We start from the raw sequence: 72,089 nt of genomic DNA, 5'->3' as shown, positions 1-72,089 counted from the left end.
CTACACTGTCCTTACGACTCGATCGACTGCACTGGATATGACTGTACTGTCGTATTCGCGTACTGCATAAAGCTAAAGGAGCGGATCTAGCTAAGATGGCGTCGAAGCGATAATTCTAGCCTGGCCGGCCTGCATGAAAGCGGTAAGTCTGCTAAGTCTGCTAAGTCGGTGAATAACAAGATTTATTGCAAAATTGCCCTCGTTTGATGTAAAACTGTAGTAGGCGTAGAAATAGGCTACGCCCTGAAAGATTTTGCTCGTTTGTTTCAGTTTTCTATTTCTAAATCTAACGTTAGAACGGGGAACGCTCCAGTCTATTACGTGTTAGTGTTGTTAACGTTACAATATTCCTACACTCTACAGATTACCGGTGCCGTAGTTATGGGTAAACTCGGCCTAGCGGGTAAACTCACTGTATCTTTAATTTTACGAAGTTATGAAGTATCTTTCATGAGAATGACGATGGGTTAGTGACTATATATTTTGAGTTAAATTCAGTTTTATTCCCTGTAAATTCTTCATAACTCAACAGGTGGTGAAAATTGAATGTAAAGCCCATTAGGATGTCTTGGAAAGGGATGCCGATGGCACCAAAGTGGGTGACGATGATGTCCTGACGACTGTATAAATTCTGCAAGACATTACCTCTGCTGGCAGAGAACGAGGCATGGTGCAGTCAGCAGAGTAAATCAACTGGGGATAGTACATCACTGTATACTACCCATGTGGAAAGTTGAAATCAAGTAAGTACTCAAAATTGCAGAGCCAAATCAATTGATATTATGTACTTAAAGGGCATGTAAATGAGTTTCTATAAAATGCAGATTTTAGATTTAAGTTCTTTTGTTTGTTTGTTTGTTTTTGGGGGATTACCTACTCCCGACTCCCGAATCCAATCCATTAGCTAAAATAAATATGAAAAATTGATTTATTGCAAATATTGTTAAAAGTGTAAATTACTGATGTGAAAATCTTCACACAAGAGACAAAGGATACAGTAATGGTCGTAACTCTGCTTGATAATGATGATGAATAAGAAAGAAGCAACAACAACAAAAAAGACTTGAATTATTTCCAGAAAATTCATCAAAGTAAGTAAAAGCTGACGCAAGACACTAAGTGCTAATGTGATGAAGGGATTCTGTCATTCCTTTTAAAGGGATAGTACAGTATTGGTGGGGATAAGAAATGGGCTTTTAACTTTTTGCGAGATACCAAGAAAACACTTATGAAATAGTGCAGAGCATACAATTTTCACAGGAATTCAAAGTTTATTTGATGAAAATCGGGTTTGGAATGACTGAAACATCCAAAAACAAAGTAAAACAAAGCGATCGTAATAAAGTGTGGGTCCCACACTTATTAGAATCACTCTGTTTTGGATATCTCAGCCATTTCAAAACCAATTTTCATCAAATAAACGTTGAATTCCTCATAGAATTACATGCTCTTTCATATGTCATATGATGTTTCTCATTATCATAGCAAAAAATGTTAGAAACCTGAAGATAGGTCTCAACCAAAACTATACAATCCCTTTAATTTGAACTTGCTTATGGATTCAGTCAACTTCTTTGCTATCCATTCATTTTCAGAATCTATGGGAGCAGTTAAGTCCATTGTATTGCAAAGCCAACTGATTTGTTTTCCTTGTGTAATCATTTCTTTTTACCAGCACCAGTACGTCATGGAAGAATTGATCAGTGATCACGCCAAACCTGTCTGGATTAGAATGAAAGATGAATGCGCTTACTTCTATACAACCCGTCTAAAAGTGCAAACATCTGAGGATTACAAGGACATCGCAAGATAAACTGATATACAGTATAATCTATAGGCCTACATGCCATATGAAGGAAATGAACCATGGATAATAATTTTGAATGTTACTCATCTTTTTCCCGCCAGCCATGTGATGTCTCACATCGTCATGATGCACTACAGACCTATTAGGAGGCATCCCACCTGTTATAGCAACCTTTCTATTGTTTTTTTTTTCTTCACTGACAGTGTGGATCTAAACCTGTATACTAGAATAAAGTAAATCATATGGGGGATAATAGGGTTTTGTATGCGATGGGGCTTCAGTTCTCCGTGTGTGTGTATGCGTGTGTGTATTACATAATGACCAACCTCTAAAGAAATATGAAGGTAGGGGGCCTAGATATAATTCGAAGAGGAATTCAATGCTTATTTGATGAAAATTGGTTTTGAAATGGCAGGGATATCCAAAACAAAGCGATTCTATTGTCCTCTGTGCTTACGATAATGGTCACCTGCATTCTTATTGCTCATAGATATGTGTACTTGTCTTTTTTTAACGGCTGGTACGTAAAATTGTAATTTTATCTAATATGTAAAGACACTTGCTCGAAATCGTTTTGCACTATTAAGAAAAACAGTTTTATTCACTTCATTTTATTCATCAACTAATGTCCTTGTAATTCACTGTTAAGATATTACTCAAGAACTTTGTTCGATTGGCTTTCTGTTATATTCTTGTGCAAAAAGGAATATAGAAATCAAAACAAATCAAATCAAAATATCAGCCATTTCATTTTTTTTTTCCCTCAGGTGCTTCCAATACAATCAGCAGATATTGGACGCAAATAAGAGGCCAGTAGTTGCATTTGTTTGGAATTCTTTGCAATTTACTTGTAGACCTGATAGGAAATGCAGTATTCGGTAGTTAATATTTTCTTTCTGAGATATTCTTGAAATCGGTCACATGGAGAGAGGTATTAGAAATGCAGTACAACATGTATGGAGAATATGGAGGAGTCTTGCAATTGACTGACAAATTGACAAGGGAGGAATCTTGCTGATCACATCGCGTGCTCATGACAGCCTTGCATACCCTCCCGCCTCCAGTTGCAATGCATTATTTTTTCTTTGTTCATATCCTCTTCTCTTTACCAAAAATTCTGCTGTGTCGAGATTGAAAGTAGCCCTCCATACCATGATTATGTGGAGTATGATGAGACTGAGTAGACTCTAATAGACTATTCATGTATACCCATTGAGTTTGACATCTTTCTCCAAGGTTCTAGCAAGGTAGAAGTTTTTTCTCACTCACCCCTTGAAATCCACTAACATTCTAATATTTCTCTCAAAATAGCAAAAGTGAAAAATCCATACAGTACTGTTAACCTACACGTACTTTCAGTGATCGTCGCAGTGAAAAGAACAATATTATGTATGTATTTAAGTTCCATTATTGGTACTGATCAGGGAGTGCAGATGTTCACCACATGCTAAATACAGTAAACACATTTTTTTTTTGGTCTCCTTATACGATGGAGTGCATCATCTACACCCCCTAATCAGTACCAATACGACCATAGTGTTGTGCATGGTATAATTTGCCGTAAGCCTAATCTGGTTCGGGTACACCCCCAAAGCACTTTGCCAATAATTGATGCAATCTTCAAGGTCGGCATGGATTTGTTCACAGACTGCAGTTATGTTCCTGGAGGTGTTACATACATGTCAAGCTTCCGAAGCGTTGAGTTGCAATTCACAATCAACAAGTTTATTAGTTTGTTTTACAATACTAAGAATTAGTTCTGAATATAGTAGAAAGACGGCAATTCTTGAAAGTAGGTCAAGAATTACATGTGACTGAAAAGTAATTCTTAAATGCAATATTTTTTCCTCCAAAGTGAGTTGTGTGCCATTTCCTGCATATACAAACTTTACTGTGTGTATAGGAGAGAATTTCATTTACGTCTTCGTGACTCCCATGTATCTTGCATTTAACTCAGTATTGTGTCGTATAGCAAAACATGGCAATATTTAAAGGGGAAATCCAGTCCAAATACAAGTTAGTCTGATAAGAAAGAGTAAAATATTAAGAGTTCATTGGTAAAATTTTGATCGAAATCAGGTGTAAAATAAGGAAGTTATGACATTTTGAAGTTTCGCTAATTTTTGAGGAAACAATTCTTGAATGGTTGATATGCAAATGGCAACGTGGGCATGCCATTCCCTCACAACTTACTTAATTTCAAGTTTTTCATTCAAATGCAATTATTCCCGAGGCTCAAGACCTGATATATCTAACTGATCACTTTTCTGAAGTTGTTCAACCAGCAATACCATAATGTTTCACATTTCATTAACATAAACATTGAATTTCATCATTTTTTTTTTTGTACACGATCAATGGAAAATTGTGAGTTTATGGCATGGTCAACTCACTCATTTGCATATTCATATCCACTTTTAACTGCTTTGCAGAAATTAGCAAAGCTTCACAATTTTATAACTTCCTTATTTTTCATCCGATTTTATTCAAAATTTTTACTGTTAAACTTGTAAGATTTTACTCTTTTTTATCAGACTATCTTATTTATTGGACTCGATTTCCCCTTTAAAGGATTTTAACTTATTATTCATCAGATATTGCCCAAGCTTTGACTGATGTTTTAATAAAATGCATTCAGAGAATTGCCTTTGACTCTTGTAGCCAAAATGTTTGTGAAAGCTAACCCAGGTCTTCCCTGGTATTATGCGATGTAAGTGTGCTGATGATTTGGTACATACTGGGTAAATTCTATATAATGCTATGCGTTTATCTCATTCCATGCAAAAAAAAAAAGTGGAAACAATCCACTTTACATTAATAAATACATGGGAATTAACATGCATGATGATATGTCTCATTTAAACACGTAGAAATTAGCATGTATGAATGTATGACGTGTAAACATGTCTCATATAAACACGTGGAAATTACCATGTATGATGTGTAAACATGTCTCATATAAACACTCAGCATGTATAATGTGTAAACATGTATCATATAAACACTGAGAAATTGCGATGTTTAATATGTAAACATGTCACATGTTTAGTGTATGCAATTTTGTGATCGATCTATAAATCAGACATGTGTTCTGAGAATAAACACTAATATGGCAAATAAACATGTCGCAGTGTTTTTAATCTGTCACAGCGAATAAACATGTCGCAGTGTTTACATCGTAAACAGTGCGTCATGTTTATTTTTTGGTTCAGTGTTTAGATCTTAAACATTGTGGGTGATTATGTGACTGTGCGGTGTTTAGTATTTAAACACTGTGAGTGATTATGGTGTAAACGTTTGGTGTTTAGGCTATAAACAGAGCAGGTGTTTAGTTTTTAAACATCAGAACCGTTTAAAACATAAACATGTGTGTGTGATAAACACCTAGGGTGTGCTGAAAATAAACACAGCATGTGTTCAGTTCCTAAACATGTTTAATAAATAAACGCGTCGCAGTGTTTTTAAACTGTCACAGAAAAGTGTTTAGTTAGGTGTTTAGAAACTAAACAAATTTTTTACAGTGTGTGTGCAGACTGAGCACGACCTGATAATTCAGAACCTCTGCCTGAGAAAGGAGTGTAGAATATCCCGCGATTCAAAAAGAACCTTTCTTATCAGCTCGTGCATCCTGTACTCTATGTGCAATGCACTCATCATAGAGACAAAAGCTTGCCTTCACCCAAACTGTTTAGATATTGCCATTGGAAGACTCTGATGATCGCATACAGTGGCTGTGGACCTATAAGAACGCTGGTCTGACTACAGGATGTCTATCCAGTTTAGTCGTGGAGGAGATCTGTGTGCCGATCGCGTGCTTCACTGAAGACGCAGATGCTGCCCTGAGATCGAGGGTATAGATCTAGACCAATTTCAGCAGGTTACACTGAATCACCACTTGCTGGCAGAGAGTCTTAACCGGATCATGCAGGTGATATTACCCGCTGCCAGCGTACCCTGATTCACACATATGATGCAAACCGGATGGCGGCATATTGGAAACAACCAATATTTGGGCATGGGGGCACAACTCTTGGCCAGGCCCAAGTGTTAAGGAGTATCGAGCATAAAGAAGACAATTAGAGTAAATAGTAGTTCCACTCCTATTTGGAATTGAGGTTCCTAAACAGGTCATTGAAAAAATGCCCAAAATTGCCTGACGTAATGACCCAAACTTAATTGGATGACAATAGCAAGTTGCAAGACACAGGGTTGCTTCATGTGGAATGCATGTTATGCCTCACAGTATGTCGCCTTCCAAATGGTCCATGACGTCACTGTATGCTCCTGGACCATGAGTCATTCACCGGAACCATACAGCCCACGAGCTTGACACTGACCAACACAGGCCCGCCAGCTGGAAACTAGGTAGCATTGCCCATGAGCTTGACACTTAGGCAAACCAGGCCCATACGAATCCGACACATGGAGGGGGGGGGGGGGGGGGGGATCGAGGGGGAGGTCCACAAGACCTACACTGAATAGATTAAGCTTTCTGATGTAATACATATATTAATCTCGTGGGCTTTGTTTTCCTCGAGTGTCGAGCTCGCGGACCGCACAGCTTGTGGGCCTATTATATTTGATGCCGAGCTCATTGACCTTGTTTATCTAGTGTTTAGGTCACGGGATGTATGACTCGTGGGCTGCGTAACTCATGGGCTGTACGAGTTGGGTTGTTTGACTCGTGACGTACATCGCTGATGAGGTGGGCCTGTTGTTTTCTGGTTAGCATCTGTCACCCTTTCATCCAGTTCAAGGGACTTTGCCATATGCCTGTTCACAAACTATTAAGCATCAACCCAAAATATGGTACTCCTCTCCCCACCTTCCATGTTTAAGCGTACAAATTTTGTCCAGTGCAAATTGGATAATGTTGCATATAATTTCATGCAAGCTATAGTCTGCATAACTTACCCAAACAAATATTATATTTGAGGTCACTGCCATCACTGAAGACATGTAAGCTTCATTTCTGAAATAATTGACCGCTCACATTCCTCAGACCTGTTACTATGAACCAATGCTTTAAAGTGGAATGTGCATACATACTTTGATTATAACGTCAAGGCGTGATTTGTACATGATTAAACATTTAGGATTAAACCAATGAAGCCAAACATCAATATTTGCAATCCTACACAAATTTTTAGTGATATTCTAAAAGTCTGACCTCACATTGTCCGTAGAGGTCAAAGTTGGATATACTCAGGGTAATGACCAATGTTCTGTGGAATGAGAAGACACTTCTTATACAATGGAGTATATGCTAATAGCATAATGCATGATTGCACACCAGGTAAACAGTTAACCATTGAATATACATCAAATATCAATATTTTGATATTTTGAGGTCATTGACCTGTCACAGTCCTCACAAAAGGCAGAGACGCGTAAATAATTTCCCTTGATCTGAGGAATAGGAAAAAGATTCAGTTGTAACACAAATTAATTTTTAGGACAGCGTTATGTTTATCATCAACCAATTGCACCAAATATCAACATTCTGATAATTTGAGGTCAATAATTGACCTCTGGAGGTCATTAGAGGTCAAAGGTAGAAACCTGTCAAGGATCTATGGAACATGAAGACAATTCCAATGTAACAAAAATGAGTTTTTAGTACATCATTACCATATTCAACATTAATCAATGACGCAAAATGTCATTTTCTATCAAATTTTGAGGTCATTGACCTCTGGAGGTCATCAGAGGTCAAAGGTAGAAACCTGTCAGGGTTCTATGGAACATGAAGACAATTTCACTGTAACGAAAATGAGTTTTAGTACATCATTACCATATTTAACATTAATCAATGACGTAAAATATCAATTTTTATCAAATTTTGAGGTCATTGACCTTTGGAGGTCATCAGAGGTCAATTCAGACTTACCTCCCGATCTTAAAATGAATCTCGTAACATGTACTAACACTGGTGAAAGTTTCATGCTTTAGTCAAATTTTGCACAATTTTTCGGCTTATCTGCTCTACTACTAGAGTTAACGTCGTGAAATGTCACACACACACACACACACACACACACACATATATATATATATATATAATAATAAATAATAATAAATATCATTTATAAAGCGCTTATTACAATGTTATTACAAATATATATATATATATGTTATTTCATATTTGTATTTCTTGTGGGGGGGGGGATTAAAGACGAAAATAAGTAATGACGAGAATGCTAAAGTAAAGAAGAAAATCTTTGATAAGAATGAGTACAAATCGCATCGCGAGGGTCATGGTCTTTGCATTGTCCTTGCAAGGAAAATGTTTATTGATTATTTATAGATATAAGCAGAAAATTCTTTCCTTCACCGTCGTCTCCCTATATTTTCTCTTTTATATGAAACGTTGACAATTTGCTCTACATGAAGACTGAAAGGTTAAAGTTTGTTCTGCTTGCATGTGTCACGCTCTTTAAGAGGCCTGAAAAGTCACCATGGATAACGAATGCCTTTCTCTATAATAAATCTGTTCAGTATAGCACGTTTACATTCAGTTTATACTTCCGATTAGGATCAAATAACTCTTACTCTCAAACGAATGTCATAACGGGGAAACGCCGATCCAATAGACGTGTTTCTGTAGGCCTAGTCGAAGTTACTACAAGAGCGCTCAGTGCAACTCTTCACCGTTATCAGTCAGGGAGACTACCTATTTTGAGGGAAGATTGAAATCCCCCAAAAGAGGGAACATTGAACCGCGAGTAGATGTTACGTAACGGAGCGACGCGATATGGTCAGAGCGAACCGTTACAGATGTTCTTTTTCCAGTCGCTATGAGAATAATTCACCGAGAGGGAAAGAGAGAAACACGTACACACACGCGAGCGTACACACACGGAGGGTCATCCGCATCGAGTTGGAGGACGGATCGTTGTGTGTAGCTATTTTTAGCGCTCCTCTCTCTCCCCCTCTCTCCCCCTCTCTCCTCCATCGTTCTGTTGCTGCGTACCCGTGATCAGTGATGATGCTGATAAGCAAAATCCCCAATCACTTACCTTTCGCGACCCCCATGGCAGAAAAAACAAAACAGCAAGTGAATTGACCATGCACATCGACATTGTGTTGTTGGAAGGCGGAGCATGGTCGTGCAGACCTATGTTTTGATCGAAGTTAGAGCACGAGGAAGAGACATGCAAGTTTGAAGAACAACAAAAACCTTCACAAGACAAGACTAATAGTGAGAGGTAATTATCATCTATTAACTCTATTTCAATTTCAACTATTTTAGTTAAAAGCATTTAAAAGCATATGTGATTGTGACGTGTTGATCAAACATTTCTAGAGACAAAGTGAGGGTGGATGTCGCAATATAGTTCCCTGGTTCATTACCGTGATAGTGTACGTGTGATGTTGCGATGATCTAGATGAGGTAACCTTGTGGTTGCATGAGGCTTGTAACTTTTAACCCAGTGAGCATGATCGCAAGAGAGCAAGAAAGTATGAGGTCACTGATGGTCATGTAGCAAAAGAAAGAACCCCGGAGCTCCGGCGGTCCGCAGTTGACGTTCGACGGCTGTGCGAGAGCTCCAGCGTCATGCAACCTATTAGAACACCTACGGTGGCGGTCCTCTCTTGCTCTTTTCATTCGGACATTCCACAGAAATACGGGCAAACCAGGAGTTTAGGGGACCGGACTATCTAAGTTCAATACCAGTTCTCACCAATTCTTGATCATTTGACGAAAAAATAACTGAATTGTTGATAGAAATATCGGCAAAAGCATGACAGGCTACCACAATTCCCACAGACGTTGAAGCTCAGCGGTAACAGCGCTCACGTTGCACTGTGTTAACGCGATTCATGCATAGCGCATTGCAGACACACACACAGTCCGTCCCTGTGTTTCGTTGAATAAGAACGCCTTGAAAGAAACTATGACACGGAGATTCAAAAAATACACTTTGGATTCGCGTTTTCATCCTTCAATTACAAATTTTCCTCACTATATGTGAATATTGATTTTTGGAGGAGATAAACTTTATTTATTCATCTTTCATTGGGTGAAATTTCAATATCAACATTAAATGAGGATTTTTTAAGGTGAATTTTTAAAGACATGCATGTCAAAACGATGCAGTGATAGTGTAATGTAACGGGTGGTGTTACATTTGGAATGTTATTATGAAGCAGAAATGAAGGAGCTCAGGTACAGTTTTGGTACATTTCATCGATGCGAAGTGTTTATTCACAATCGTTCAGAAATATCATGATGAAGTTCAATGACAAGTTAAATGACGAGTATGTACATCAGAGTAAAATATAGAAGTACCAAGATGCAGGAGAGAGAGCAATATCAAGTAGAGGTTGACTCTCTGATGTCGAAATCATGATCTCCCTTGGGGCCTTGGAAAGAACACCAAACTTGGAAAATGCTCAATGGGTGATGGGTGAGAATTTTGGTAAGACAACCAATCAAAAAGGGATAACTAAAAAGAGTGACCAAAGGGGTTGTCCTAAGGGGTGATGTTTGACCAATTAAAAGAGGGGGATTCTTTTGTGGAGGAGGAAGTATTATAAGATAAGGGGCAGACAAAGAGTCTGGTGGTTCACAAGGTGTGTGTATATAATCTTTGGGTAATTAAACCGGGGACAAAGAAGGGTTGTTACAAGGGTGATTGAATGACTCCTTGATGTAAACATCAAGCAAGGGTAATTAACGACAGGAAATTAATAGTAAATAATCTTGGTGTTATATTCTGAGGTGAGTTTACAAAAACAAGGGAATTTAAGTTGAGTTGTTAATGAACAGGAAGTTATCCCCAAAATATCCTAAATATACATTACATCCCCTTTTGTTAGGAAACAAGGCTCGGGGGGGGGGGGGGGTCAAAATATTACGAACAAATCAGAACATAGAGAGGTTTCTGGAATTTCCAGAATCTGAATGTTGGAAAACAAAATGATAGATATTATAAATGAAACAAATGAATGGTAGGTAGTGGAACTCAAATCATTACTGTCCCACTATCACTTTCACACATTCACTCTCACACATTTAAATAACATAATGGTGATCTATTTACAATGAGATACAGTGAATAAAGTAACCAAAACTAATGCAATATTCTTCAACATAATTATCCTAAAATGGTCAATTTCTTCAACCATAAAAATAACAACTGAGCAATGACTATAATTTATAACTTCAATATGCTCAATTATCAAACAAGGAAAATTAAACCAGCACAAAATATGCATGAATAGGAATTCATGATTAAAAGAGCAAATCAGGAAATATCAGCGAAAATTAATACTACAAGTATATCAAATCATAATCAAGAATTTGAGTCATTCTCGCAGACGCTAATTTCCAAGCATCTAATTGAGTATCAGCGGAGAGGTAACGAGTGCGCTCGAGGTATGAGAGCTATCTGTGCGGCCTATTAGGAATTATCACTTCAGTGAAGGATGTACACAGAAGAATATGACTCTCAAACCTCACTCGATAAGAAAGTAAATTTCTCCAAATTGATAACAATAGAAGTAAGCGAAAGAACAGACACTTTCAAGTCTGTTTATTAAAAACGAGTTTAAACTCAAATTTCTCCAATCAGTGTCAAGACAATTAATTTGATACAATAATATAACATGCAATTACACAGCCTAGAAAAGGGATTCCAAAGCTTATATTCTCATTATTTTGGCAATGAGATTAATAATGTGAAAGTTACGTATATTACTTCAGCAACAAATACAACAAATCATAAAATGACAAAGAAATATATCATATACAGCTTTAGACTGATAAAGCTTATCAAGAAAATTATGTGTATAATCGTTTCATATATTTCTTTGGTGTTCCCGTGACAGGAATGATTCTTTCAATCAGAATTTGTCTTATCAAGTTACTTGTGTCTGTATACAGTCCTATGTTCCACCAAAATCTAACCTCTTTGGGGTTATTACCGTCAGTCGGAGTCCTAATGAATGAAGTCAGTACTTGCAATTGCCCGTTCTTAAATCGTCCTCGGTGTAGGGTTATGTCATTGTCAGAAGGGGCAGTTGTTAGAAGGTCAAATTGTCGTTCAAGGTCAGTTTGTCGTAGGGGGGTTGGGGCGGCTATTCCGTTGTTAGGGGTGATGGATGTCACATAGTCAGATGTTTGGATTGGGTCTGTCGTCTGAAAGCACATGATGTGATCAGCAGTGCATTCAGGAGGGGTGTGGTCATGCTCATCAATAAAATTTACTGATGGTTTGTCAGAGGTCTCACCGTCTCCAGGGGTCACTGTCTTTCCAAGTGCCTCTTTCAGTCGCTGGAGGTGGGTGATGGGTTTCCTCTCATCCGATGCTTTCATGAAACAGGGTTTCAACCTGTTGTAGTTGAAGATATCTCGCAGAATTTCACCTTTGAGAGTGGAGAGAATGAAGTGGGTTCTATCGAGCACTTCATGCACAACTAAAGGTCCGACCCAAGCAGCTGCAATCTTTCTCGAGTTTGCAGTGAGGGAGGAAGAAGTTGGCTTGTACAAATAGACTAGCTGGCCTACTGAATAAATAGGAGTTTGTCGTAGTTTATTTGTAATGGCGACATTCTGCTTGTCTTGAGTTCGCCTTTGGAGCGAAAGCATCGTGTGAGAGATCTGGTCAAATTTCCGTTTGAGATGGGAAACATATTCGTCATAAGTCTGGGTCAGACCAGACATTGGGTTGAAGGTCAAGTTAGTCATGGTTGGGGGGTCTCGTCCAAATACAAGTTGGTAAGGGCAGTGGTCACCTAGATGAGGGGAAGAGAATGAGTTGTAGGCATAGCAAGTAGTGGGAATAAACCGAACCCAATCTGTTCCAAATTGGTTCAAGTTCACCTTGAGGAAGTCAGAGAGTGTTCGAATGTGGCGTTCAACTTGTAAGCTGCCGTGGTTTGCAACACTAATCACTTTCCTATCAATGTTCAGGGCGGTACACAGTGTAGTCAGTAGTTTGCCTGTGAGAGCGGCTGCTGCGTCAGTCACAAGGCAGGAAGGGGGTCCGAAAATGCAGATAACCTTTTGTATCAATGCCTCACAAATTGTTTCGGCATCGAGAGTGCGAAGTGGGGCACAAATAACAAAGCGGGTTATCTCGTCACAAATGACCATCAAATGTCTAAAACCAGTTGCCGAGGTAGGCATGGTCTTAAAGTCAAGGCTTATTCTGTCAAAGGGTCGATAGGAGTCAGGTACACGAGTGTGAAATGGGCGTAACTTGTCTGGTTTGCCACGGAACTGTTGGCATCTCAGGCAAGCTTTGACATAGTTTTGTACCCTGTCAAACATCTGTGGCATATAGTAATTACGTCGTATTGTCAAGTAAGTGCGCATTGTTCCTTGGTGGTTGCTAAGTAGGTTGTCATGGTATTGTGAAATGATAACATCAGTCAGTGATTCTGGTACAGCAAGTTGTAGTTTAAAGTCGTCAGTCTTGTCAAAGAAAAGGCAGAATAATACACCATCACATAGGATGTATTGCTCAGCTTTAAGGAGTACTCTGATAATTTCAAGATTAGTTTCTGAAGGCGGGTGGTGGATGGTTCATCTTTGGACTTTAATATCTGAACAATTGAGCTGTGATCAACAAATGCATTGAATTCACAACCACGCAACAAGTGCTTGAAAGCAGTTATGTTTATCAAAAGGCCAAACAATTCTAGTTCTGTTACACTATACCTCTGGCAAGCGTCAGGGAGAACTTTAGAGTAATAGCCTATAACTCTTTCATGTCCGTTGATGATTTGAGTCAAGTAAGATCCAGTCGCAGTCCGTGATGTGTCACTGTAAAGTGTGAATCGTCCGGTATTCGTAGGCATGTGTAGTATAGGGGGTTTGGTCATGAGGTCTTTGATTTTGTTAAAGGCGCGTTCATGTTCGTCAGTCCATTTGAATTTCTTACTCTTTCGGGTAAGCTGGTGTAGTGGCTTCAAAATAGACTGTATGTTGGGGAAGAATCCTGCAACATAATTGACAGCACCAATTAACCGTCTAACTTGTCTGGGTGTCTTGGGTCGAGTCATGTTGTGTATAGAGGCGCATCTATTGTTCAGTGGTCGAAAACAAGCCTCACCGTCCGAGTTAATAGTTATCCTATGTCCCATGTAGTCTACGTCATTGGTGAAGAGTTTACATTTCTTAGGAGAGATTTTAAGTCCATTGTCAGAGAGGGCCTGTAATACTTTGGTCAGGTGGAGTTTGTGGGATGTCTTGTCAGGGCTAAATAAGATTATGTCATCATGGTGAGCAATGCAGAAATTGCGGGAGTTGGGAATGGTGCCTAGAATGTTGTCGATTTTTGCTTGGAATAGTCCGGGTGAAATGTTAAGTCCTTGGGCAAGTCGTTTATAGTAATAGTGCTTTCCTCCATGATAGGAGGCAATGCCGGTATACTGTTGTGCTTGTTTAGAGAGAGGAATGCAGTGAAAGGCAGATTTGAGGTCGATGACACTCATTACTTTAGTCTTAGCATGTCCGACGCGTTTAAGGGTTTCAGTCAGTAGGGGAAAGGGATGGTTGATACGTCTAATTCTAGAGTTCAGGTAACGAAAGTCGGTCACTACTCGTTTTTCAGTCTTGTCTTTCTTGGCAATGAGTAACACAGGCGAGGTGTATGCCTGATGTCCAACCTCAAGTATACCAAGTTTCACGAGTTTGGTCAGTTCCTTTTTGATTTGTCGTTTGTCAGGTTCAGTAGCAAAGTATGGTCGAATGAAAAATGGTTCGTCATTGGTCAAGTGTATGTCTACTTCAAAGTTTGGGCAACTAGATAGCTCACCATAGAGGGAGAATGCGGGTCTGTTGTCTTTAAGGATCTGTATCAACTCATTCTTTTCAGAGGGAGAAAGCACACTATCCTTTAAGTCAATATGGGCTCTAATGATTTGGTCTTCAGTCATGTTAGCAATGGGGTCATTGGGATCAAGGTGGGGGTATTTGTCAAGGTTTGCTTGTCTAGTCTGGTTGTCAAGGTTACTGTCTGCGGTGTCAAGCTGAGTGGAGTAAAGTGCATGTGTGTTGTCAGTCAAGGTCATAGTTATGTTATCTACTGGGAGGGGCTCAGTCACACGTACGGGGTTAGTAGTGTCGAGAAAGGCAATCGCCCTACCCTTAGAGAAATGTAGAGGTCTGTCAGTAGTATTAGTCACAATGATTTGAGTCGCACCTTTTGTTAGTTTTACCACCATTGTTGATGGGCAGTGCCTACTGAGGTAGTCATTGGAAGTCAGTATGACGTCAGAGTTACGTAAGTGGGCAGGTGTATGTCCCTGTAGTGTCATGAGTCTGGACCCAAATGGTTCGATTTTCACCTTTGACGTAGGGGAAAATGGTATCCTACGCCGTTTGATTTTGAGCCTATGGTCCCTGAAAGTCAAAGTCCCGTCTACGTCCGAAAGTGTGTTATTGCCTAATATCAAATCAACACCAACAAGGTTTTCAACGACTAAAGCAGAAATTTCGAATTTGTAACCTTGAATTGTGACTCTGAATTTAATCGCGGTTTGCGCTTCAAGGAACTGCCCGTTCCCTAGTTTAAATCGAGTAGGAGTCACACTCTGCCTCTTTAGGTTGGAAAGGTGTGGAGTTGATTTAACATAGCGGTCAGAAATCAATGTCTTGGTAGCACCACTGTCAAAAAGAATGAAAATGTGCTTACCACTGTCAATTCGTCCCTTAACAAAGTTATTACTAGTCAGTTGCAGGTCTACGTCCTCTGTCCCTAAGTATGTCGATTTGAGTTTTTGTCCGTCCCTAGGCCTGAGGTGTTCATTTTGGGAGGTGGAATAGAGAGCGCTTCTATTTTCCTCCCTTAATGAAAACCCTGGGGATGTGTGTCGAAGTACTGTCCTGTGTATTGTAGATGATGTTGTTGTTGTTGTTGATGTCGATGATGATGTCGGTTATAGTCATCGTATTGTTGTCTGTGGGGTGGGGGTGGTCCGTAATATTGGGGTCGTCTCTCGCGTTCAATGTCTCTCAACCTATGCCGACAATCCCTCCAAAAATGGCCAGGAATGTGACAATAGTCACACTTGCCAGCGAATCGAGGTCGAGACCGTTGGTCGCGTCCTCGGCTTTGTGACCGATAACGATCACGAGAAGGAGAGCGCCGTCCAGGATGTCTGTCTCTACTATCATGTCGTCTGTCTCTACTTAAACTACGTCTGTAGTCAGAATGATGTCGGTCCCTACTTAGACTACGTTCATGTCTGCTGTGGTCATCCCTATGTCGAGTCCTACTAGCGCTGCGGCTGGTACTGCGGTCAGAGTCATTGTGTTGGGAATGTCGATTTCGTCTTCGTCCTCGGGAGTCTTTCTCTTCGGTTTTAAATCTAAGGGAGGAAATTTCCTCACTTAGGAGGTCGACATCGTCTTGGGTTGCGAATGTCACTTCTTTTGTCGGGGTAGTGTCAGTCCTAAGGTCTATGAAAAGCTGCGCTTTCGCGGCTATCTCGTCAGGGGTGGTCGTTGATGTCGGCGATGCCATAAGAATGGCGGCACGACAGTCGGGGGTCAGTGCAGCAAGTAAACGGTCCTTTATTTGCTTCTCCCCATAGTCTATGTAGGAGGCAGTCTGTATGAGTCGTTGGAGAAAAGTTTCGACACTCTCTCCATCAGTCATAGTCATGGTGTTAAAGTCAGTAACCCTAGCAAAAGTCGATTTGGCGGGGCTAAATCGCCTAGTGAAAGCCGTCTTTAGGTCGTCATAGGTAGTGAAAGTCAATTTGTCTATCCAGAGTCTGGCCTGTCCCTCTAATGTCCGCTTGAAAGTCTTAAGTATAGTCGTCAAGTTGCCAGCATTGTCCGAGTCAATGTCATGGGCGTCTAAATAGTCTTCAAAGGTCAAAATATGGGCAGTACAGTCATTGTAATCTAGTCGGCCGCCAGAAAATTTAGTCGGTAAAAAGTCAGTCTGTCGGAGGGTCCTACTGGTGGTCATGGTGTAATATTGAGTAACACAAAGCCTATCTAATCAAATATCAAAGTCAAATATCAGTAATAACAGTCAAACAAATATGAGTATGAAAGGATCATGAGGATTAAATACAAATACTGTAACCAGTCAAAATAAAATAATGCAAACTCAGTAAGCACTAATCAAAATCAACATGCTCTCAAATATCTCTCACACTGGGACAGTAATAACAATCAAAGTTCCACTTACCCAATGTGAAAGGGTTCAACCAAGTCTCCAATTCCCAAAATGATTGCATAGTATAGTATTCCAAAAACAAGAAATAATCACAAGCAATCAAACTATCAGTCCTCCAAGTTAAGAGTCAATTATCCTTGAAAATGCTATTAGTGTTTACACTGTAAGTGTCTGGTCCTGAATCTGTCTGGTAGTCCTATCGTTGTCAAATGTGTCAGTCATTATTCAGCAAAGCGTCCATTTTTGAAGAATTTTCCCTGGAGCTGCATCGGCGTCAATACCAGTCATGGGTCCTCCTCGTACGTCCCTCAGGTCGTGGTCGTCGTAGTCCTCGATGCGTCGTCATCCAAGTCTTCTTGATGTCGCCATCCAGGTCACGGTCATCATCATTGTTAATAGGTGGAGGTTCAAGTCGTCGGTCGTCAATCAGTCGTCATTTGGAAAGGCCATGTCACCACAAAGTTTGTTGTCTGTCTAATTGTTGAAGTCCATCGCCTGATTCAGCACTGCAGTTTCGAAGTCGACGAAAAATCTGTTATAGTCACATTTCAACAATTTTCAGGTCGCATGCTGCCACGGTCCTATTAATGCTCGGCCTGCATGGTCTGGTGAAAGTCTCCTTCTAAAAGCGATGTCGAGTTGTAATGATGAGGTATTCCGATATAGGATCGATATAAGGTTCTCCACCATGTAATGTAACGGGTGGTGTTACATTTGGAATGTTATTATGAAGCAGAAATGAAGGAGCTCAGGTACAGTTTTGGTACATTTCATCGATGCGAAGTGTTTATTCACAATCGTTCAGAAATATCATGATGAAGTTCAATGACAAGTTAAATGACGAGTATGTACATCAGAGTAAAATATAGAAGTACCAAGATGCAGGAGAGAGAGCAATATCAAGTAGAGGTTGACTCTCTGATGTCGAAATCATGATCTCCCTTGGGGCCTTGGAAAGAACACCAAACTTGGAAAATGCTCAATGGGTGATGGGTGAGAATTTTGGTAAGACAACCAATCAAAAAGGGATAACTAAAAAGAGTGACCAAAGGGGTTGTCCTAAGGGGTGATGTTTGACCAATTAAAAGAGGGGGATTCTTTTGTGGAGGAGGAAGTATTATAAGATAAGGGGCAGACAAAGAGTCTGGTGGTTCACAAGGTGTGTGTATATAATCTTTGGGTAATTAAACCGGGGACAAAGAAGGGTTGTTACAAGGGTGATTGAATGACTCCTTGATGTAAACATCAAGCAAGGGTAATTAACGACAGGAAATTAATAGTAAATAATCTTGGTGTTATATTCTGAGGTGAGTTTACAAAAACAAGGGAATTTAAGTTGAGTTGTTAATGAACAGGAAGTTATCCCCAAAATATCCTAAATATACATTACAATAGCCATTGACTTTGTACGCGTCGAGCTTCGGCCAGAGACTGCGGAAAGGTCATGAATAATTCATTAAGTCCAACTTTCCCGATTTTTCGCGAATATCTCCATTCCCTAAAAATCGGCTGTCTCCCTGACTGGTTATGCTGAACTTACATCTAATTTTTACCGATGACAGCATGGCCTTGTGAACGAACATTGACAAGACTGCACCAAAGTACATTTGTAATGCGAGCGGTACAGTTCTTATTCCGAAGGTTCTGTAGTCCGAAGGTTCGTTATTCCGAAGACTCGTTATTCCGAAGGTTCGTTATTCCGAACTCGTTATTTTGAAGGTTCATTTTAATCCGAAAAATGTGATAAGGTTTGTTATTCCGAAGGTTCATTCATCCGAAAATGAAATAAGGTTCGTTATTCCGAAGGTCGGTCAATCCGAAAATGGAAAAAAAAAAAAAAAGCTCGTTATTCCGAAGGTTCGTTAAAGACCCTATTTCATTTTCGGATCAATGAACCTTTCGGAAATACTCCACAAATGTTCGGATTAATGAACCCTTTTAATTTTCGGATTAACGAACCTCAAGTTTTATCGGGAATTTGTGTGTTTCGAATTAACGAACCTTCGGAATAACGAACAGCACCCATGCGCGCGGTACTGGCATGAGGCATAATGACACAGGGCAAGACGTTTTCTAGTCAATTTTACGTTCCACGGCAGCCAATTTTGCAAAATTCCCAGGCCAGAATCATTAGTCCTTTAAAAGGGATCGTATAGTTTCAGTTGAGACCTAACTTCAGGTTTCTAATATTTTTTTTTTTTTTATTTGTGAGATATTGAGAACCCTCTTATGAAATATGAGAGTCTGTATATATCCAAGAGGAATTCAAAGTTTATTTGATGAAAATTGGTTCTGAAAAGGCTAAGATACCCAAAACAGAGCGATCTGAATAAAAGGTGGGACCCACCCTTTACTATGATGGCTTTGTTTATACTTTGCTTTTGGATTTCTCAGTCATTCCAAGACCGATTTTCATCAAATAAACTTTGAATTCCTCTTAGAATGGTATGCTCTGTACTATTTCATAAGTGTAGTTTTTTGGTATTTGTCAAAAATCAAAAGCCAAATCCTCATCTCCACCAGTGCTATACCATCCCTTTAAAGGGGATGGCTATCTAGTAACTGGTCAGTGGGAATCAGTGGGAATGCTGGGGGATGATTTTTCCAATCTTTGTGAGATTCATTTAAGAGTACATTATATATCTATTGTTGTGTGAAAAATTATTTGCTTCAGAATAGTCTCATATATTCAAGTAATGTGCAGTTTAATGTTTCCAGGTTAGCGTGCCTGGTCAGTGACGGGGCATTAATCTGCACATAATACTTATTATGAGACCGTTCTGAAGCAAATAATTTTCACACAACAGTAGATGTACTCTTAATTAAATGAATCCCACAAGGATTGGAACAATCATCCCTCAGCATTCCCACTGATTCCCACTGATCGGTTACTAGCCATCCCCCTGGGAACTAATGATATAAGAGCTACATTAACTTACGCATTTATGGTGATGCAAAGAAAAATCGATATTGTCTAATTTGCTTTATACGTGATTTCCTAACGGATTGTGAAAATGTGAATCCTTGAAATTGCAATGGTTTGCAGGGGATAAACTTTGTCTTTGTTTTGATGAGGCTTATATGATTTTTTGTTTGTTTAATTTTGTTTGATTGTTTATTTTTTTATACTTCTCATCACAGTCAAATGGAGTGATATTTCTGTGCCACGGGCTTTGGACAGAGTGAACAATGCTATGGGGTTTTCTGTGCCAGTCGCCACTCAAGTATAGGTGTGGTAAAGATACACTCCGTAATGCAGATCAACACACACACACACACACACACACACACACACACACACACACACACACTCACACACACATACACACAAACACATACAAACGCAAAAAAATGTATGCCATTTGTAAACAACATTGTAAAACATTCGTCACTTTATTGTGACAAAATTCATTACAATAATCTCCAATACTATAGTTGCCAATTATATGAAACAATACACTTTAATCTTTAAAAAAAAACCAAAAGAAAATAAAGCTAATGATGATAGATAGATATTGTCCTTCAATGAATGAATAAACATTTTTATTGGAAAATATGTTGAAATTATAGTGCAGCATCGAAAATTATAACATATATATACATGTAGTTGTGTTATTTCATGGTCTCTTTGAGTATACCAGGTACTCATTATTTTCTTTATTTAAAAAGAAATCAAAATTGGCCATTAATATTTGTGATCCCCTTGAATCTTTTCACCCTTTTTTTTTTGCAAGTAAATCTTCAAGAATGGTTTTTTAGTCATTCTGACAGAAAAGGGTTGTAATCTCATCAAACATTATTTCGTATGTTTATCATGATGGTCCCTGCAACATGGAACATGTCATGAAAGTGAAAATGCAACAATTCATTGCATTCTGCTTCCAAACGATTTAATTTTGCTTGAACATTAACTTTTCTAATCCTCCCAAGAAAATGTTATTTAACCTAAATGGGTGTTACTGTACTTCTCTTTTTACATTGTATAAAGTTGCAGAAATAAAAAGTAAATCATAGAAAAGGAAAGGTCAGATATCTCTACCACATTAAAAAAAAAAAAAAAGAATAGGTAGGGGTATGATCATCCAAGTTTTCTATAAGAAGACTGCGTTTAAATCACACTGACACATTGCACTTCACAGCAAATCAGAAAAATTACCCTGTGTAGTCTAAAATACTTTTGTGTGTTAAAAACAAGTGTATCACCAAGAAGTATGAATTGTGTATTCACATTGAAGTATTCTAATCATGCATCTTACCTTTGTTGTATCTAAGAACTGGTGGTCTTTAAAGGTGATGGCTGTTTAAATCATTTTAGACAACTCCTTATCAAACCCTATTTTGAAAAGAATTGGAAATACTTGTCCCCATCAGTATGTTTTGAATGAGTTGCACAAACAAAATTTATTAGTAACTGCAAAGTTATCTTGAACAGCATACCTTGGAAATTATTCAATTGGAGATGGACATATTGCAGTTTAAAACCAAGATTAAGATGGGAAACATTCAACACATTTACCACTTTTAAAAATGAAATGGTATATCAACATTCTAAATGCTGTCAATCCTCCAACCTTTAGTTAAATGTTAAGTTGAACACTCAAAATGTTGAACTACCATTTCAGAAATGGTAAACCCAACAATTTGTGCTAAATCTAACATTTACTAAAAGGTTGGTGGAGTGACAACATTAAAAATGTTGATATACTATTTCATTTTAGAGAGTGGTTAGCCAATTGTCATAAATATACACATACATGTTCATATCCAGTATAGTTTACCATTTCAGCACGATTGATCAATATACGTGTATTTGGTTAAACTAGAAATACAGACACAATGTGCAAACATGTATATCTACACAAGGTGTATTATCAAGTATGCAACAATGTCAGATAAAAACAAAATAAAACAATAATATAAAATGTAGCATTCCAGATGTCATTTACGACAGAATTTGATTACTGATATGAGTAGTTATATATAACAGTATTTCCCTTTGAGGATTTGCAATCACTGGTGATCAACACACTAAAACATACAGAAAAATCGGCTTCAACACCTTGTTAAAATTACAATTTGCACATGAAGTGGATGTGTAGGAAAGACAGCTTCACTTGCTTCATATATTCACACGGGAATGCTTGACCAACCTCTATGCAATCCCACAAAGAGAACAGGGTGGAGTACTGAATGCTTTAGGGAAACAGAGGTTGATTTCAAATTCAGTGCTAGTGCTAGTTCTACCTCCCGCCCAAAAATGCCTTTAATTGAGCTTCAACATCGATGGTCAGATTAATGCAACCATACTGATCACATTTTGTCAATCTCCAACAGTAGATGTTGGCATCAAACAACCATGATAAGTCCACAGGAATTTTGCACCAACAGAGGAAGGGACGCCGTAAAATCACAAATTAAAAGATGCAGTCATGACTGCTTAAATAGTTTTAGACACATAATAAGGAAGACAGCTTAAAAATGCCAGAAATTTCATCCCTTCTCCAAAACACAATGATCTTAATATTGCTCCCAGGCTCAGATTTAAGTAGCCATGTGTAGAGTGTCAATGCATGTTATGAGGGCGACCACTGCATTAGCATAGACTTTGCACGTAACACACTTTGCACCACTGTATTGGATGTGAATGTGGGTCTCGTACAGCAATGCTAACACTAGTACTGAACTCAAAATGACAATGATGATCCCTAGGGGCTGGTGTTAGCAAATGGGGAAAAAAGCGTGTAAACTGCCAACAGCAGAGCTCTCTTCAGCAGACAACATTCAGCACTGGGCCCAATACCAACTACTGGAAATACATCATAATTTTGAGATCAACCTCCCAAAACTGACTGAATTTGAGTTCGGTTTTATTGCCAGTGCTAGCGTTAAGCGATCACTAGCACTAGCATCGGACTTGAAATCGCTTATATTGTAGTTAGCTGGCTGAAGCTGAGCCATATCTGTGCTCCAGCACAAACCATGCTTTTCAACAAGGCATACACATACACATAGTGCTCTACAAGTGAAAGTGAATTCATAGTCCACAAAAGCTTAGCTTCATAGTACTTCATGGGCACATACATGATGGTCAGAATGATAAGCTCTGAATATGATTTACCAAGGGGCTTAAAAATTCACATACTTGTACCATTATGCTTTTGATGAAATATAAAAAACAATTCTGAAGACAATATTGCATAGTATGTACACATATCAATCAAAAGCGATTATCATTTTTCCTTTATTTCATTTTTTTTTGTAGAATATAATTTACTTACATGATACAGTAATGATATTGAGCTTAGGGTATTCAAGGCACTATTCCACAGGAAAAAAAAAACACACAAGGTAAGTGCCAAATTGCGTCTCGCATATTCGCGTACAAGAAATTAATAATTTTCTAACTCCCAGAAGTTCATTGACACACCTATGACCTTTGACCTTATGGTAACCTTCAACTCCCCAAGGGACATTTACCATCCAAGTTTGGTCACAAACAGACAAAGGGATCAAAAGTTATTCACTATGAGCCATAAACAAAACACGCCATAAAAACTTAACAATGGGCCCTAAAAATTTGTTGACCCCTTTCTGTGACCTTTAATTCCCCAAGGGACATCTAGCGTCCAAGTTTGGTCACAAACGGACATAGGGATCAAAAGTTATGAGCCACAATCAAAACGCGCCCTAAAATCTTAACATTGGGCCCTAAAAGTTTGTTGACCCCTGTCTGTGACCTTTGACCTTGTGATGACCTTCACCTCCCCAAGGGACATCTACCATCCAAGTTTGGTCACAAACGGACAAAGGGATCAAAAGCTATGAGCCATAATCAAAACACGCCATAAAAACTTAACATTGGGCCCTAAAAGTTCGTTGACCCCTGTCTGTGACCTTTGACCTTGTGGTTACCTTCAACTTCCCAAGGGACATCTACCATCTAAGTTTGGTCACAAACAGACAGATACATCAAAAGTTACGAGCCATAAACGAAACGCGCCCTAAAAACTTAACATTGGGCCGTAAAGTTAATTGACCTCTGCCTGTGACCTTTGACCTTGAGGTGCCCTTCATGTTTGGTAAAATGTGTAACTCTGTATTACCACTCTTCCCTCCAAGTTTGATTGAAAATGAAATCCTCAGTAGAGAGTTATTCAAGTTTTTGTAGCGTTACGGACAGACGACGGACGGACGACGGACAGACGCCGCAGGCGATCCCTCTAATAGTCTCCCCACACCTCCGATGGGCTCGACCAAAAAACATGATTTTGTGCTGCTGAATAGCAGACTCCATACGTGCCTACCATCAATACACACAGATGCACATGCAAATAGATTCTTACTGCATAAATCATGTTCAGGTGAACTTTGTTATAACATACTGTAAAACGAGGAATTTTCGCGTGCACTTTAATTTCACGAATTTCGCGAGCGCCAAGATTCGCGAAATTAAAATGCATGCGAAAGTCCTTGTTTACACTATATGCATTGAACGCCAGTGGCACTTCGCGAAAATTTCATGCCACGAAAAAGGCTGTCTGCTTCAATTCGCGAAAAATTCATGCCGCGAATATATCATGTTTTACAGTACATGGATTCAAAGAAATTAAGTTAATACTATCTCTGGAGTTTAATGGTAAAAATGTCATCATTTCCCCTACCATCTTTAATGAGATTTGCTTTAAGGAGAAAACTATCGAATGATTATCATTAGTGAAGTGTCTTACAATTATCTCAAAATGAGTGAAATACATGTACCACTAATGGACACCATACATGTAAAAAGTCACAAATGTTCCAGTCGACTCCCATTATAACGAAGTCCTCAGGACCGGCAGTTTTCTTTTATTATATCAAAAGTTTGTTGTAACTGAACAAACAAACAATGAAAAATATAGAGAGTCTAATAATGTTGGGGTCTGAATTTTTACTTGGTTGTAGGCCCTGACCAGGATTCTGCTACAACTGTGTTCCTAATGATTGGAGTGCACTGAAATACAAATTTCTACAATGACCTGCAAGACTTAATGGAGAGGGATGGTTTTATCATTTTGGTGGAGATGGGACATCAGGTTTCCAATTTTATTTCTTTTCTTTTTGTAAATTTCTATTTGTGTGTGTGTGTATGTGTGTCTGAGATGAGAAATATGAAGGAGTATATAATTCTGATAGAAATTCAAAGTTATGTGATGAAAATTGGTTTTGAAATGGTTGAGATGTCCAAAAGCAAAGAGGTCCTAATAATAGGAGGGACCCACCTTTGATTATGACCACTTTGTTTTACTTTGTTTTTGGATATCCCAGCCATTTTAAAACCAATTTTCATCAAATAAACATTTCATTCCTCTTGGAATTGTAAGCTCTTTAATATTTCATATAAATATTTTCTAACTTGCAAAAAGTTAACGTCTGAATCTTCCATCTCAACCAAAACTATACCATCCCTTTTTAAAGTGCAGTCAGAGGGTACATCAATGCAGCCGACATCTCTCAGAGTAGAGGGGCACATCAAGGCTTCACTTCATCATGTACACCCCCTAAGACACAACAAAATATCAAACAAACCAGTCTGAGGTACCTGTAAAATACACATTTTGGACTGAACAAGGTGACATCTCACTGGACGAAAAACATGATTTACTCTGAAGACTCACAACTGTGGCAGGAACTATCAAAATACAGTTAGGCATGGCCACAATGTCAAGGTGATACATGGCATTAGTCTACAATCGTATGTGATTCATTTCATAATCAATTCACATTCATTATTCTTCACATTTACTATTCTTCTCAATGGAAAAGTAACAGTCAGAGGGAAAATTAGCATATGCTACATTTGTAAGTATTAAAGCAAATTACAATTAGTACTGCGTAATGTAGTACTGTCAAAACAGTTTTAACTGTCAATACATCAGGTACCTATTATATATTTTTTTAAATTGTGGGGTAATATTTACCATTACATTTGTGGAAGACCTATCAAAGTAAAGTTGACAATGTGATGATAGACAATTGAGACAGACGCCTACTGAACATAAGACTAATCTTCAGCACCAATGACAATAACTTTTGATCAGTGTCATACTGCTCAGAACCCTTTTATCAAACTCGGAAAGTTCTTTTTTCATGAGAGATTTATAATGCTGAAGGAAAACTCTTCTATAAATAGCTCATTTGTCATCAAGTCCTGAACACAGCAGTCAATTGCTTTCAGTTTCTTGTAAAACGAGGAATGGTCGTGTGCATTTTAATTTGGCAAATTTCGCACAATTAAAATGCATGCAAAAGTTCTTGTCTACATTACATGCATTGAAAGCCAGTGGCAATTTGTGAAAATTTAATGCCTCGAAAAAGGACGTCGGCTCCAATTCGCAAAAATTTCATGCCGCGAATATATCTTGTTTTACAGTATACATGTATGCCTGTATATACAAAGGCAGTTCTGAAAGAAATATATAATATCAACATCCTTCATACCCTCATTTAGTGCTCTCAAAATTGTATTCTTTTCTTCCGTTGTCAAAAGGATTTAAAGTCACACTAAGTGCCAAAACTTCATATGTTACTCTACACAAGTTTAGAAACTGCACTAAAATATATCAAGTCACACATAGATGGCTGTGCAGCAACGTAGCTATACAAAATGGCTGGAAATGGAAAAAGAATATATCATCATGGGGCAACTTCAAAGAATAGAGAACAATTCTTACAGAGACTTGACAATCAAGTGCAATCACCATAATTCTACCAGTGTGCCCATTTGTACACAAATATATTCTGTCAACCTTGTAATAGACAATGCTTGCCAGGTTTGGTGACAATTTGACCATGTGTTTCAAAGAAGATGTAACTGCGAAAATTGTCCAACACTTTGGTTCCCCCCGACTCAGCTCAAACGGGGACACAACTGGATCTGACATGAACTAACTTAAAAATATATTCACAAAAGAATGTTATGAGATCATTTTAGCTGTATCGTTCCTGCTTTGAAAGGGGAAGTGCTTCCCTTCCTCCCCTAAGATTCCTTAATTAGGAGATTTGGGACCCCTGGGTGCCCCCAAGTGTGGCATTTCCCACACATACAAATTCTATCACCCTAGCAATAATATCTGCTTCCATAAAGTTCCCAGAATGTGTTTGCATATTGACACAATGCATATCAATAGTGATGAAAATCAAATATTTACCTATGCTTACGGTTCACCTATTACAGGAAGATAAGGAAAACCAATGTAACTGGCATATCTTGTTTAGGTTCGATCATAGGAAGTTCATTTCAGGTTTTGTGATAAGCAAATCTGATGAAAATGCTCCTGCCTCAATATTTATAAGATGAACTACAGTTGTATCAAGTATCCACAATCCAGGCTAGAAATGTACAATTATTGACAGATATTCTTCTAAAAATATATTTTCTCCACATACAAAGCACATAGAGGCATGTGTATCATTATGTCAGGTTGCATAAATGGGCAAGAGTGCAAAATTGCGGCAACTACTGGCAAATTTTGCAGCTTGCCATTTTTGACATGTGATCCTGACAGTATCATAAGCTACTATGATCAACATTACCATAGTTTTACATCAATGATTTTCAGAATGAACATTGCCGTGAAACTTGTATCTTTCAACAGTGCTCTCTTGAATTCACTGTCTGTGTACCTTTAAAGTAACATCTCATCTGCTTTTTGTCCATCCGCAGTCTGACAAGTGAGAGCGTGCCAAATTTTTGCGTCAATCATGCATCAGTCAACGTTGCATGTCAGCTGCAATAATGGAGTCAGTTTCCCTACAGCTCCTGTATTTGTGATGATCAGAACCCCATCACCGCACTTCCCTTGCTGCATCATAGCAACCAGCATCCCACAAGGCCCCAGCTAGTCTTGCCTTTGTGGCCCCACTTGCTCTCTGGCCCCGCCATGTCTTGAGGATCTGGTAGACAGCTTCTTCCCCGCCATACTGACTATTATCCATGACGATGTTATCCACTTGAGCATCCCTGAGACCAAGTCGGCGTCCAAGCGATTTCATCTTTGGCCCTGGCACAGACTTTGCTATGTCCTGGCAAAGTTGCTCTGATACCATTTCATTGGAGTCTGTACAGAGGATGAAACAGTAAGTGATGAAATAGATATGACTAAATTTAACATATTAGTGGCAAAATGAGCAAAGAAAATGGGAGTCCATCTGGATTCAAACCCGAGACCTCCGGATGCTAGCCCGGTGCTCTACCAACTGAGCTATAGAAGGCCCTGTTCAGTGTTTGTCCCAGAAACCCTAAATTCTCAATACTTGGATGGTCAGAAGCTATAGCAGTGTGTTTGTGTGTGACACACACTTAAACCTGGTATAAACCGGAAGGATAATTCAACTTGGGGATAAATGTGAGGGATCACTGAAGTGATGCAGCTTTTGGAGTATGTAACAAATGCAGACAGAAATAAATTAAATACAAATGCAAACAGAAGGAAACTGACCAGAAATCAATATAATTTATTAGTGGCATGTACCCACCAAGACAACATTAGCTCTAGGTTTTCTTCCCCCTGTTCAAGGTGCAAATATGCAAGTTGGTCCACTGGAGCTGAAGACACAACACAATGATCTTGCCAATCTCCACTTCAGGAAAGTTTATCATATTTTTTCATATATTCTGCTGTAAATGTGATATATTTCCTTTAATGGCTAGAATAGAATTCAGATCATCTCAAGCAATTTCCCCCTTCAAATGATGAAGACATGGTTGGAAATACCAAAATCATTGTCACTTATTACATGCCTCGGAGATTCCCCCTACACTAACAAAAGCATAGAGAACAAATCAAAGATATTAACTTTCTTTCTCCAGCGCTTCATAAACATGCTAGCTACATCCCTCTAATCTCTTTAATTCATATATGTTTTTTTTTTGTTTTTTTTTTGTTTTGTTTTTTTTTTTGGGGGGGGGGGGGGGGAGCGGCATTCATGCTCCACGTCCATATCTTAATGTGGGACCAAGCAATGGCAATGCACATTTCTATCTTAGAGAGTTGTCTGTTGCACAAAAAGCCCTTATCTTCAGGAGAAGAAACAAAGCTGTTAAGGGCAATACTGCACATCACTTCCTATCAAGGCTTGAATCAGATTTAACATAAATATGGCGTGGAATTGCCCTTATAATCAGGTGCAGGTAAGGAACAAGACATGGTGTGTGTACAAAAATTCCCACTTGGCATCAATGCATCTGTATTCTCAAATCATCAAAAAGTCAGCAATATGAATACTATGCACAGTTCATGGAGTCTCACAATTCCAACCCTCACCCTGCCCTGCTAAACCCAAGTTGTAACGGTTTCAGCGCTCATCCTGCTTAATCACCCGAGAGTTTTGGTGGAGCCTCCTTGCACTGTTGCTGCGATTGTGCACCACGTTGCACCTGTCTGGATGTCCGCCCAGATGATGCTGGAGAATGCCGACCCCGCGGTACTGAGTTTGAAGTCACATGACTGCTTCCATAGTAATTATACTGGTCCCCAACCACAACGTTGGATGGAAGCTTGTTCAGATGCAACTCTGCCCGCGCTATGTGAAGACACAAACAAACAGCATGACACCAATAAAACTTGTTCACTCGTCATTAGTATGGATCTCACTTATGTTACTGTCACACCTTTGTGTACTTTGCTTACGTTTTGCTTCATATTGCCGGAAAGCAGACATACGCAGTCACACCTAATAAAGCCAAACAAAATGTGCTATGTATTCTGTACACAGATAAGTGCAAAGAACTGAGCTAGTAGCTCATTAGTTTTAAAACTTTTTAAACTTTCGCAGGCAAGCGCAATGGTAAATTGTTTACGAGCGCATACAAGTGGCAACTACCATTCAAGAGGACTTTCATTATAATGAGAGTTGTTTGTATGTATAGGTAGCAGGAATGCATGATTCTGCAATGCTACAATAGGCATGTACAAATTGTATCTCATGAGGTCTTGCTTGCTTCCACATTCCAGACATGAATGCAATATTTTTCTATTGAAAAAAAAATATATATTATTGTAGTTTGTCAATGAACATGCTTTTTCCAGTTTAGCATTCAGAGTCGATACATACTCACTCCAGACTAAAAGATCAAGTACAATTACGTACTAAAAATAAACCTATATTTCATTACTGCAATACATTCATGCAGGCGATAAACTTGAGCACAAAATTCATGAGAATTTGAAGAGTAGCAGAATCCTTGCACGAATTTACATGGAAGAGTCGCTGCACTATGAATCATGTCGCAGGAATTCTGAAATGATTTGTGACACACTAACCGGTACTTTAAATGCTCTGCAGATTTCATACCTGTTTTTATGTGCAATCCATCTCCAACTGCAGTACCAAAGAAAAGAAATTGATAATGCCATGAACTTAACACATATGAAACATTAAAATCATTTTCATTAACCCGTTGAGGACGAGTCCCGAGTATACTCGGGCAGGTGTCTATGGGAATTACGTGTTGTAGCAAATTCAAATCGTCCTCAACGGGTTAACTGTGCAAAGAACAAATACCCCAGTAAAGATAAAAATGTTTTAAAAGGGATATGAGTGAGGAGACTGAAAAAAAAAGTAAAAGTGGAACACAATGATTATGCGAGATCTTAAAAAACATAATATCCTGACAAAATTCCACTTATATATGAAACAAATCATCCACAATATTCCAAACTCTTTTGAAGAATGAAGTCCTATGTAATGTTTATGAATCCTAAGTCTGTCTGACAATAAAGTACATCCTCACAAGGGTTTGACTAAAGGGAATTCAAATGGTAATCCAAGATTTATGATCCAATCCTTTAATCCAGATGAGACTGAATGACAGCTACCCACCTGACTGAACAGTTGAAGATATTGCACTGCTGCTTTTGACTTTTGTTTCTCCATCCATCTCCTTGCTATCCTTTTCCTCCAGTTTTTCAAAGAATGCCATGCCCTTTGCATACGTATCCTTGCACAACTCAACGTCGATCGTGGGCTTCGCTTGTCCACACACCTTGTGCAGTTCCTCATCGGCAAAGCAGGGAAAGAGCATGGTACAGAGTTTACCATCGCTGCAAAGTCTCTTCAGGTCTGTTAGGGCCTTGCCTTGACTTGCTCGAAGCGTCAGAACAAACGGACTGTCAGAGTCTGAACTTGGGAGCTTGAGATGGACCAGCGTAATTCCGTATCCATCAAGGCCTACTCTTGCAGAGTGTAGACACTGTTCCACATGACGGTTTGACCACCAGTTTCGATTGTGGCATCTATCTATGCACGTCCACATTCCCTCTTTGATTTTTCTTTGAACCTTGAACACAGGTTGAATGAAGACAGTAATATCTGTAATGAACCAAAAAAGAAAATACATTGACAAAAAAAAAACCACCAAATACATACTGTTACACACTTTATGACACTTGTATGTGGATGACTAAGTAATTCATGTCACATCTAGCATTTAAATACTCATGACCATTCACCTTTTAAAGACACTCAGTCGTGGCGAGTGGTTTGTGCGGCACGGAGACGAACGCAACACGCTGCCTCCCCCATTCTGTATCAAATGTAGTGACCCCCGAATGAGAATAGCGCTGGCTCAATGGGTCAGCGAAAATACGGTAGGCTACAAGAAAGCTCCCTGTGCTTATCTCCTAACCCAAAATGGCTGTCCCAGCGAGCCACGAGAGCTTCCGAATGGACGCCCACTCTCAGTGCGCATGCGCATGAAGAGAGGCCAAAAGAGCCACGCGTCTTCTGGCCTCTCTCCTCCAATCACCGCAGCTCGCGGTGACAATATTTGTGTATGATGCGTACACACACACGCACACACACACACACACACACACACACGCCGCAGCGTCTTCTGGCCTCTCTCCTTCAATCACCGCAGCTCAATGTTTGTGTATGATGCGTACACACACACGCACACACACACACTTGTCTCAGTGGTAGCATTGCGCAATTGCATGCACAAACTTCGGTCGTTCGGAGTTTACGTACCATTAGGGATGGCGATCGGCTGCCTTTAAACCACACAACAGCAACATAATGCTGTTCCTACTACAAACATTCTAACAAAGTATAGCATCTAACATTTAAGAGACTTTCAACAGATACTGCTTGAATAAAGACAAATTTTGAATATGGTGGTACATGTGTTGTGTATCAAACAACCATACACCATTACCATAAAACATAACATGACAACCAGCCACACTTGCTATGCACTAAACACTATTCTATCCATACACTTGATATCAAAATGGTCTTTGATAGCTTGTTACCATGGCAGGGGAAAGAGCATCAATTCAATATATTGCATATAAATGTACACATTTAATCGTTCGTGGTTTGGTCTGAACACTGGCCATATGATACATGCAAATCAATAAGGTGTTCTTACACACTCATGCCAGGCACAACATGCAGAGGTTAAACCAGGGAGGTGCTAGAGAAGGAGAGACAACTACTGCTCTCCTAGCCTTTGAAGTCATGCGTGGCACCGCCGAGAAGTTATGCGTTCAACTACAGGTGTTACCCATGTGCTTTGACAAAAGAGAGCATCAATAATCGGGAATAGCGCTATCACATCTAGAAATACTTGCCCCTACTGCAATTCACTCTTTCTTTCAATGTGATGGCAACAATGAATTTGTGTACCTTGAATTGGAGCAGCGAATCAATATGCAGTGTCAAACTGACAACTTTAACAGCAAATAATTTAAAAGCACGCTCGAACACGCTTTAGCGGAGTACTTTATTTGAAAGATCAAAATATACCAGATTAAAAGATAGAAAATTAACATGTGGAAATGTGCGCATTATAGAAAAATATTAGGTTTTTAAGGGGGTCTAATTTTCATTTCATTTCGATTTGCGCATTACAAAGAAACTAGAAATATATATTTATAATATTGAATTCTTTCTAAACTACTCTAAATCAATTCAAGTATTTCATTAAAAATTTTATGGTGAAATAAAGCTTGTAATTCAACGAAAGGTGAAATGCACTCTTCGTCTCCGAACTTCGTCTTGCAAATTAGAGCGGTGCTGAGCATGACTTAAAGGTGTAGTGGAATGCTAGACATCCCATCGTAACGCCTTGAACCCAAACATGTGTGTGCATGAATTACGAAGAGTTGCCACTCCATCTCTGTAACACCTCCCTGGTTAAACGGACTCTCACTTTCGACGTTCACATGTGTGCTTCCGGCATATATGGAGATACTATGCAGCAGGCATGGGCAGAACATGCCGTGTGGTAATCACATCTAATTTCCCCCTCTTTATTATGACTAAAACATTGTCAAAACACAACAGAAATGTATTTTCAGAACTTACAATTGATATTTCTTTTCCAAAAACTTAACAATTGCTAATAAAATCTTCAAAACTATATAGTATAGCAGTTTTGAGATAGAGATGGTGCTCAACATTATTTTTTTATGTGTGTGCGTGAACAAATAGAGCTCGCGCTGAGCATCTGCACAGCATTGTGAACTTGTTTAATACTGAAAATAAATAGCGCCACTGCCTTTCAAGTTTTTAAAGTTCGATGTGATAGCGAGAATTGGACGACATGTCAGCCCATGGGTAGATGGGTAGACTAATGACTGCAAGAAATGTGCTTTGAATGGAAAGTCTTGTTTTTCCTGACATGCATTTAAATGTATACTGGTGTATTGGGATACTGAAAAACACGATACATACGCCGCATGAAATTTTTGCGAGTTGGAGCCGACGGCCTTTTTTGTGGCATGAAATTTTCACAAATTGCCACTGTCGTTCAACGCAAATGGTACAGAAAAGAACTTCCACATGCATTTTAATTACGCGAATCTTGGCGCTCCCAAAATTCACAAAATTAAACTGCAAGCAAACATTCCTGATTTTACAGTAAACACTAATATCAATTTGATACAAGATCACAGATATTTCAATGATGATGCTTATCAAAATCCTGGTGTGTATTTCAAACTTACCAAAGGCTCTGTCATCATCAGAGAGATGGTTGAAGATTATTGGCTCATCGGTGTCCAAGGAACTAGGATCAGTAGGAGGAACTCCGACTGCTCCACCTGGAGATTCTCCATCTGTAAGTGCAAAAAAAATTGTGCAATCAAAAGATTTCTTAAATATTTTATCCTTTTTCAGAATTTCATATGTATTTCTGTTGTTTTGACTTCTTGTTTTTCAATTATTCTTTTTTTAATGAAATTTGTCTGCAACATTGTTGCACGCATGGAAATATATAAGTAATTGATTTTAATCCATAAAACCAGAAAATAATCACGCTTTTATGAAATTCAACTGTAAGCACAATTTGCATTGAAATTCACATTTTTCAACATGTTTTGGTCTGACAAGCATGTACATATTAATGTGTGACTTTTGGAACCGCGTTGCCGGGGTCGAAAATTTTGATGTCAAGAGACGCGGGAGGCTTGAAAGAAAATAGTTGTGAAACATCGCAGTGAAGGCTTTTTGCAATGGCCACATACCACGCGGAATGTTGAGAGGAGCCTCCGAGTCCCCACCTCCCCCTAGCCTAGTTAGGGTTAAATTGGAATTGTTTTGGTTGAAAGGATGGAATCAGTGACATGCACCATATAAAACACACCAAGATCAACAGGTATAAACAATGACTGACACTGTCACTGAAGGTCAGTGCGTGTCACAGTACAGATCGACTTTAATGACAAAAGTCCATTGTGCTTCTTGAAAATGCGAATGTGTCATCACCATGTTTAGATATTTAAAAAAAAATAAACTAGAACTATCACTCATTGTGATTAATATACCCCCACCCATAACTGAGGATATTAGCTCAACCAGGATTTTCTTTTTTACTTTTTAATGAAAACAACAATACCACGGCAATGCACTGTCCAACAGTAAATAGATGTATTGCTCACTGTCAGTCAAATGTCCCACATCTCAAGTCAAGTGCTCAAAAACTGAGTGAGCAAGATAAATAAACTGATGATTTCTATGGTTTTTATAAAAAATTGTGTAACCATGGCAACACAATGTTGGATATTAAGAAAAAAGTGAAGTTTGCACAACTATATGGTCAATAGCACAATCAGGTTATGCAGTTGTGTAACAGGGCAAAAATGAAAAAACTTGGTGAAAATGCTTTTTTTGTTGTTTGTTGTAGCTGAGTGTTCAAATTTTCATTTCATGTAAAGAACGAGTCAAAATTTTGCATTAAACTGCGCATAAATTAGCATTTAAATTAGGGGTGTCGAATTACATTGAAATGACTAATATATTGGAAAAATTCATTTAAAAAAAGGAGAATGTTTTTTTTCATCTGATAATGCTGTTAGATATTCCTGATAAATATCTCTTTCATTCACCACCAGCACATAGCCATGACATATCACAAAATATGAATGAATTTCATATTTTCACTTCTCGAAATGGATGATCAATTTTGTAGGCATTATTTTGAATTCAAATAAAACCACTTTTACATATTTTATCATATTTCACTTTTGCCAAAGAGTGAAGAGGCGAAACTTTCAGGAATAGGTGACAGACATATAGTGGCCATTATTACAAATTTTTATGAAATTAGGGCTGGTACTTTGGAAGATATTATATTTTTCATCAAAAAATTATCTGTACAGTTTGACCTTGAATGTGCGCACAGTGTTTAGATCAATTCTCATATTTGTAAACACAGATAGAAGAATGAATGTGAGATTTATGATGACTTGAGTTGCTATCCAAGCTGTGACAGTCAAACAATAACATATATTTAGCCAAAATACTATGTTTTTGCTTATGATATCTTTAGAAATTGAACAAGCATTGAAATTGAACACTGAACACTTATCATATGACCTTCATGCAGTATAACATGGGCGTGTATCGCACTTATTTATGCTCAGCAATTTGTAAACATATAAAAAAATAAGTTCCTATTGCTCAAATTTGCTAAAATTTTCACACAATAGATTTCTACATATGTACAATTCATGGTTAAAAAAACAAGGATATTCAATAAGGGGAAAAGAGTCTTTAAAGTAGTCAAATTAGGATATACCTCACTGAAAATACTGAAAAACGGCTGCACTTATTTTACTCAGCATTTGAAAATGGCTCAAAACTCAAAACTGGCTGAACATTTATTGGCAAACAGCGCACCATATTGTAGTGTGTCTTCAGTACTTTCAGGAAAAGCAGAAAAATAAGCTGTTTCTCCATGTATAGCTGTACAGCATGGGTTAAAAGGTCACAATGTCACAAAAATAAGCTAGCATTACACTCCTACCAGGATGGGACTTCAGACCTTATAACTTTCTCCAGCTGAAAGAACCACTGTTTTTTATTGCATGCAAGCAATGCCAGGAAAAAATCCATTAATTTGATACCAAACACATAGGGGTAGACTTAAAATATGGACCTCAAATCTTGATTTTACGTAAGTTGTAAAACGCTTTTTTTTGACGCATTACGTGGGTTTTGGGGGACTTTTTGGTAATTAACCTTTAATAATTAACAGTAAATGAGAGGAAATTAGCTATTGTCTTACCACATGTGATTACTGATGTCTTAGCATGCTGCATGTGAATTTTTAAGTCAGTTGGTGCATTCTTTTAGAAGTTACAATTTTTTAAAGTGAGAAAGTCATGATTGCATACCCTGATTGTGCTTATCACCATATATCATGCAGTCACATGTGCCGAATTTCAAGCCAAATGCTAACAGGATGAGGGGCTTAATTGAATTCACAATATTAGTGTATCATTTTCATTCAAGATATACTGTTACCATGGCAACACATTTTCCACACTCACAAAAGAGTTTTTGCACATCTAGGTAATGTAGAGGTAACATGTGCCAAATATGAAGCCAAAATGCTCTAAACAGAGAGAGTTAGGATCTAATCGAAATGTTTATATGATTTTCATTCAAAATGCACTGTTACCATGGCAACACATTGTTCAACAATGATGAAATACAAAGTTTGCATATCTCTGTACTACATTGGTTGCATGTGCCAAATTTCAAGCCAAATGCTCAAAGACTGAGGGAGTTACCTGAATCCACAACATTTTTATATATGATTTTCATTCAAACTATGCTGTTACCATGGCAACACAATGATCAACAATGACGAAAGGTTAAGTTTGCACATCTACGTACCATAGTGGTCAGGTGTGCCAAATTTCAAGCTAAATGCTCAACGACTGAGGGAGTTGGCGGAATCCACACGCTTTTTGGTGAAAAAATGTTGTTACCATGGCAACACATTGTTCAACAATAATGACAGATTAAGTTTGAACATCTATATGCTATAGTGGTCACATGTGCCAAATTTCAAGCCAAATGCTCAAAGACTGAGGGAGATAACTGAATCCACAATATTTTTGCATGATTTTCATTGAAAATATACTGTTACCATGGCAACACATCGATCAACAATGACCAAGGACTATGTATGCTCATCTACATTCTATAGTGATCACATGTGCCAAATTTCAAGCTAAATGCTCAAAGACTGAGGTAGTTACCTGAATCCACAATATTTTTGTAATGCATTTTAGTGAAAAGCTGCTGTTACCATGGCAATCCATTGTTCACCACTGACGAAAGATTAAGTTTGCACATCTATATGCTATAGTGGTTGCATGTGCCAAATTTCAAGCCAAATGCTCAAAGAGTGAGGGAATTAACTGAATTCACAATATTTTTGTATGATTTTCATTCAAACTATGCCGTTACCATGGCAACGCATTTATCACCACTGACGAAAGATTACCTTTTTCACATCTACGTACCACAGTGGTCATGTGTGCCAAATTTCTAGCTAAATGCTCGAAGACTAAAGGAAGTTAGCTGAATCCACAATATTTTTGTATGTTTTTTGGTAAACAAAAGCTGTTACCATGGCAACGCATTGCTCACCACTCACGAAAGATTAAGTTTGCACATCTATATACTATAGTGGTCATCTGTGCCAAATTTCAAGTCAAATGCTCTAAGACTGAGGGAGTTAACTGAATCCACAATATTTTTGTATGATTTTCATTCAAACTATGCTGTTGCCATGGCAACACATTGATCAACAATGACGTACAACAATGAGTAAGTATGCACATCTACATACAATAGTGGTCACATGTGCTAATTTTTAAGCCAAATGCTCGAAAACTGAAGGAGTTAGGCTAATCCACACATTTTTGTATGATTGGTAAAAAAAAAATACTGTTGCCATGGCAACAGATTCATTACCACACACATCAATTGTGTTTTGCACAAATATACATTACATTGATCGCATATCCCAAATTCAAACTGAATTGCTACAAAACTAAGAGAGTAAAACAATCCACAACATTTTGTAAGATTTTTATGAAAATCTTCCGTTGCCATGGCAACGCATTATGAAATACTCATGAAAAAGGTCTCTTGCACATCTGCCTGTGATAGCGGTCAAACATGCCAAATTTGAAGTTAATTGCTCAAAAACTAAGAAAGTTGCTCGATCCACAAGTTTTTATGAAAATATGCCGTTGCCATGGCAACACATTATGCGATACTAATGAAAAAGGTGTCTTGCACATCTACCCTTGATAGCAGTCACACATGCCAAATTTGGGGTCAATTGCTCAAAAAATGAGAGAGGAGTTCGACCCACAAGATTTTGCAACGGACCGACCGCCCGACCGCCCGACCGCCCGACCGACCGGCCACCCGACCTCAGGGTGATTCCTATATACCCCCCTACACACTATGTGTGGGTGGGGGTATAATGAAAACTGTCCCAGTTTGATCTCAGTACAATTATACACTTTAAAAAGAGCTTGTTTGAAGGATTGTTAATCTGCACTGCCAAATTAAGAATATACTGATTTGCTACATTGCAGCACCTTTGGAGTTACCTGGAAGGCTTCCACCCAGTGCATCTGGAACTTCGTCTGCTCTTGTCTGGTCTCTAGGGGGTTGGTCACTTGGGGGTTGGCCACTTGGGGGTTCATCCTTGCTACTTAGCCGCTGGAAATGGTCAGCTAGCTCCACATGGTCACTACTCACTTCATCACTTGGATGATCAATCTCCGTGTGTGAACCGACCTGCAGAAAACAAAGCACACAATGACAGGCATTACTATCAGATGTGATGAAGTATACACATCAAGCTTTTACAAAGGCTGTAAATGTATAATATCCCAAGTTTGAGGGGAGGGAGGAAAGGGGATCACTTTCTACCTGATTTGCTATCCATCCAGCAAAAAGTGTAGATGGAGGGTATTTTTTATGAAACACCATCATGCAATATATTCCCTTGAAAAGAAAAAAAAAGCAGTGTTGTTTTGTCTAAAGAGTGATATCCTACAACCCCTTGCGGATATGCCATACATTTCCAAGTGTAAACCTTTCAGCATTTTTTCTTTTCGTTGTAATTTGGGACTTGTATGACAATTTAGTGACAATTTAGTAAATGGTTGAGTATGCCAACATAGTGACTAAATGAGAAATACTCTTTACGCCACATATCTAGGGAGTTTAAATTTTCACAAAGCGGGACTTCCCGGCGATTTTGCGAGTGGTTACATTCGCGATCGTGGAGGACTGCACTGAACTGAGAAATGTATGTGTGCGTCATGTTAATGTCGGGATTAGCATCATTATTTTCGCGTGTCTTTAATTTCGCGAATAGCACCGGACTCGCAGATTTTGCGAAAATAAAAACCTCGCGAAATATTCGGCGTATACAGTATGAATATCTATTGTCAGGAGAAAAGTTTGTGATACCTCACCTTGGAGCAGGCTTTCCCAACAGCCCTCCTGCTGTTCTCAGCATTGACAGTTGTAAGCAAAGAATTACCAGTAATCTGGGAGATGATAAACAGCCCAATAGACAAACAGTGACGATACTTTCATGAGTTGTTCATTTCATAATCATCACTTGACCAGGAAACCTGCTCAAATAAGAAAACACCATGAAGTACAGTCAAGTTGAGGTTCACTTTTGACGCATGTGCACGGTGGAGAAGGATCGTAATAGTTTATGTAAACTGTGAACATATTATGCACTGGGTATTTGCGTCATGGTCAAGGGTTGATTTCTTCTGGATTTGAAATGCACTGACAGAGAAATAATCTGTACTAAAGGAGGTATCTATAGACAATGTCTTCAAATAAAGTGAGTGCCACATACATTTACTGAACACTGTATAAAGGCATGCCAAGATGTGGTGCACACATAGAGTAGTTGATTGTCATGCCTGTTCAGTAAGAGGTGAAACCGAATTACACCTATATGAGAAGTTCCACTGTAATGGATTCAAAATATTAAAATGACAGGCTTGTCACAAATTTGTTGAATGTTCACTTTCCTTGAACTAGGTATAAATGGATGAATGGCTATAGAGTGGAGGTATTTGGGGATTTGAGGATTTTTACTTGACTTTTGACCCTGTATTCATTAAGTAATTTTTAAAGTATGGAGAAAAAGTGTAATTACACTATTAAATAGTAAGACTTTAGCATTATAACCTGGCCTTTGTCCCTTGACCTTTGACCCTATGACCCTAAAATTCCCAAGAAAATCACTGTCAGGTAGAACATGCATAGATAATTACTAAGTTTCATGATGATACCTTGAGTCACTTTCAAGATATGGTGGAAAAAGTGAGATCTAGCACTTTCACTCGACCTTTGACCTTTTAGCAAGAACTTCAAAGTGAATCTCTATTGGGTAAGATATGTATATATTGTTTCACCAAAAATCCTGTAGGCATTGCATAAATAAGAGGGAAATAGTGAAAGTTTAAGGAGTTGACCTTGACCATTGACCCCCTGACCTTTGACCCATGACCCTAAATTCCCTATATAATGGCTGCCAGTCAGTACATGCATACATTCTAAGTTCCATGAAGACACCTTGAACCATTTGCAGGATATGGAGAAAAAAAGTGAAATCTTAATATTTTCACTTGACCTTTGACCTTAGAACTCATGACCCAAAATTCTCCCTGAATAATCCTCATCTAGCAGTACACGTATACACTAAGTTTCAAGAAAGTACCTTCAGGCATTGCATAGATATGGGGGAAATAGTGAAATTTTGAGTATATAACCTTGACCTTTTGGCCTTTGGCCTTGAGCATGTGCACCAAAAAATTGATAGGCACAACTTCGCTCATTCCTACAATGCAAAGTTTCATTACAATACCTCAAATGATTTTTTAGTTACGCTGTCCACAAAAATTGATTACGGACGGACAGACGGACAACCAAAAAACATAATGCCTCCGGCGACACTTCGTGGCGGAGGCATAAAAATTGCAGTACCTGTAGGGATATGTTGAGGTGCGCATCCTGGTATGCTCCATCTGATGAAACTATCTTTTCAAGTTGTGCTATGATATCTGCAGAGAAAACAAAAAAAAGTCAAATAGAAACCAAACAGAGATCACTATTATTGCAAATATTGTCTGAGATTGATAGCGATGATGTTATGTCATATTGCTGGAACAATGAGGGCATGTCTGTTTTTTTTTTATTTTGAGAACGAGAATCAATCTTGGTGATATGTGTAGTGCGTTCAAAAAAACATATAACAATAGCTACTGTACAAAGTGTCTTATTTGTCTTACTGTATGTCTTAATAAATACGGAAATAATAACTTTTCAACTCTTTGTGTGCTCTGGTGTAAACACCCTGTACTTCATTATTTTGAGACCACAATGAGCACATGGAAAAGTGTCACAGTTCTATTTTTCAAAAGCCATGTAGCTTATCACAAGTGTTTATGCCAGAAATGCAGTTATGGAATTTGCTGGGATGTATCATTAAATTTTACGACAAAGCTATGGCTAAGGGTCCATTCGAGCGCTCAAAAGCAAACCAGAGTGTACCAAATCACACTGTGCCAGATTTGGAGTGTTCAAGTGCTCTGTGGAGAAAATGTGCCTCATTAGTTATTTTTAGAGGTGGTCACACATTTTGTAGCAACAAGGTCATGCACCTGGCGCATTTTAACTACTAATTAATGTCCCAAACAAAGAGAATGAACTCATTGCATTATGACATACAATGTATGTGCTTGTTGATACGTGCTTTCTTCACATGCTAACTTCTGGTACGCTACGTATTTATAATACCCTTTGTGGAAGTGGAAGTGGAAGTGAAAGTGGTCCACTTTTGGCTCGGTTCAGTTTGAGAGTGTTCCCTTTAGGAGTGTTCGAGAGCTTCTCCGGTGTGGGTACAGTTCGGTTCACTTTAGGAGAGTGCTCAAATGCGCCCTAAGATTCTTTAAACAATGCATTGTCGCATCTGGGGATTATCAATCAATTTGTGCGCTGTTGAGCATTCAAGAGAACTATATGCAACGTTGGCAAGCCATTGATTTGAGTTGGGTGTGTAAACATGGCAAACAAAGATTTAATTTGCTGTAATCAGTACATCATCTGGTATTAGAATAAGTGATACATATTAGTCTATATTTTGCAGAAAACCCCATTCATTTCGTTAAGTGGTCACAGTGAAATGTGGATCGCTATAAAGCAAGTCATGAGTCTGACTCTTCCAAGTTTAGCACTTGGATGCTCTTGGAACTGCATATCTATGTGCGAACACAATGGACAAAACTTGGAGCGAAGGGATTCCTGATATGCTCTACAAAAATCCTCATTTCTCTGTGACCACTGAAGCAAATCGAATGGGGTTTTCTGCAAAATGTGAGTAATAAGTTTAATATACAATGTTGTTTCACACCCTGAAAGTATATTTGGACTGATTCTCTATTTTTAAAGTTATTGGTGCGGAGGGTCCTGTAGTAATTTTTTCTGGGACATACAGTACTGTCCACTCCTGATTCCATGAAAGCTAAGTAGTGCACAAAGGAAGGCAAACACAATGGTGTGATCTCACTTACCGTTGACCTTCGGTCGATCTCTGGGGTAAAATTGTCTTCCTCTCCACATGATATTCAAAACCTCCTCGGGAGTTCTGTTTTCCACCTCTTCCTCTAGCTCCATATGTTCATCACTTCTTTTGAACTGACGGATCATCCCTTCTCCACGATCACCTATTAAGCAATTCAAAATATAATACCGCAACACAGACAAATATTTCAAGATTTGACATGACCATCACATATAGCATGAACAATTTCAATGCAGAAGAAAATGTGAAATAGAATTTACTGCGCATGAAAACTCTGTCCATGAATGAGAATGACATCAGTTTATATGTCTGATGTGTAATTGCACAGCCTTTGAAAGGCTAAATTCTAGGACAAAAATATCTTTTTTATAAGAGAAGGAAATACAAGCCGTTACCAATACCAGATCAACAGTGCCACTGGGCAAAAGATGCTTACTGGTTGTGGCACTCAATTATAAAGCCCTAATTCACTGAAATACATACCTTTTAATTTAAAAAACAAACAACAACAACAAATATGTATATATATACTGTAAAACATGATATATTCGCGGCACGAAATTTTCGCGAATTGGAGCCAACGGCCTTTTTCGCGGCAAGAAATTTTCGTGAATTGCTTCTTGCGTTCAATGCATATAGTGTAGATAAGAAATTTCGCGTGCATTTCAATTTCGCGAATCCTGGCGCTCGCGAAATTCGCAAAATTAAAATGCACGCGAACATTTCTCGTTTTACAGTATATATATATATATATATATACACATACATATATATATATATATATATATACACACACACACACAGATATATATACTTAGGTTTTTATCATATATATATATATATATATATATATATAATGTACATAGGATATATATCATAAACTGGTAGATAATGACAAGTGAGAGATGGCATGTACATAGAATGTTCCATTTAAATTGTCTGGCATACTAGTAGGGGACTCCCCAAAAATGTATTTCAGCCCAAAGGTTAGAACAGTCTGTATATTCTCAGCAAAAGTCTTCCATCTATCATACTTTTTACTGTATGGTTTTGTTTACAGACAAAGTACTTAAACCTACAACTTGAATTTTCCCAGGTTACCATTTTCACTGCATCAGCACCAAGCCTACAACTTTGTATCTTCTGCGTACGGTATGTACCAGTTGTATTACAAATTGTACACGTTGCTTCCCAAATCGCACCTCTGTAGGCGTTGGCAATAATCTCCCACACAGTGTACGGTATCGTACAGAATATGGCATTTATTCAACTGCTCACACTGCAATATCATTTTATTGTTTGCCATTAGTTTGCATGAAAATGTTCTTCCTTGGTAACTCACCATATGGACGAAGTCCAGACTGCAGCTCATATATTGTCATTGATAAGCTGGGCAAAAAGACAAAGGCACAAAAAAGAAACTAGAGTGATTCAACTGTTGATTTTTGATTATGATTTTAACCCATTTTGTCTGAATATTTATTTTTCTTTCTATTCTTGCATTCCAAACATTCTAACACTGGATGCTCCCAGGCAAAGTTTGGCAGGAAGTGGTATTTCTACCCAAAGTTCAGTGACCTCAGACCTTAAAGAGTGTTTGCCCAAATCTACATGATGCATATATACACTGTACCTCTTCTATCGTACCTCATCAAAGTGTCACACCACCATTTTGTAACTTGAATTAAAACATATTGTGCATAAAAATGTGTGAAATAAAGCTGTAATAACACAATTTTCAATTGCGTAACAAAGAAATGGCAAAACGTTAGCAAAAAAGGTTCCCTAGAGGTCCACAATCTCGTAGCTTACCCTATAATGGTTGTTCCGTTATTCTTCATAATCGATTATCGATAATCAATGAATTGGCCCATAGCAATATCAATCAATGTTCTGCGCTACAGTGACTTGTATGAAGCTTGTTGGAAAATACGACTGGAAGAGCATGATCAATAATCATGTAGTAGTCTACCTCCCCACAATGCTGAAAAGGGAGGGCTCTTTTGGAATAAAAGTCATGTACTACGATTAAAATTATTCTGCACTTTTGATCTCACAACGATATAAAACTACTCATCATCCTGGCAAATTGCATCGACAAGATAACTTTCTTGGTAGAGCCCTTTGATGTATTACAAACAAATTCCAAATGATGGGAGATGAATTTTGAGCCCTTCTGAGAACTACATGTTGGCTTTAAATCTCATATTTTATTTACCATTTGCAGATGAAACAAAAACCCAGCTTTAGTGCTGCATGATAGGTCTAAAATGTGAGTTAGGGATATAAACGACTAATGTAAAAATTTGAATCAGTATCATCAATGTCAAGTATTGTTAAATGTGAACAATAGTCATAATAAGAATGTTTTTAATTAAAACCATCTACAGTTATGGTTTATTGAGGAAAATAGTAATATCTCCTTATATTTCAGGTTTTATTGCAAAAACTTCATATGGTAGGGTATTTTGTGATACAAGTGACCTACACTATGCATAAATGTGATATCTCAAAAATGTTCTAAATCATTGCTCCCAATGGTAAACAGTACTAGTACCTTTAAAGTTTCTCTGAAATACAAATGCATGTTAATTTGTGTTGATTTATGATACCCTCAACATCACTTTTGCTGTGAAATGAATATCTAGAAACATTATATGTGACAATGCACCTCAAAACAAACAAAAAGTCGCCAGAAATGACGTTTTAGTTAAGACTATATTCTGAAAGAGCAGACTTTAAGCTTTAAAATGATGTATAACTCAAATCAAATGGACTCTCCTAACCTATCTAAATATTGGAAAGAAAGCACAAACTCAGGAAAAGCGTGAACTGAGAAAAGAGGCTCTGAAGTACAGTGTCTATTCAAGCGCTTAAAGGGGAAGGCTAGTAACTGATCAGTGGGAATCAGTGGAAATGCTGGGAGATGATTGTCCCAATCCTAATGAGATTCATTCAAGAGTTCATTGTATATCTATTGTTGTGTGAAAATGATTTGCTTCAGAACGGTCTCATATTCAAGTAATGTGCAGATTAATGCTCCGTCACTGACCAGGGACGCTAACCTGGAAGCATTAAACTGCACATTACTTGAATATGAGACCATTCTGAAGCAAATCATTTTCACACAACAATAGATATACAATGAACTCTTGAATGAATCCCATAAGGATTGGAACAATCATCTCCCAGCATTTCCACTGATTCCCACTGATCAGTTACTAGCCTTCCACTTTAATCTTTACCAAACCGTGCTGGCTGTGTGATGAATGGGACAAAAAAAAAACAGGAAGTAAACCACTGGAGTAACAACAATGAAGGGATTATCAGATTAAACTGAAATTAAGCATGCCTCATTAACTCATTCTGTCCATAATCAATGCCAACTTTCAAAGCAGTAGCTCTATCCTTTCAAAAGTTATTAGAGTTGTAAGTGAAGAGTGTGGACAAGGTTTTTTTCAGAAATGAAAATGGGATTCTAAAGACACACCTAATCACACTATTCTACCAAAAATGTTCGAGATAAAACTGCTAAAAACACACTTTCCTGCCCGTTTTATGGTACCAAAATTTAGCATAATGTAAAAGAAGACCTGCTCTTTCAGAAAATATGAAAAAGTCAAGTTCAGCTAGGTTGACCCATTTCACTTATTTTCAGTCCTCACGCAAAATCAGTGTGTGCGACTTTATGTTTGTTTTGAGGTGCACAGTCACATATTTCAAACTAATTTTTCTTCTATTTATCTTCAGATTACTTGGATAGGCCAACAAAAAATCCTTCCAAACCAATATTCCTGTTATGACCTCACCTGTCAATCATTGCTAAAGTACTGATATGTTTAACAAAAGACATTGGAATGCACCTTCCCCTCGACTCAGCATAACTTGCATGTTTCTGTGATATTAATGTGACTAACACAAGACATGGTGAGGGAACCGTTAATGCACCGGTGCTTGCTCCCGTCTTACCTGTAGACATCATACTCTGGAGTCACAATGTTACTTGTCTCACTAGACGAAAGAGTAAATGCCTCTGGAGGTTTGTGAGACAGGGTGCCTACCTTCTCTTTTGCACCCTTTGAGGTGTTTGGATTCGTGGCCAGACCAAGGTCTGCGATCTAGTAAGAAGGTGGTGAGAGACAGACAGACAGACAGACAGACAAAGATGGTGACAGAGAAAGATAAAGAAGCAAAATTGAATGCATTAAAACATGCAATGTCATAGTTACCACTTAAATTTACATTACACTGTCACACTCACGCTATTTGCACATAGAAAACGTGTAAATACTGAGCAATACTCTCATCAAGTCTGTCATACATCTGTGAAAGGCTTTTATGGTGGTCATAGATGACCATTCTTGGATAAATGTTTCAACTTTTAAAAGTCTAAGAATTTTGCATAATACAGAATCTTTTCGTTGCTTCTGGTATTTTGAACTACAGTTGAACCTCTATTATCCGGCCTCCCTTTATCCGGATCTCTCTATTATCCGGACTCAATCTCGCCGTGATTTTTTAATCTTTTTTTTAAGAATTACGGGAGGAAAGGGGGATTCCTACTCCTTGAGAACTCCTACACAAACACACATGAATTACATATACTTGATACATTTCTTAATAATTATTTAGGTAAATCATCCCAAGAATTTATACAAGAAAATGATTTCATTCTTGCAAACACGAACCTCTATTTTGGGGTCTGTTACTGAGTGTAACAATGAAAAGGTTGCAGTATACACATTACTACATGTGGTACTACAATGGGCTACATCAGTACGTGTGTATGTATATATGTATAAAGCATTGAGTCTCCCGTATCCGGCCAAATCCCTTATCCGGATGAGCCCCGGTCCCGACTTGTCCGGATACGAGAGGTTCAACTGTACTGTATTTATTAGGAATGTAAAACGTCATTAAATGTAATTTTAACAGTAGAGCCCATAGTAACTTTTTAGCAATTTTGACCCCCATATGAACAATTTTCTGAAAACTTAAATCTTTTGCCAACCTGCTTCCTTCCAGTGTTTATACATATAGGGGCTCGTACATAACATTTTACAGTTTCGATTGAGATGGGGCTTTTAGGTTTCCAACACTTTTTGATGATGATTTTTGAGATAATGAGAAACCTCATATGAAATATGAAAGAGCATTAATGCTAAGAGGAATTCCTAGGTCTATTTGATGAAAGTTGGTTTTGAAATGGCTGAGATAACCAAAACAAAGCAATTCTAATTAGGATTGCTTTGCTTTACTTTGTTTTTTGATATCTCATTCATTTCAAAACTGATTTTCATCAAATAAACTTTGAATTCTTCTTAGAATTGCATGCTCAAAATCTCACAAATAGCTAAAATCTGAATCCCTTGTTTCAACCAAAACTACACCATCCCTTTAAAGCTTGCAAACTTGGAAAACAAAACAGAAGAATTCATAACAAGCAAACTTGATGTTCGGTGTTAAACTTCACTGGGATTTCATACGGACATGTCATTTTTTAACTTGATGCATGCATTACAGAACAGGTATTTTGAATTTGAATGTATTTTGCATGCGTATTAAACATATGTGGTTTACATTCAGCAGTTGTTCCTCATATGTGCTCCAATTATGTGTGTTACTTGTGTAATTTATTCTAAGATTGTCATGATCTGTAATGCTGTAAATATTCCAAACTAAGTGAAAAGTTACCAAGCTACGTATCACACTCTTTAGTAATTACTCTGAACATTTTTGTCAAGGAGAATATTAATTTTCCATAGCAGCAGCCAGAGATACTGATTTTATCCTCAAGAATCAGATGTTTTCTGCTTTAAGAGGACCACAGTCTGTCATCTGCATCATATTCACTTACCTTGACATTATAGTCTATGGATACCAGCACATTTTCAAGCTTCAGATCTCTGTGAATGATACCATGTGAGTGAAGAAATCGCAAACCGCGGGCTATTTGCAAAACAGCCAAAGAAGAGTAATTTCCACACGGGACTGCTTTTAGCATTTTGACTCGAAAGTGCCAAAGGGATCCATACGCCATGTATTCCATCACAATACCATAGATGTCGCCACTCTGCACTATCCCCTTGATGGATACTATGTCGCTAGAGAGAAGCGTGTCGCCAAGTCGCTTTATCTCCTTCTCGTACATTTCCATCCAGTCGCTGCGTGATTCAATATATGCAACACAGCATCTGTTTGAGAGTATTCATCACCTGATGTACTGTACCAGCTGAAATTTTCGTGATGGTTTCATTTTCGCGAATTTCGCGAATCGCCTTTGAACCACGAAAATAACAACATGTGAATGGCTAAGTTCATTTAGACCCTTGCAACCACAAAATTAACACTACGCGAAAATGTCCTCCATATTGCAATTCGCGAAAATATCTGTACGCAAAAATTTCAGCTTGTACAGTATGCACTATGGTATAACATAAAGTCATTGTGGCTGCTATATATACACAAGTCAACAAAATTGTTTCAAATTTTCTCATGTATTTCTCTGGCAAATACCAGATGTTCTTTCATACTAGCTCGCATCATTTTCACCTTGCATCACTGACTTTACCATCAAATGCTCACACAATCAGTTTTTATGCTGTACTGTGACAAAATTTAAGTGCTTTTTTATAAGAACAGATCACTGGAAGAGTGTTAATTCAGTTTTTAATTATTGCTTACAATCATAATGAACTAGTAGAGCACTTTGACTGCAGTATGAATGGCTGGGATGCAGCAGCTTCTTACACAATCACTACATACTGTATATGCAGTATGTTTTGGGGTGGTTTCATTTTCACAAATTTCCCAGTCTACTGATACTAGTAAAATCAATAACAAGAAAATATTGCTCGCTGTCACAAATTTGCTGTATACATTGTTTCAAGATAGAAATCACTAACTTTTCTCCAGAAAAGAGATGATTTTCATTTCTCATTTAATTCCTGTGGTTCTTGATCACAAAGCCACCAACTTTGGGAAATCATTTTGAAGTCCTAGTTTATGTAATACTGTACTCGCAAAATATCAACATTCTCTATACAGGCTTGCAGCCATGTGCTGTACATGCACATGTCCCTTCAAGATTCATATTCTGATGAATTCTTCCAGCTAAATCCCCCAAAGATCAACTGATAAATGCTTAATAATAGTTGATCTGAAAGTCCTATAAAACAAAGTTATTGAAAGCACATGATATATGACACATAAATCAGGGAAAGTTTATTGACATTTTGACCTTTGACCTTATTAGAATGCATCAGTATTTGAACTCAACAGTCAGTCCAAAGCGTGTGCGATAATGAGGCACAAACGACAATTTTATTCAGAATCACATTTGCGCAGTTTGTGCCCTTGAGACTGACGAGATTTTGCGATACTTTGCGAGAATTTTTGCAGAGGTCGCAACAACAGCTTTCATAGCTTTCGCAGTGCATTGTTTGACCCAGAATTGTTAGGTAAGTTATAGAGCTGATTATGCTCATTAATTTGATACCTAATTTCCCTATTTTTTATCTCAATAGAGTAGTCCACTTTAGCATCAAAGTAAACAATTATTTTGCCAGTGTTTAAGAAGCTTTTAGATCATAGTTTGATGTTTTGCTAGTTCCTGACTGGTATTGAAAATAGATCTCCGTAATTTCTTCGATTTCACAATCGTGAAACTTGAGCGATTATGATCAATTAAAAAAACGAAGAGAGGCACCATTTTTATGGTTGTGAATTTTCCTGTTGAAAACAGGGCAAATTATGTTTTCTAACCGGAAGTGGGGTAGTGAATGAACACGCGTGAGAGCGATGTGACGTCGTAAAATGAGACTACACCTGTGCAAGTCGCGAGTGTGTGTCATTATTTCGAAGGTATGCATTGTCATGCAATTGTTTTGTATAGAGATTATATTACATCTTGCACATGGGCATGTGTGTGTATGTCGTCCTTCAGTTAATGTTCCATGTGAATCTTGTTTCCCATTTTTTGGAAGAGTGAATCATATTCAATGTGCTGGGTGTTACAAAAAGCATTTCCCACTTTTGATCCTTAATTGTTCAAAAACTATACGTCAGATAACAATAACACTGATAAGAGCAATAGCTGAATAGTGTACAATTTTGTTGGAGGTAATTTGAAAATGACTGCATGATTCAGTTTTGTTAAATTCAACATTGATTTTTAAGATAGGTTTCAGATTTTGCTCTAGTTTCAACCCTCTGTACTAAACTTTAACTTCGCACAGGGGTTATTGGTGTGTATAGGAGTGTGTTGTTGATAACATACAATGGTCGTGGACAATGACCAGGATCGGAATGTTTCATGAGGAATTCCACTATCGCAGCTAGTCTTTATTCATTCTGAAATGTGGTGTGTGCAAGCACATGGAAACATGTGCTTACTTCTTTCATGTGCATGCATTTCACCCTGTGTCAAGTATTCAGACTAGCAGTGCTCAGGGCAATCCACATGAATAATTGATAAAGCATTCATGTGCCTTGCAGCAGAGCTCGAAACAGGTGGTAGCCAGGTCCATTGTTCAGGGTCATTGTAAGTGCACACTCACATACACATCAATGATTCCTGTGTAAAGTTCAAGGTTTGTACAGAGAGTTGAAATTCGATCAAAATCTACAACCTAACCTTGAAATAAATCATGGATTTCATGAAACTAATATAGGCTTTCATTTTCAAATTACCTCCAACTCAATTGTACACTATTCAGCTATTACTCATATCAGACACTTTTATCTGATACATAGTTTTTGAACTATTAAGAACCAAAAGTGGGAAATGTTTTTTGTAACACCTAGTACAAAGTATGAACATGTATTAGTCCTGAACAATTATTTTTTGGAAGTAAATCCTTTGAGGGCACTTTACCTTGCCCCATGAACCAGAATTGTTTTACTCTATTGTTCTTGCCAGTACAGATTAACCTGCACATTCATGTATCCATGTGTGTATTGAATACAACAGGACGTATAGCGACATTTCATTAAAACCTCAAAGCTCGTAGCCAACAGCATTGAGTCAGCAGCCGATGGATACTACGCAATGCGACACGCCGCATCTTGCGACAGATTTCGACCAATCACAGACCCGGAATTCCGGCGCGAACGCAAGGGAACTCTTTTTAAACTCGACGCTAGACATTTCTCTGAATTTTGCTAGTTCCTGACTGGTATTGAAATAGAAATGAGAAAAAGTGCCCTTAATGTGATACAATATAATTTAGCGGACATAGTCTTCTCCATATTTTAGAGGGGCACGGAAGATTTCAGGTTAGTTTTTGGTGTCAAACGTGAAGGAATATTTTTGGATTACAATACCGAACTTCGAGAGAGATTTTGATATTCTATATTCTTCTTTCCCGTTTTATTTTTATTATGAGCATATTTGTTGATGTTTTCTCTTTCAGTCGATGCTAAAAGTGTCGAAAACTGACAAGAAATACTCGTTCTACATGGATTTATTCATGACCATGTATCTGCTCATTAATACGCAAGCACCGCTCAGCCGTGCATACGACTTGAATAGATAAGTGCGTTTTAGCTCGCGCTGCGGACTGACTGTCAACTGGCATATTTAGGTGATGTACCTGAAGTGTGAATTTGGTGGTAATACCAGAGACTCCAACTCTTGCGTTTTCGACGGGAGATCTCCCGCCGAAAACCCGTTCTCCCGCTTGAGATTTAATTTCTCCCGCCCTGGCTCTGTGTCTCCCATTGGAAAGGATTTCTTACTTTAATATTGCTATCGTATGTTGAAAAAATAAGCCTTAGATAGCATGAGAGAGCATCTAGATAGAACTCTAGGAACTTCGCACTTTGCACACATCAAGTTGGAGTCTCCCGTTTGCAAGGGGTTTCAGGCGGGAGAATCTCCAGATCAGAATGTGCTTTGGGTTGGAGTCTCTGTAATACATGTAGTTAGCTCAAAGCTGTGAATTTAAATATTGGGAGTATACCACAATACTATGTTTACATTGTTTATCAGGTAAAGTTCATTGACCATTTGACATTTGATCTTGTCAGAATTCAACAATATCTAAAAACTTGACTGGCATCATTAGGTGACATACCTGTCGTATTAATTTGGTCGCTACAGCTGAAAGCTGTGGAAAGCTACTGAGAGAACACCATATGTGTACAGTGCTTTAACCAGGCAAAGTTCATTGACACTTCGAACTTTGACCTTGTCTGACTTCACCCATATTCGGACTTAAACGGCATTTTTAGAACATGTACCTGTGGTATGAGTTTTGTGGTCATAGTTGTAGACTGTAACCTCTAGTTACCATTTCATAAAACTTGAATATCAGTGACAACTGCCACATTTTTATAACCAATTTGCTCTCAGCCAGTCAGATGTAAGGATTTCAGTAGCTTATAACAACCACCGTAACTTGTTACTTATATAACAAGTTTTATGGAGATTCGCCCAACTGAAACCCCTGGCAAACTGGAGTCTCCATCACGAATGCAAAGTCCCCTGTTTGCCGGGGTCCAGCACCAACTTAAGGACCCTGAAAGCTCTAGGGTTGTAGATGATCTCTCGTGCTATCTCAGGCTTATTTTTCAACATACAAAGGCACCAAGTAAGTAATAATTCAATGATTCAAAGCATATGTTTTGGCTTAACCTGTTCCTTACGGGAACCTGGTATACCAGGTTCCTGTGAGAGCAACTGATATATACGGGAACCTAGTATACCAGCTTTCCAAGATGAAGACAAGAGTGCCTGCTTATGTGGCCTAAATTCATGATTCTTTGTGTTATAATGTCCACCGAAATGGGCTTTATAAAAAGTTTAGTTTATTCAATCAGTGTCTTTCATTTCAAGCAGGAGAAATACATCGTAACCTGTTGAAGATGAGTCCTGAGTATACTCTAGCAAGTGTCTATAGGAAATGCATGTTGTAGCGAAATCAGACCGTCCTAAGCAGGTTAATGAGAAAAAAGAGACACAGAGCCAGGGTGAGAGATACATGTATTTAATAATGTGACATTTTGCAAAAATGGGCTTTCCGCAAGAGACCTCCCATCGAAACAATGAGAGTTGGAGTCTCTGCGACAATAGAAAAGTGATGACTATGTCTTGCTTCCACAACGCAGGCAAGACAAAGGAGAAGAAATTTAACAATAAAATAAAGAATAAGAAATTGGTATCTAGACTTCTGTTTTCAAAGTGTATTCAATTCTAATTTGAGAAGAAAGAGAATCTGACAATTTCATTCAACAGCCCCACTCACCAGGCACCTGGTTTTTTGGTCAGCTTTAGTGCCACTTCACCATGTTCACGATGGCGGGCTTTGAATACATCTCCAAATCCTCCACTTCCCAAGTGGTTGTCAAGCTTCCATTTTTCGCTGCTGATGTCGCCCTCAAAGTCACTCAGCTTCATGCGCAGATCCAGCCGGAGCTGGTGTTGTTCACTCGACTGCCTTGATGGTTGATCTGTGGACGCATCACCAGTACAAAGGAACAGGCGAACAATATGGATGAAGAAAGCAAGGACATTATACAACGGAGACCGTAGACAAGGCTCTAGTCCTTTTTGTGTGTGTGTGTGTCCGTATCCTTTTTTATGTTGCCCTCTTGTGTTCAATAAACGCATAAGCCTATTGCACCGCACAGTGAACTAATCATCTACCCACAAATCGCTACCCCACGAGACTGTCTGAGCCCTTTCTGTTTTTGAGGTACTGAGGGCGTTAGTTTTATATACTGCCCAGGCAGCTGGCTACGCAGAATGAAGAACAAACAACTGGGCAGAGTTAAATCACACAGAGAGAAGACAGAGATGAAGCTGTAGTACCTTCTCAAAAAGATACGCTATCAAACAGCAAGCTATAATAATGTTGTATCCATTCACCTTGGCACTACCTGGTGCATGAATTCAAACGAATAGAAAGACCAATTTTTTTAGAACATTGGGCTTGCACTCTTGGCATATTACTGAGAAAAAAAAACACAATTCAAAACTTCTAAACTTCAAGTGGCTTCAGGTTTGATGGCCAGGTACCAGTTCACTTTATAACAGGTTCATGTTGAGAGGGAGTAAATATAGTCCACTGCTGTAAAAAAGAATGTCCTATGTGACTAATGATAAAGATATATAGCTCCCTTTGCCTTATAAGACAGTTCAACAAAATAGGCTGCTCATGTGCATACGATGTGCAATCCTAATTCTAAAGTCTCTCAATATCTACATACGTTGTACAAAGACCAACATTAGAAAATAAAGAAATTAGAAAGATTAAGAGCAAATAATAAATTTTACCTAGCTTTACACAAAGAAAAAAAAAATATTCAGAACTGTTGCTTCAGATTGGAAAGTATAATCAAAAGGAATTAATCTATACAGCTAAGTACAGTATAGAAGTCACATAATAAAACACAAACAACTTATCCTGAAAAAAAATGTGCCTGTATTACAAATTCAAGTGTTGAAATAATGCAATCACTCCAAATGAATATTTTGTAGCAGCCATCTACAGCTAGAGAAAACACACAGTCATTGCAAACTATACATGTTTAATACACTGAATCATTCAAAATTTGGTATAATTTGTCACTAAATATCAGTTTGGCTTTTAGTGTGGAGCAAACCATGGGTTGGATATGCACAAGCATGTACCGGTACTCATCATGCAGTTTGTAATGTACATGTACCAGGTACTGTATGTATTGTCCTTAATCCAGAATTATGTGTACATGTAGGCCTACCATGTAAAAGTCAGAGTAAGCACTTACTATCCTCTCTAAGGCTCCTTGGTGATTGATCACGAGGCATGTTGGATCAAATGCATCCACCCTGGGATCAAACGCAGTCGAGAAAGCCCACCTCCTGTCACCAGGAATCTAGATGGTCTACCTGTTAGAAACGAGAATAAGGATATTGACTCATTAGAAACAAGGAAAAGTAGAAATTACGCGGTGCGTAATATATGTCCCCGCCGGAAGTAGCATTTAGTAGCAAAATGTACAATATAGGTAAAAAATCAAGGTCAAAGGTCAAAGAAGTCAAAGGTCAAAATTCTGTGTAGAAGTTTTGAAGCCCTCACCTAGTGCCATCACATAAAGCAAACAGAATCGAAATCGGGTTAGAAATGGCGAAGGAGTAGCATTTTGTAGCCAATGTACAATATAGGTCAAAAATCAAGGTCAGAGGTCAAAGAAGTCAGAGGTCAAAATTCTGTGTAGAAGTTTTGAAGCCCTCACCTAGTGCCATCACATAAAGCAAACGGAAGTGAAATTGGGTTAGAAATAGCGAAGGAGTAGCATTTTGTAGCAAAATGTACAATACAGGTCAAAAATCAAGGTCAAAGGTCAAAGAAGTCAAAGGTCAAAATTCTGTGTACAAGTTTTGAAGTCCTCACCTAGTGCCATCACACAAAGCAAACGGAATCGAAATCGGGTTAGAAATGGCGAAGGAGTAGCATTTTGAAGCAAAATGTACAATATAGGTCAAAGGTCAAGGTCAAAGGTCACGACTGAAATTTTGTGTAGAAGTTTCAAAGCTCCCATGTAATGCTATCATATAAAGCAAACAGAATCAAAATTGGCTCATAAATGACAGAGAAGTAGCAAATTGAACATTTTGATCACACACGGACGCACAGACGGACGGACGGACAGACGGACACACACACACGTACGGAGCCCGTTTCATAGTCCCCTGCTCGAACTCGTTCGGCGGGGACAATTACACACAGTAGCATGGCTTGGAGCATGTTCTTGCTCACATCCGTTACATTTTATGTGAAGGTGCATTTCATGTGGTATACTTATCATATATTCATTTTTTTAGCATAAATTAAAATCGTCATATACAGGTAGCATGAGCAACTTCATTGTTGTGCAGTTGAGTGAAATGATTCCAGCTTTTGAGCATTCACTGTGAACAGTAGTCACTCAAATACAGTCCTTCATTTACATAAATAGCCTGACCAGATGCAGACGCCCTGTCACGACTTGCTGTGCAGTGACAGGGCTGTGTATAATCATCACGTAGTGCAGTATGTACATGTCATGGTGTACTAGTATGTAAAACAGACCTTTATTTAACAAAAGCACAAGCTTTGTGCAAAATTGGGGGGGGGGGGGGGGGGGCATGCATATAAGGAAGTCTTTCCGAAAATACTTTCCCATCAACTATTAGTTCAAACATTCTACACAAAGTACATTTGCCCAAGTTATGGAATACTCCCCAGCAACATCATCACCACCACCACCAAAGAGCTGAACAACCATCAATCATGAGATAAAATCGATAAAATTTACAAATATCTGTGGCCCCCTGACTGGCCCTGCTGGGCTCAGCTCTGAAATAATGAAAGATAGGGGACTAATCTAGAATTGGTCGACATTTAGATCTAGACTCAAGTCTGGGCCCTTGAGCTACCATACAGCAGAGAAAAATCTGTCAGTCGACAGAGTTTCTTTCACTTTTCGACTTTCGACAGCTTTCCTCCGTAGACATGATGGGATTCCATTAACTGCACAACAAGCAACCCCAACCTGTTACTGCTGCTGGTTACAGCGCCCCAGAGTTAGACTCTGTGAAGCCAGACGTGGTCTCCATGGAACGTACCCCCAATGACAAGATACAGACTACTGTAAAAGTGGAAATTTTTGCGGTGTCGAAATTTTTGTGCATTTTGCGCAACCAAAAGCTAGCACAAAAATAAAAGCATGCTATATGTTCCAGTAGTTTATGTCTTGATTCCGCAAAATTAAAGACATGCGAAACTCTTCTTACCCGGCCAGGTGCGAAAAAAAAAAAAAAAATGGAACGTACCCCCAATGACAAGATACAGACTACTGTAAAAGTGGAAATTTTTGCGGTGTTGAAATTTTCATACATTTTGCGCAACCAAAAGCTAGCACGAAAATAAAAGCATGCCATATGTTCCAGTAGTTCATGTCTTGATTCCGCAAAATTGAAGACATGCGAAACTCTTCTTACCCCACCAGGTGCGAAAAATTAGTTGCATAAAAAATATCCACTTTTACAGTACCAGTAGTAGGGATGGATCCAGGAATTCGGGGGGGGGGGGGGGCTTTACAAAAATAAAGGGGGCACATGCGCGCCTCCTCCATTTTTTTCTGTTAATTTGCTTTGTTTGAACAAAAAATGGCAAGAGTTCCATATGTACTCCCCACTGGGCATTTCTAATTAAGTAGCACGAGTAAGTTCAGCCTAATAATAAGTGGCTTTGGGATATTAGGATTAGAGTTTACTCGGTTAAGGATTAGGCAAGGATTAAGGGATAGGGTTGAGTTAACCCTGGGGCGCTCCTTGTACACAATTATACAAGTCGCAGTTAGGGTTGGGTTAGAGTTAGGGTAACATTTAACAGTTACACTGAAACTGCGACCAGCCCGAACTGTGTGCAAGAGCGCCCTGGGGTTAGGGTACCATAGATCTCGGTGTCCTACAGTAATGCTTTTCTTCAGAGGAAGCTCTAACTGCGACCAGCCCGAACGCGAAGCGTTCCACAGTATAATTGTGTGAAGGAGCGTGCCCCAGGGTTAAGGAAGCTCATACAGTAGGTCAATATTGGGGGGTACTTATGGAATTCTTCCCCCCAAAATAAGGGTGGGGGTTGCCCGACCAGACGCTGTGCAGCAGTAGTGCAGCACAGCGACTGGGCTGTACGTGTATAGTTAAGGTTGGGGGGGGGGCACCTTGTGTGCCCCCTCCTGGATCTGCCACTGCACTGCAGACCAATCTTTTGGTCAATAACAGCTGTGACAGTTAAACCTCTTATATCACATCCACTTCTGTTTCCTCGCTTGGGTCGGATAAACTAGCTATCTAGAGCCAAGAATATCTAGATCTCGACTCCAGTCTTCTTCTTCTTCCCTGAGAGTGACCACAATCAACTTACTGATTATTCCGTCACTTTCAGGGAGGTCTGAGTTATGCAAGTCTTCGAAGGGTTCAAGTTGTTGCAGTAATAATCATCAGCCAAATAAATACATAAATAAATGCATAAAAAATAAATAAACTGTACAGTCTCCCAATCTAACGGTCACAAATAGAGGGTTCTACACTACAATAGAGGCCTGCTACTATGATGGCTCAGGCATTTCCTCAAAACAAGGACACAAAAGGTAGTTTACAATGGAACCACATCTACACCAAAGGAAGTTTTGTTATGCGTACCACAAGGTACAGTACTGGGCCCTCTGATGTTCTTGTTATGTAACAGTATACTAACATTTAAAATGACTTGCCAGACAACCATAGCAGCACAGTTAGACTGTTCGCCGATGATTGTTGTCTACACAAGCGGCAACTTCCAAGCTCTCCATGAAGATTTTCATCAGCTAGAGGACTGGCAGAACAAATAGGCCATGTCCTTCAACCGGTATAAATGTTCTGTGATGAAAATCTATTAAAAACAAACTGAAACAGAATCCACCAGACAGGAACTACCTGGTACACCTTCTGTGCTCAACCACTCCAAGAAGTTAGTTAGCTTAATTGGGGTAAAAATTGACAACAAACTGAGATGGGACACCCACTACAAAAAACTTACCACCAAAGCTAAGATTACATTAATAAGGTTCTTGGTTTCATGAAGAGAAATGTCTGGTTCTGTACCAAGTCCATCAAAGCCACTGCCTACACGTCATTAGTTAGACCCATTCTACCTAGAGAGAGTACGCAAGAGTGTTACCCCGGGGCGCTCCTTGTACACAGTTATACTGTCACTGATTATTGTGAACGCAAACGGCATTCGGGCTGTGTTTCACAGCTTAGCCAGAGTAACAGTTTACTCAGTTCAGTAGTTCATGGGATCCATATTGTAAAGGGGATATTCACCTCATAGAATCCCTTCAACGTAAGGCGGCTAGATTCTGTATGAATGACAACAGTACAAACAACAGAGCAGTCTGTGTCTCCCAATGGTGTTAAACTCCAAGGATCTGGAATGGGACACTCTGAGTCTCTGGAGAACAGGAGGAGAATTTCGAGACTTCAACTAGGAACCTACTGTACAAAATCATGAATAGGGAAGTGGGAATTTAGGCCAACGCAACCCCTACATTAAAGTTACTAACGGGGGGGGGGGGGGGGGGGGAGAACAATCAGAGGAAACTGTAGGAGAATCAAAAGGACACTGACAAAGAAAAACGTACAAAAGTATTGAAGCCTGAACTTGAAGTAAATTAGACCTAGATTCATTCTTCCACACAAGACAGCAAACTAGTGGACTGGTATCTACTTGCGAGGAAACAGTACAGTTTACAATTCTGAGTTTCCTAGATTTATACCGACTGAACCGGAACAGAAACAGAAACAGAATGGGATAGTTAGATCTGACGTTAGTCGTGGCCGTGGTTAGACTCCCAAACGTCCAAACTTTCACAGTTTCTGTCGCGTCGTCTACCACTGCCAGGTCAGGAGAAGAGTAACTATACACAGCCCAGTCGCTGTACATGGTGTACGATAGCGTAACAGCGTCTGGTCGGGCTAGGAGAAGAGTAACCGCAGCAGCGACCCCATACGGGTCCTACTAATTGACGCAAACTAATGCAAACTAATACAAACTAATGCAAACTAATGCAAACTAATGCAAACTGACGCAAACTAATACAAACTCAATGCAAACTCAATGCAAAACTAATGCAAAATACTAATTAATGCAAACTAATACAAACCATTAGCGGTGAAAATTAGGGTGAATTACAGTACCTGGACCTGGCTCTTCCGAGGCCACTCTCACGTTTACAGTCCTCTCGAAACAAAAACTAGTATCGATCAAGTAAATCCATTCTATCGAAGAATGACTAACGCAACTGCTCAACAGTCAACACTAACTTGAAAAAAAAAACATTTTATGAAAATGTCATTAAATTCATATTTCTTGACCAAATAGATATCGTTTTGAATATATTTCGCTTTCAAAATTCAGAAAATGTAAAGCAGAATGATGCCCAGAAATACAGATATTAATGATCGATCATAAATGCCGAAATACTAATTGATGCAAACTCGACGCAAACTCCAAAACACAACGCTATCCTATGCGAAAACAACCTATATCGATTACAAATATCGGGAAATGACACCCCGAAATACTAATTAATGCAAACATCAACGCAAACTCCAAGACATAACGCTATTCTATGCGAAAACAACCTATATCGATTATAAATATCGGGAAATGACACCCCGAAATACTAATTAATGCAAACTCAACGCAAACTCAAAAACACAACGCTATCCTATGCGAAAACCACCTATATCGATTACAAATATCGGGAAATGACACCCCGAAATACTAATTAATGCAAACATCAACGCAAACTCCAAGACATAACGCTATTCTATGCGAAAACAACCTATATCGATTACAAATATCGGGAAATGACACCCCGAAATACTAATTAATGCAAACTCAACGCAAACTCAAAAACACAACGCTATCCTATGTGAAAACCTCCTATATCGATTACAAATATCGGAAAATGACATCCCGAAATAATACTTAATGCAAACTCCAAGTCACAATGTTTTCGAATGTGAAAACAATGTAAATTGATCATGAATATCGGAAATTGACACATTGAAACACTATAGTAATGCAAACTCCAAAACAAAAAGTTTTCCTACGTGAAAACTACCTAAATTAATTACAAATATCGGAAAATAACACCTTGACATAAAAAGAAAAAAAAATTGTCTCACAGTATTCTATCACATTCCTGTATCAAATTTCACTTTTGCAGAAGCGCAAATTTATTTAACACCAGATTGAATTGCAGTTTCAAGCAAAAGTGGGGGTAGTGATGTAGAAGAATTTTCATTCTCTATTTTAGAACTCTCGAATTATCAAGCAGGAGCTTTATTTTGATAAATACTCCCAACACTTTAAAATAATTCTCAGATAATTTTTTATAAAAATATCGTTGTGTTAATCCCCAATTGCCAATTGTTTCTGGAAGATAATATAATCACATTCCTGGAAATTAAAGATTTTGTACCCACTGCAATAAGAATGATATTGGCGATGAATTTCATTACCTTTTCATTGCAGCCTCTTCAATGAACAGCAAAAGAAATACTTAATAAGATATCACAGGAAATACCCAAAATGAAGGTGGATCAATTATCTAATTGTGAAAAGAGGGCAGTTCTTTCTAGTTTAACCAAGTTTTACGATTGATAATGACATATGTAGGCCTACATGACTATGGTATTTTTTCGACCTTCTCTTAGTTACTTGTTTATGTCTTTTTACAGGCCGTGCTTTCTATATATTGAGTAATCTGCTGAACTTGTCTTCCCACTCTCCCCTCTTTCTCTTCCTTTCTCTTCTTCCTTCATTCTTTGTTCACTTATTGTCTGAATATATTTCTGTACTTTTTCTAACGTTTTTTAATCTTTTTTGTTGTTTTTATCAATGATATGTCAATCGTATTCTTTTATTGTTAATATGTCTAAGGAATTTGTCATCAGCTTTGTGTCCTTCTCACTGTTCCCTATTACTCTTTATTAATCCTCTCTCTCTCTCTCTCATCTCTCGGTCTTCATATTTTCCTTCCTGTTTTGTTCACTATTATCAAACCGTGTATTTCTGTACATTCTTCTTAGTTTTTATTTTCATCAATCGCACTTCACTCCTATTTACCTTATCATAGTTGTTTTGTGTAAACTTAAAGTTACTTGCAACTCTGTTTGGATTATTGAAGTAATAACGTGAAATATGACTTTTAATTGGACCCCGATAGCCAGAATATGGGTTGTTGAGTAAAATGAACTTTGAACTTTAGACTCAGTAATATCACAGTCCTGCAAACACGTCGTGAAAGGAAGGTTTCGATCGATTAACCCTATAAAACCCGGGGGGGGGGGGGGGGGGCACAATCCAATTTCAACCAAATTTTGTGACTTTCCCTAAAATCTTATTCCAAACATTTCGATATATAATTTAGCTATATCTGATATTGCTGGTTGCCATTGGCAACCATAAAGGACAACCATATCAGTCAGATTTTGCGTATTTTTCTGTTCAAATTCAATTAACAACATATTGTGTATGAAATGTGCGTTTCTTGGCTGAAATTTGCTGAAGAAGCAAAATGTGAAGTAATTATGGCCCTGAAATTAGGTAAAAGAAGTCAGGTATATTTGGAGGATTATGCTGGCCCATGTCCTTACGGGGATATTGGATTTCCATGGAAGTGAAATAAGTATTTGCGGCTATTTAGTCTATATATTAAATACTCACCTACTGAATTATTCTCCATAGTATATATTTTGACGTTCGAAGTGTCTTCTTAATACCCTGTCATACACTGTAACAAAACTGGAATCATATTGACGGAATAGAGTATAAAAGTCTACATGACTTGAACAAAAAAAAAAGAGAAAATACAAACAGCTGGACTCCTTTACATGTACATATTTTGAGAAAGTGAAAATAGTTACTCTGTTAAAAAGATCATTGCGCTAGTATCCTTCTTTTTCCAAATTCCTGCCCAGACTCTTTAACAAAAAAAAAACAAAAAAAAACGGATTACTTTATTCTAAGTTACTTTTATTCTCTGTGGCAACTTTATTTCCACTTTTCATCACAGGGATACTTTTGTTGAAATTATGTTATATAAAAATGGACATTTTCCAGGAAAATTTTACCCCTAAATAATTTCGTAACACTTTGTTAAGGCAAAGGTCGGGAACCCGAAGTACTAATTACTGAAAACCACAAAACACAATGTTATCTGAAAGGAAAATGACATGAAGCTCGCCTATAGCACCTCCTTGATGGAGCGATATGAAACAAAAATCTGTGTTAAAGAAACAACTCAAGTTTCCAGGAAGATAAATGTTTTAGTATGAAATAAAATTCCTTAATATACTCTTCATGCTACCCTTTATAATCTTATGTTACTATTCTGTATATCACTATAGTCTTTCTACGTCACAGTTTACGAGGCATGCGATTCGCTTTCATATCGATCTCATGTCTTTTTTATGTTCCCTTAGTTCTTTCATTTGATATACAGTATGAAATATTTGGCATATCCCATTATCTACCGTGAGTAATGTCAACGAAGCTTTGAATTTGATTAATAGTTCGATTCGGAACTGGCAGACTGCATTAGATTCTTGACTACGTCTGGTCAAATTTCGAAATAAATTGTGTAAGTATTTGAATTATGTCTACCATTATCCTCCAGTATTTGGCACTGAAAATAAGCCAGGGCCACCGACTCTTTAATGATACCGCCATAACTGACCCCCTCCATTTCCTGAATCATTGAGCAAACAATGATGACCCTGATGACTCAGTCAGGATGCATCTATGGGCATACACAGCGATGATCAGGGGCGTCGATCCTACGGGGGGGGGGGGGGGGGGGGGGGGTGTGCAAAGGGCCATTTGCCGTGCCCTCATGGAAATGTTGGGGGTAAACAACCAAACAATTCCCGAGATGAGGAAAAAAAATACATCTCGAACTTTCTTGATTGGAAATTGTCCAAAATGAATACCGCCAAAAATTCTTATGCACCAGATCATTGAATTGCAATCATAGACATAGAAAAGATTCCCCACTGGGTCTCTTTCGACAGACTTTGTACACTTTTGAGATTGATGTATTTCCTGATGTTTTATTAAAAGTGTGCAGCAGATATTTCACTTACAAAAGTTTCCTCATAATAATGCAGAGGCGTCGATGGGGGGGGGGGGGGGGGGGGGGAGGGGATGGTTCCCTCCCATAAAAGTATTGGGGGCAAACATATTATTTTGCTCCTCCTCGTTATTCCGGAGATGTGGAAATTTTTTCTCTCTTTTTTTTTAAATAGAAAACTGTCTAAATATATTACCCCAAGATGGCAGAATTTCAATTTTGAAAATACAAAACCTCCCTCGCGTGAGAGGGGAGCAGTCCTACCCCCTTCCATACCCTCCTCATTCTGACCTTTGTACTTAATACACTTTTAGATTTCCAAATATTTCATCTAAAGTGTGCACCATGCAGGTCTTTCATTCGGTCAAAAAAATTCAAACGTTTCTTCTGGTGGGTGGGAGGAGATAAACTATCCGGGGTTCTCCCTCGTATGCAGGGGTGTCGATCCTAGTAGGGCTATACAGGGAGCAAACATGTCATTTTGTCCCCAATATTTCCCGAAATGAGGAAGACTTTCCTGCTTTTTGATTGAAACCTGTCCAAATATTTGACCCATATTATGCACCTGGTCCTCAAATTTCAATATTGTCAAAATGCGAAATTTTCCTTGCGTCGGAGGGTGATACCCCTTTCCACATACTTCCCCATTTCGTCGCCTATTATATACTTAATACACTTCGGAAAGTTGGGCAAATGCAGAATATTTCATCACAAAGTGTGTATCAAATCTGTCACTTCAATTCTAATAAACTCAAATGTTCCCTCATCCTCTTTAAATTTACCCTTTCCTCACTCGGGTCCTATCCTTAGAATTAGATCTGGCATACTTTGGTGATTGACAATTTTCCGAACATGGCGCAAAAGTGTGCATCAGATCGTTCTATTTCAATTGTAAAAATGCAAAAAGTCCGTCGTGTGCAAGGGGACTATCCTCTCCCACATAGTCACCTCCCCCCGTCAACTTCCATTATATTTGGTACTGAGATACCGCGATTTAGTCATTCATAATATATGTGAATATTTATTTTTCTTAGTTTTTTTGACAGGAAAATAATCCAAAAATTTCACCAAAAGTGAGCACCAGATCTCCGAATTTCAGATCTGAAAAAGCATATCTTCCTCGTGTGGGAGTGGGCACAGTCACTCCCCCCCCCCCCATTCTTCTAATTCTAGTTTATATTTTACTATAGAATACTTACGCTTTTCACAAAAACAAAACTCGAATATCTCACCAAAAGTGTGCACCATATCTCTGAATTCCAGGCCTCCCTTGCGTGAGAAAGGACCTATCCCCCTTCACAGCACATTTTCGTGAATACAATTTAATGTTTCTTACTTTTGTGACAGAAGCAATATTTCACATACACACACACACACACACACACATACACACAAAATGTGTGCACCTAGATCTCTGAAGTAAAGGTCTGATATTGCAAAATCTCTCTCATGTTGGAGGGGGTAACTCCCTCCCTTATAGGGGCGTCGATCCTGGGGGCGCAGGGGGTAGTTACTCCCCCCCCCCCCCCCCCCCCATAAAACATTGGAGGGGCAAACATATTATTTTGTCAAATAATCAACCAACACTTGTTGTGACATTGAATGATACATACAAAAGATTAGTCCAAATTGAAATAACACATGTTCTTAAATCATCTGTCGTCAAACACAAAGACATACCTTAGCTTATTTTTTTTTTGGCAGACACACACACACACACACACACACACTCACACATCCATCTTAAGTGTACGGAGAAATAGAGATGAGAAAAAGAAAGGTAGTGGAAGAAAGGAAGTCTAGTCAGTCATGGATACCTTCTGTCTAAATACACTCTGTTTATAGAACTTTACACCTAGAAAATGTAGTGGTAGATTTAAGGTCACCATCAATAGAATTACATTTCTTGACACCTGTAAAATATATAGATTGCAATCCGCTTAGAGTTGAATAAGTCAAAGGTTTACGAAAATTATAGCGTTCCCGAATTGGATATGAATGGAGTGAGGAATTCATCGGGAACATGTATAAACATACATAAACAACAAAACATTCAGTTTGACCGGATCAAAAATTGGAAGCATCCGAAATTGCACAAAGAGTGGTGAACTTGTTAATATAATGACTATTGCTTATTATACGTAAAGCTCGTTTTTTAAGCATACTCTCTAAAAAAAATAGAGTGAAAATTTTCACTCTAAAAAGAGTGAATACAAAAAAGAGTGAATTTCGAGTGAAATTGGAGTGAATTTTGAGTGAAAATGCTCATTTTCGCTCATTTTGGAGTGACGTCAGGGATCACTCGAAGATTTTGGAGTGATCCCTGACGTCACTCCAAAATGAGTGAAAATGAACATTTTCACTCAAAATTCACTCAAATTTCACTCGAAATTCACTCTTTTTTGTATTCACTCTTTTAAGAGTGAATATTTTCCCTCGATTTTTTTTAGAGAGTACTATAATCTGTGAATGTGTACCCTGTTTGTGTTCCCCCAATTCATTGCAATAATCAAGACGAGGTAAAATTATTGCATTATAAATTTTTACCAAGATATTAGAAAGTAATACACTTTGGCAGTTTGAAAAAAAAAAGACTTAAAACTCTATCACGTCTGATTCTGCAGAAGAATATGATTGAATATTCCTTCTTGATTTAGGAGGTTTGGGTCCCCTAGGGACCCAAAAGGGAGCATGGTGCCAATTTGAACACATTGAGATTCTATCCCCTGGGAATGCTACTTGCCAAGTTTAGTGGATATCCAATATGTTATTGTCAAGGACAACATGAAAATGTTAAAAGTTTAAGCACGGCGAACGCCGGATGAAGAGCGATAGCAATAGCTCACTTACTTGAGCCTTCGGCTCAGATGAGCTAAAATGCAAAAGCTCCCTCGTATACGGGGGCCTCAATCTTAGAGGGTGGGGGGGGGGGGGCAAACATATCATTTTGTTCCCCTAATGATTCCCGCAATGGGGACAATTTCTTGCTTTTGATAGAAAACTGTCCAAATATTTCATCAAAGTGTGCACCAGATCGCTGAATTTCAATTCTGAAAATGCAAAATCTCTCTCGCCTGGTAGGGGGATACCCATCCAAAAATGTTTCATCTAAATCGGGGTTCCCACTATTGTGTGATCCGTTGCGAACGACACGATTGGACATTCGTAACTGATCGTGGAAGTTTTGTTGAACTCGTCTGAAATTCACGTTTGCATACGAGGTTATGCCAGTCAATACGTGTTGGTTCGCTTGGATGCGACATGGTCACGATCGGTCTATTTCAAGCAATACGATCTGTCACGATCTGGTGTCCCTTTCAAATACGACCAGATAGGATTGTCCCGATTGAGTCTACGATTGGTTTTGATCTTACATGATCATTACTATCAGGATCCCCGATCTGGTGCGTGCAGCTACGTTCTGATAAGTTCCAATACCAAGAGTCCTATGAAGGTGATTAATGAAGTTCTCATGCAGAGTTAATGATAAATCAGAACAAGTGAAGGAAATATCTCAGCATGGTATCTTGATCCAAAATCCGGTACATGTTGATTATGCGTTTTATGATTTTTTTTGTTTGTTGTTGATTTAGGCCCCAGTCTTGCTAGTAATGTACCAGTAACATCAGATAAAGAATTTCATTATTTTCTAATTGATCCTAATCCTCAATCTGCATGTGTTTTTTATTCCCATCCAAGAATACGAGGTGAGGGACGTAGTTCACAAGTTAAAAACAAAAAAGAGTGCTGGAAATGATGGCATTACGAATTTTTTATTGAAAAATACTATATCCACAATATTGTCTCCTTTAACATAATCATATATTAAATTTGTCCCTTGTTACTGGCGTAGTACCCGGTCAAATGAAAATTGCTAAAGTTGTTCCGGTTTATAAAAAAGGTAATAAAGAAGAAGTAAGTAATTGTCGTCCAATTTCTCATTTGACCGCGATTTCCAAGATTCTCGAACATTTGATATATTCTCTTGTTATTAAGTTCTTAAACGAATGTAATACTTTTTGTGATTCTCAATTTGGATTTAGAACAAAAAACCACACTCTACTACTCACGCTGTGCTTGCTTTTATCGATAAAATAGCCCACGCTATTGACGACTCATCACATACAGCTGGTATATTCCCGGACCTGTCCAAGGCCTTTGACACTATCAATCACGATAGTTTGTTATATGAACTCTCGCATTATGGGATACGTGGAAAGGCCTTGGACTGGTTCAGGAGCTACCTAACCAACAGGAAACATTTTGTCAATATCAACGGCTCTATAGTTCAAGTTTAAAAACACTATCTTGCGGGGTCCCTCAAGGATCCCTCTTAAGCCCACTTTTGTTTATTCTTTCTATAAATGATTTCAAAAAAAAAAATCATCTAATGTTTTATCTTTTCTTCTTTTTGCCGATGATTCAAATACCTTTTTTTCACATCGAAACCCTAAAGCCCATTTAGATGCAGTGATCAGAGAATAACGTCGGTTCAAATGTGGATTCAAGCAAACAAATTGTCTCTCAATGTAAACAAAACCGTTTGTATATATGTTATTTAGTAATTCTGTTACCCACTTGCCTGAGGATATAAAAATGAATAATGATTGTTTGATTCAAGTTGAATCGTTTAAATTTTTAGGTCTATGTATTGACCATGAATGAATATGGAAATATCACATAGATTATTTATCGAAGATGCTCTCAAGAAATACTGGGATTTTAAATAAGCTAAAACATTTTTCCCAAGTATATTGTGAAAAACTTGTATTTAACGCTTATTTCACCCTATCTAAGTTACGATATACTTGCCTGGGGAAACTGTGCAAAATCACACATTGATAACATTTTCAAAATACAAAAACGGGCTATTCGTTCAATCAATCTAGCCGATTTTTATTGCCACACGAATTATTTCTTCTTTGAAAACAGACTCCTTATGGTTGCTGCTTGCTTGCCTGACGTATTTACCATGGGCGTATGGGGGATGGGGGATATATCCCCCCCCCCCCCCGATGGAGGTGGGAGATGGCCTGTACAATCACCACCACCCCCCCCCCCCCCCCTGAAATTTGGAAAATAAAATGGAGGAAGCAGAAATGTGATTGTATCAATTTTGGTATATTGCATGCCGTTCTTACGGGGTCATCCCACTAGACCGACACCCATGAATCACACGGGGGCATCCCACGAGACCGACACCCACGAGTCATACGGTCCACGAGACCGACATCAATAGTAGGTCCATGAGTCATAGAGCCCACGAGTTATACGGCTCAGGAGTCATACAGCCCATGAGTTCGACACTACGCAGAAAAGGCTCATGAGACCGACACTAAGCAAACATAGCCCACGAGACCGACACTAAGCAATAAAGGCTCATGAGACTGACACTAAGCAAAGAAAGCCCACGAGACCGACAGTAGGCAAAAACGGCCCACGAATCCGACACTAAGCTAAAAAGGCTCACGAGACCGACACTAAGCAAAGAAAGCCCACGAGACCGACAGTAGGCAAAGAAGGCCCACGAGACCGACAGGATAAACAGCGCCATCTACATGTCAATCACCTGTACAGGGTGTTCCATGAACGGAAAAATAACATACTGGCGGTTGTAATTTCGTCATGGTATCAATTGAAAGATGGCGACCACCTACATAATTATGAACGACATCAAACATGTATTTCTACATACTGGGGGGGGGGGGGTGGGCAAGTGTGTCAGGGAGTGACATTGTTACCAAGTAGAAAAATAAAATTGTGTTCTTCATGCCCCCCCCCCCCAAAAAAAAAGAATAGAAGAATTAGTATTCTTCATCCCCCCCCCAAAAAAAAAGAGACAAAAAAAAAACCCCCACAAATGAATTAAAAAGAGGGCAAGAACGATGTATGGATTAATTTTAGAGCTTTGATAATGCCATCGTGCTATTTTAATAGGCTTTCCCAGTTTTTAGCTAGAAGATGGACAGGATATAATTTTTACCTATTCTCTTTTCCGATTCACTAGTTACTTATTCTATTTTAGATATTCTACGCTCCTGCTTGGAAGTTTTGCAGTAAGATCTATTTGTACTTTTCTCTGTAACTATAATGTAATGCTACTGATTAAAACGTTTTATATCGCAGGGATTCACCTCAATTTGTGGCTTGTGTTATTCTCCTGCAAACAGTACATTTTTTCGTGAAATACAATAGCTGTTTTCATGGATGCATCTAATTTTTTTCCGAATCCCTTACGCTACCTTAATAGACGATTACGTTATTTTTATTTTTAGTTAATACTAATTCAACACCCTCGCAGGTTTACTGTGGAAAGATCTGTTACACACTTTTACTGTACTTTGTTCGGTTTTTTTTTTTTCACAAACAAACACCCATGCAAACACAATTGAAGATCCTGATCATTTCAGGGGGAGGGGGGGGGGGGGGGGGGGGAGGGCAACTGATGGGGTTACACCCTGCCGGAGATGGCAACTCTTCTTTTCCATCTCTCATATCTTCCTCTGCTATTATCAGGACACCCTATACAATTTATTGGTCTGTAGGTGGCGCTGTTCATCCTGTGGGTCTCGTGGGCCTTCTTTGCTAAGTGTCGGTCTCGTGAACCTCTTTTGCGTAATGTCGGTCTCGTGAGCCTTGTATGCGTAGCGTCGGTCTCGTGGACCTTTTAAGTGTAGTGTCGGTCTCGTGGGCTTTGTTTGCTTACTGTCGGTCTCATGAGCCTTTTGTGCGTAGTGTCGGTCTCGTGAGCCGTATAACTCCTGGGCTTATTTTACTTGATGTCGAACTCGTGGGCTTTATTTACTCAGTGTCGAACTCGTGGGCTATATAACTGGTGGGCTGTATGACTTGTGAGCTGCATGACTCGTGGGCTGTATGACTTGTGAGCTGTATAACTTGTGGGCTGTATGACTCGTGGGTGTCGGTCTCGTGACGTGCACCCAATCACACAGCCCACGAGTTCGACATTGAAAACAGGTCCATGAGTCATACAGCCCATGAGTTCGACACTACGCAGGGAACAGCCCACGAGTTCGACAGATACAACATGGCGCGTAATGTGTCGGTCTCGTGGGCCTTGTTTGCTTAGTGTCGGACTCATAGGCTGTGACTTGTGGGCTGCATGACTCGCGGGCTGTATGACTCTTGTGAGCTGTATGATTTGTGGGCTGTATGACTCGTGGACGTCGGTCTCGCGACGTGCACCCGTTCTTACGCCCGCCTTCAGAGAGGTAACAGAGCTGAACAGTATTCTGTCTTGTAGGATAATGTATACATTATTTTCTCAAGCGCTCTGATTGACAAATTTCCAGATATTCCAACAAAAGTGTGCACCATATTGTTAAATTTCAGTTTGAAAACTGATAAAAGCTCCCTCGAATATAGGAGAGGTATCTTGCCACCCTCCTTTTGCTTGGTCCCCTCTACAGACTTAGTACACTTGAGGGAATGACAATTAGTAAATTTTCCACAAAAAGTGTGCTTCAGATCGCTTTATTTAAACTCTGATAACACAAAAGCTCCGTCGAGTGGGAGGGGGAATCCTCCTCCCACACCCTCTCTTTAAGCTCTACCT

General features: G+C 38.6%; 2 protein-coding genes across 2 annotated transcripts; both read right to left on the bottom strand.

The window, feature by feature from the left end:
• Positions 1 to 15,773: 15,773 nt before the first annotated feature.
• On the bottom strand, positions 15,774 to 16,737 carry LOC139709480 (uncharacterized). Its single transcript, XM_071621441.1, has 2 exons — positions 16,038 to 16,737; positions 15,774 to 15,871 (listed from the first exon to the last, which is right to left on the bottom strand). The coding sequence occupies exons 1-2, from the start codon at positions 16,735 to 16,737 to the stop codon at positions 15,774 to 15,776; spliced, it is 798 nt and encodes a 265-aa protein (XP_071477542.1).
• Positions 16,738 to 27,068: 10,331 nt separating this feature from the next.
• LOC139709479 (uncharacterized) lies at positions 27,069 to 55,747 on the bottom strand. The gene is made up of 14 exons (XM_071621440.1): positions 55,616 to 55,747; positions 54,112 to 54,316; positions 48,723 to 49,029; positions 46,835 to 46,983; positions 44,208 to 44,254; positions 42,855 to 43,007; positions 41,269 to 41,345; positions 39,732 to 39,806; positions 38,856 to 39,045; positions 33,942 to 34,052; positions 30,811 to 31,299; positions 30,283 to 30,309; positions 29,308 to 29,511; positions 27,069 to 28,046 (listed from the first exon to the last, which is right to left on the bottom strand). Exons 1-14 carry the CDS (start codon positions 55,653 to 55,655, stop codon positions 27,775 to 27,777), a joined length of 2,346 nt encoding a protein of 781 aa, XP_071477541.1. The 5' UTR covers positions 55,656 to 55,747; the 3' UTR covers positions 27,069 to 27,774.
• Between the last annotated feature and the right edge of the window lie 16,342 nt (positions 55,748 to 72,089).

This window comes from Diadema antillarum, unplaced genomic scaffold (assembly GCF_040938485.1).
Source record: "Diadema antillarum isolate AM-2024a unplaced genomic scaffold, OU_Dant_1.0 seq00001438_RagTag, whole genome shotgun sequence".
In the NCBI taxonomy this organism is placed as follows: Eukaryota; Metazoa; Echinodermata; class Echinoidea; order Diadematoida; family Diadematidae; genus Diadema; species Diadema antillarum.
The sequence above is the reverse complement of the archived record's forward strand: the minus strand, read 5'-3'. Positions and strand labels throughout refer to the sequence as shown.

Excerpts from the sequence above, each read along its gene's own strand:
- LOC139709479 (XM_071621440.1), bottom strand. The coding sequence starts at position 55,655 with ATGCCTCGTGATCAATCACCAAGGAGCCTTAGAGAGGATA. Across the intron at positions 49,030-54,111 it reads ACCAAAAAACCAGGTGCCTG|CGACTGGATGGAAATGTACG; the intron begins GTGAGTGGGGCT and ends TGAATCACGCAG. Across the intron at positions 34,053-38,855 it reads ACTGGGTGGAAGCCTTCCAG|ATGGAGAATCTCCAGGTGGA; the intron begins GTAACTCCAAAG and ends TTGCACTTACAG.
- LOC139709480 (XM_071621441.1), bottom strand. The coding sequence starts at position 16,737 with ATGACCACCAGTAGGACCCTCCGACAGACTGACTTTTTACCGACTAAA. Across the intron at positions 15,872-16,037 it reads CAGTACCAGCCGCAGCGCTA|CCGAGGACGCGACCAACGGT; the intron begins GTAGGACTCGAC and ends TCGGTCACAAAG.